We start from the raw sequence: 72,089 nt of genomic DNA on the forward strand, positions 1-72,089 counted from the left end.
AGTGATAACCATGCCTCAGCTCCATGTACGCCCGACCTCAACTAATTTAGCTTGCAAACTGGGCATTTGAAACCGAAGGGCCAAGGGGAAAAGTATTGAAAAACACGTTAGTGTGAGTGGACAAAATAAATAATTAAGTTGGTTTAAATGAAGTAAACTCGAATACTTTCCCCACGTATTTAAATTTATAAAACCTCGATGCATGCAACGTTTGTAAAATTTTATTTCTTAAAAATCGGAATACTAGAAACTGTAATTCAAACCTGCTGAGTATCGTATCATCAGACTAGACCCCGCTAGCCCAGAAATAATATAAAAGTAGGGGAAGAAGATAGCCATACGTATGAGCCTCCCAGGCTCGGGTGATAGCCTCCCAGGCTAAAGTACTCCCATATACTCCCGTTATATACCCACACGCCACTAAGTGTAGCGATTAGGATACTGGGCTTCAGCATTACTGTCACAAAGATAGTAACCAGCGCCACAAAGGCGGAAGATCAATGCTAGCAATGATAATAGTCACCCAAGGTATGGCAAAAGAAAATCCGAAAACCACATAAATCCATAAAGCTTCCCCAACTCTCGCAAATGAATTTCCAACGACGTGTCCCACACGTCAGGAGTATCTCCAATCAATAGCAGAACGGCGAGATCAAATAAAATCATAATTCTCAAACCGAAATCATTACTACGGCATTCCCAATGCCAAAACCAAGGATCGTATAAATAAACAAGAATTAATTCCATCGAAATCTCATTTCGAAAATCTTTCAGAAATCTCAAATCGACGAATAGAAACATAATATAAATAGTATAATTCCGGAAATCACCTCGGAAATAATTCGTCGAAAATCATGCTTTCAAATAAAAGTCATATATCGGAGATACTTATCGAAGGCTCAAAATCCATTTCCGAATCATAATTGAAAATAATGTATAATTAATCTCCGAAAATAAATCATAAATCCAAATCCGAGCATAATAAGTTCATATCCGAAACTCATGAAAAATCAATGTCAAATTATAATCCAAGACAAAATATCATGCTCGATAAATAAAACGATAATTAAATAAACCAATAATTTCAAAATAAATGCATGCATCATTTACTTAAAAACAAAAGTCCACTCACAGGTTTACGCTATGATATGCGTCTAGCAAGCTCCCCGTACGTCGGGTTTGCTTATCCTCCTACGATCCCTTATAAATTGGACGTACATCCAACTCCGAGTATTCATGTCCGAGTCCTTTAATAAGCAATTAAAATCGATAAGTATTCGATCGGTAAATTCATTGCTCAATTTCTTTAAAGATTCCTTAGGATATGATGATTGATAGGAGCATAAATGCGACAAATATAGTGTGAAATCCCTTACACTTTTCTTAGTTAAATCCTTTAAAAAGTCAGTTTTAACTTTGTTTTCTTTTTAGGTAGTTCGTGGAGTGATTCAAGAGAAATAAGAGCTGAAAGGGAGCAATGGAGCCATAGATCATAAAGTACTGATGCAGAGGACCAATTTTGATCAACCTTTTGGCCAGAAATTACAAGGGAAGTCCACGGAAATCGTTGTCCAAAACAGTTGCTGCAAAGCAGAAAACTGCAGTTTCAGAATCAGCTTTCTGGGAACGGTTTTGAGGAGGCATTCTTGCACTCTTCCAGATGCACCTTTTCATAAAGAGCCATTGATCCTTGACGACATGATGTTATAATTCAATTACAGCTAAAGAACAGGTCAAAAGCATCAACGAGACAGTAGGAAATCAAAGTCGAAGTATGCTTCCCGATAAGGCGGAAACTGTTAGCTTTTCACGAAGTTTTTTGGGAGATCTTTTCCGGCGGCTTTCTTGGAGTTTTTCCAGAATGTTATTGATCATTATAGATGATATGATGTCATAGAGCACGTGGGAGTCAAGAACCATCCAGAAACTTGTCAAGACGAAGTCGTTCCTTGTCCAAGAAAGAAGCTTCAGAGTCAGAAATTGAATCCTAGTCAAAACAGGACGGTTTTGCAGAATTCTTCTTTGGACGGATTTCCAGGGCATTTTCGGGAGGTTATTGCTGCTGCAAATATGAAGGAGAGTCCTATAATGATTCCTCAAGATTTTGGGAAGATTATTAAAGCTTGAAAATCATTTAAGTATGCATCAAGTAGAGTAATCCTCAAGCAACTAGGAGAGGCTTTCAAAGCGGAATTGGAAAAGGAAACTTGGGCTGTGTATTCTATATATATAGAGGCTCTGAACACGTTGAAACACACCATCCTACAACGCCATCTTCTGCTCCCAAACCCTAGCACACAAAGTCTAAAATTCCCAAGTCTTCAAGAAGGAAAACCGAGCACATCACCATCCATCTCCATCAAGCTCCTGCCGTGACCCATCTTGAGGGATTGCCTGCATCTAAGGCTGCCTAAAAGTGAACTCGTGGCTCTCATACTCTGCTCTTTACGGTTTTTATCATCTTGTAATCTGATACTCATGCTTTTATTTGTTGAATTTAAGACGATGTGTGGCTAGTTAATTTTTGTTAGGGGCAAGGTTTGAAGCCCCAATTATGTAGAACATATGTTTGTTTAAACTTAGTTTCTTGATCTTTGGTGTGGATTGGTTGTTTATCTCTGATTGATTGAAAACTTTTGCATGTGTTTGTTTTATGGTGGCCAACATAGGATTTATGCATGTAATTGGAGCTAGGTTTAGAAAATAATTCACCTAATCGTTTTGTTTTCTAATCCACAAGTATGCAAGGCTTTGAACAAAAGTTGATGTTTTAAACAACTAGAAGAGCATGCTAGGTAGGCGTTCCACACTAGACTGCAACTCTATAATCAATCGTTTCCATGAGATCTTAATGCTTCAAATGTGTTGACACTATATGTGTTGTTGATAGGATAGCGTTCTATACCTTGATTGCATGTTTGCTTGGCTTAGCTATTGTGCGTTCACGTAGACTAAGTATTTAGGGAAACATTAATAAGGGACATGATCTGCTCCGACTTGTTTCTTGGTTGATTTCTATTCACACCTTAGTAATTAATTGAAACTAGGTTAACTAAACATTGTTCGAAAGTAATTGGTGGTGGATTTCTAAGTCTCTAACATGTTCTCCATCTTATTTTCTCAAAACCTAAAATTAAATTCGTTTTTCTTTCTTATTTTTCTTTTACTTTCGTTGAACTCAAAAACCCCAAAATCTATTTCAACTTAGGATTGCAACACACCTTTCTATCCCCTTCTGTTTCCTGCCATCTTTTTCTCTCTTTTCTAGTGTTTGACGTTTTTGTTTTTGTTTAGTTTCAGATTTTGTTTATTTGTTTTGTGCTTTAGTTAGTTTAACTTAGTTTGTCTTTCTTTTGTGTGAATTATAAAGTTACCCTCAATCCCCGGCTTGAACGATCCCTGCTTACTCTATATTGCTAACGACTACATCTTGCAGGGTTAAGTTGAGCGCTTGTTTTTAGCGTATCAATTTGTGGCGCCGTTGCCGGGGATTGAAAAATACTTATTTTTCACATTCACATTGTTTGGTTTAGTTTTGTTTATATTTTGATTTTTAGGATTTTACACATTCTTTTTGTATATATTACTAACTTAAATTTCTGTTTTGTTTTTCAATGTGGCATCAATCTTATGACGTGTGTTCCATATGCTCTATGGTTGGTCATTCAATGGAGACATGTCCAAGCATCCAATATCAAAGATACTACAATCAAAATACCATGCTCGGAGGATTTCAAGATAACCAAAGGCATTGGAATAATTACTATTCTCCTCCATACAATCCGGCATGGGATAATCCTCCTTACTCTTCGTGGAATGACGATCCAAAAGTGCAGCAAGGATCTTTTAATGAGTTCGAAGATTCTCCATATTCATACCATGACTATTGTCCACAAGCCCCACCTCCTCAAAACTCAGGTATGTCTAATAATTATGATGAGATTATTAAGGAACTAAATGCTGCTACTCAAGCTTTGATTCAGGGACAACAAGCTTCAAATGCTTCTTTTCAAGCTTGGATTCAGGAAAAGCAAGTTCTTGATGATGATTTGGCAGAAAAACTAAAGCGTTTGGAGAACTTAATATCTCAGGAGCATCCTTCTAAACCGATGGCAACTTTAGGGGAGCTCCCAATAACTACGGCTTTGTGTCAACCTCATGATGCAGTCCATGATTCAACATTTGATGAGGATGAAGTAATGGATTTGGAGGAGTCTTATAAAGAGCCACTCAACGTTGAGATTTTTGAGGATCACTACATGACCGAGCTTGAAAAGTGGGAAATGGAAGATCCCTTTGATGATGAGGAATCCTATCATGAAGAAAGTAAGGATGAGCTTCATGCAAATGTGCCCCAAGTGCCTGAAACAAACATGTTACCTAATGAAGATCCAAAAGGATATGAGGCCACAATGGAGGATTGCTTAAAAGAAGATTCCATCAAAGCTCCTACATTTGGACCTTTATTGCTAGCACATGGAAGACCATCTGATCCTACAATGCCTCATTCAACCTCTACACATGTTCTCCCCATCCAAGCAACTTTTGAGTTTGTTGATCATGTGGAGATGGTCATAAGTGAACATCTCAAATCACATAAGGAGATCCTTGTAGCTGTGATTGTTGAACTTAAGAAAATAAGGAGACAATGGAAGAAGAGAAAGAAAAAGAGAAGCATCAAATCCTATCTTTCCATTGCTCCCAAGTTACCTAAATTGCTAGAAAGGGCCCATGAAACATCTTTGAAGAGGCTTAAGCATCTGATCGAACCGCGGCCTAAACCTCCTGATTACTCTTGATGAAGAGCTGCTATGTCAGGCTGAAGACTTTAAACCAAGCGCTTCTTGGGAGGCAACCCAAAGGATGTTTTCTTTGCTTTCTTTGTTTTCTATTTAGTTCCTTTTTATGTTTTTCGTTTGTGTGCAGGTCATAAGGTTGTAGAGAAGTGTGAAAAGCGTTCCTTCTGTAAAAACAGAGTACTGACCATACAGTCCGTCTATTTTAGACAACTGCGGTTTTTAGGTCAGAAGGAACCAGAAGACGTGCCATATATGAATCGAAAGATATTTGAGTCTAGTTTCTGTGGGTTTTTACAGAACTGGATTAGGAGTTCATATACGTTCCCAGTTCCAGTTTGAATGCAGCAAGGTCAGCTCAGGAAAACAGAAAACTGTGCAGTTGTGTCACAGAAAAAGAAAAACTGGGCATATTTCCGTGGTTCAAATGAGGAGTTATTTACATGGACTCAAAGCTCTATATGTATACTACCTTAAGACCAAAAATCTCGTCCATTGACCCAGTGATGCTCCCGGAATAAAGGTTTGAGTGGGTAAAGGTCACGTCGCCCGGTTTTCTGTTCAAATTTCTGTTTTTTTCTCTAACTTTGCAGGGCTATAACTTTCAAACCGCTTGGAGTTAGAAGGTGTTCGAAATATGCACAGAGATCTTGCAATGTCCACTTTCACCTCCAAGTGGTATCATCGTCATCTGAAGCTGCATAGAAAAGTTATGGGACCTGGAACATGGGCTGCCGACACAAACTTAAGGTTTCCGAAGATGCAACAAGACTTCACATGGAGCTTATGTTAGGAAGTCAAGACCTTATGGTCTTGAGGTTGGGGTCTTTTGTTGTTATCTCCAAAGGTCGTGAGCATTGGGAGGTCTACAAGGGGGAGCTTTTCTATCAACCTTCTCACCTTTCTTCTTTTAATTTTTATTTTTTTTTAATTTCCTCTCTTTATGCTTCTATTATGCATTGTTTGATTAAATTTGCCGTACATTGAGGGCAATGTATGATTCAAGTGTGGGGGAAGGGAATCCAATTTGAGTCTTATTAAAAAACCAAAAAAAAATTGAAAAATTTCAAAAATCCAAAAAATAAATTTCGTTAGTTATTTTTCTTTCTTTTGGAGTCTTTAGTTCTTGTTTTCAGTTTTTGTCTTGTTTTTAGAGTCTTAGGTTGCCTTTCAACTGTCTAGGATGAATTTAATCTCTGAAATTATGGATAAAAGAGGATCACAATATTGAGATGATGTTAAAAGAATTCTTTGGTTAATTACGATATATATAAAGCATATGATTGTGTAGTAGATGTGGTTTTTGATGACCTTGGTACAGAATTATGAGCATGTTGATGATGAGTTTTGATTCATAATAACCCTTGTGAGAATTTGAGCCTATTTGCTATTCCTTGTGAGTGTTTATTGAAAATTATACTCCTATTTTCTTGGCGATGCTTAGTGATCTCATTATCTTTCTCTTTGATTGACTGCTTGCCACAGATTAAGTTTGACGGACTCTAGAGATTACTAGAACTTGCTCTTGTACTGGTCGAAACTTTTATCAATACATGTCCCTGATTCTGGAAAGGATAAAGGCACCTAGGAAATTCCACCAAAGCCAAAAATAGCCTGTGTCCATATTTGTGCCCGTCGTGGGACTCCCCTAGTTTAACCCCTTTGAGCCTACATTTAAACATTTTTCTTTCATCACCCTCAAAATCCTAACCTTTAAACCTTAGTATAGTTATATCCCTACCCTTTCTCTAAGGATTTAGTGGAGCTAATTCACGAGACAGACAAGATTTTGAAGGCACTACAAAGGAGATGATGAGAAAGAATAAGTGTGGGGGAAAGACTTGTCCATGAGAAAGAAGAAAAATAGTATGCCGAAAAGAAAAAAAAAAAGTGTGTATACGGCAATAAAAAAAAAAAGAGAGAAAAAAGTGCAAGTATTTATGGATTTTAGTCCCTCCATTGTGGATAAGGAGTTTGTTTTGAAGTGAAGGCCTAAGTACGATGAATTTGGTCTTTGTCCTATTTCACAAGAAGTTCAACGTTGCAAGATGCTTTGGTGTGTACGTGAAGACGTCTCAATGCTCAATGAAAGCTCCGCTAGGTTTTTAGAACACTTTGTGATTTTTCCTTACCCTTTCGTTTCTTTAAACCCCTAAACCTTGGCCCCATTACAACCTTGAAGTAAGACCTCTTTGATCCTTAAGATGGGCAGCCTTTGATCTGTGGAGATTGGCTACAAGAGTTGAGCATATGGTTCGGTCCGTCCGGCAAGTAGTTGGTATCCTTCATGAGATCGTAAAAAAAAAAATATATATATAAATTTCGACATAGCCTTTCTTCTTTATATGTGAGCTTTGTGTTTGTCGAAAATATTATCATCTCTCACATATATTTGAGTGAAAAAGCTTTTGAGCATTAGCCTCGATCTGAAAGAAGAAAGAGTGGTGAATCCTGTGAGGTTTGAATCATACTTGTTAGATACATGCTGAGCTCCACCCATCACCATTGTCACCCCCGTGTCTTACATGCTTATATGTGGAATATATGTTTTAATTAACTCTCGAATTACTCATGATTGATTCTTGGTGGCGTGCTAATCTTGATGCTATGAAAGTAAGAGATTTCTGAGACAACAATGTTGAAGGCATAGTTTGTTTTGAGTCTTTTGAGTCTTTATTTTATTTTCTTTGTTTTGATTTTGCTAAGGGACTAGCAAAAGCTAAGTGTGGGGGAATTTGATAGGAGCATAAATGCGACAAATATAGTGTGAAATCCCTTACACTTTTCTTAGTTAATCCCTTTAAAAAGTCAGTTTTAACTTTGTTTTCTTTTAGGTAGTTCGTGGAGTGATTCAAGAGAAATAAGAGCTGAAAGGGAGTAATGGAGCCATAGATCATAAAGTACTGATGCAGAGGACAAATTTTGATCAACCTTTTGGCCAGAAATTACAAGGGAAGTCCACGGAAATCGTTGTCCAAAACAGTTGCTGCAAAGCAGAAAACTGCAGTTTCAGAATCAGCTTTCTGGGAACGGTTTTGAGGAGGCATTCTTGCACTCTTCCAGATGCACCTTTTCATAAAGAGCCATTTATCCTTGACGAAATGATGTTATAATTCAATTACAGCTAAAGAACAGGTCAAAAGCATCAACGAGCCAGTAGGAAATCAAAGTCGAAGTATGCTTCCCGATAAGGCGGAAACTGTCAGCTTTTCACGAAGTTTTTTGGGAGATCTTTTCCGGCGGTTTTCTTGGCGTTTTTCCAGAATGTTATTGATCATTATAGATGATATGATGTAATAGAGCACGTGGGAGTCAAGAACCATCCAGAAACTTGTCAAGACGAAGTCGTTCCTTGTCCAAGAAGGAAGCTTCAGAGTCAGAAATTGAATCCTAGTCAAAACAGGACGGTTTTGCAGAATTCTTCTTTGGACGGATTTCCAGGGCATTTTCGGGAGGTTATTGCTGCTGCAAATATGAAGGAGAGTCCTATAATGATTCCTCAAGATTTTGGGAAGATTATTAAAGCTTGAAAATCATTTAATTATGCATCAAGTAGAGTAATCCTCAAGCAACTAGGAGAGGCTTTCAAAGCGGAATTGGAAAAGGAAACTTGGGCTGTGTATTCTATATATATAGAGGCTCTGAACACGTTGAAACACACCATCCTACAACGCCATCTTCTGCTCCCAAACCCTAGCACACAAAGTCTAAAATTCCCAAGTCTTCAAGAAGGAAAACCGAGCACATCACCATCCATCTCCATCAAGCTCCTGCCGTGACCCATCTTGAGGGATTGCCTGCATCTAAGGCTGCCTAAAAGTGAACTCGTGGCTCTCATACTCTGCTCTTTACGGTTTTTATCATCTTGTAATCTGATACTCATGCTTTTATTTGTTGAATTTAAGACGATGTGTGGCTAGTTAATTTTTGTTAGGGGCAAGGTTTGAAGCCCCAATTATGTAGAACATATGTTTGTTTAAACTTAGTTTCTTGATCTTTGGTGTGGATTGGTTGTTTATCTCTGATTGATTGAAAACTTTTGCATGTGTTTGTTTTATGGTGGCCAACATAGGATTTATGCATGTAATTGGAGCTAGGTTTAGAAAATAATTCACCTAATCGTTTTGTTTTCTAATCCACAAGTATGCAAGGCTTTGAACAAAAGTTGATGTTTTAAACAACTAGAAGAGCATGCTAGGTAGGCGTTCCACACTAGACTGCAACTCTATAATCAATCGTTTCCATGAGATCTTAATGCTTCAAATGTGTTGACACTATATGTGTTGTTGATAGGATAGCGTTCTATACCTTGATTGCATGTTTGATAGGCTTAGCTATTGTGCGTTCACGTAGACTAAGTATTTAGGGAAACATTAATAAGGGACATGATCTGCTCCGACTTGTTTCTTGGTTGATTTCTATTCACACCTTAGTAATTGAAACTAGGTTAACTAAACATTGTTCGAAAGTAATTGGTGGTGGATTTCTAAGTCTCTAACATGTTCTCCATCTTATTTTCTCAAAACCTAAAATTAAATTCGTTTTTCTTTCTTATTTTTCTTTTACTTTCGTTGAACTCAAAAACCCCAAAATCTATTTCAACTTAGGATTGCAACACACCTTTCTATCCCCTTCTGTTTCCTGCCATCTTTTTCTCTCTTTTCTAGTGTTTGAAGTTTTTGTTTTTGTTTAGTTTCAGATTTTGTTTATTTGTTTTGTGCTTTAGTTAGTTTAACTTAGTTTGTCTTTCTTTTGTGTGAATTATAAAGTTACCCTCAATCCCCGGCTTGAACGATCCCTGCTTACTCTATATTGCTAACGACTACATCTTGCAGGGTTAAGTTGAGCGCTTGTTTTTAGCGTATCAATGATCAAGCTACTTTCCAAAAAATATATAGAATCATTCTACTCGACCACTTACTTGGCATATCTATCTCAAGAAATTTTACCCACGTTTACCATTCCTGGAGTATTCCGCTCTCACGGAAATTCCAGAATATGGTAGCACAAATTACATTGTTATAAATTACTCCTTTGACTTTAATTGAAAATCCTTCTTAAGCTTAACTAATAAAATATACCACTTTCATTACCGAGTCCCTCAAATCGTTCTAGATACAAATTCCATACAAATTCCTTAGGAATTAAATCTCATTACATTTTCCACCACAGAACCAAAGGATAAATAGTTGGCAATTTCATTAATGTTATGTCGCCAAAAAATAAAGCAAAGCACCATCTGGTTAACCATTGCACCATATCATCATCACTACTCTTTTCTACTCGTTTAACCATTATCAATTCCCTTTTTACTACCATACCAAAGTTCCAATATAATTCAAGCAACACGACTAATTCCAATTCAACAATTTCCGAAACCATATCTTCATTAGTACAATAACACAAAGCAAAACATATCCAACCCCGAGATTTTTACCATTCTTCTTTTCCAAACCAAGACTCGATTCGCCAAAACTGCATTCCTCCACCATCAGTCACCCAATGTCCTGTGAAGTATGAAAAGTTCCATAATCCAACTCTCAATAATATTGGAAGTCAAAACAGAATCTAAGCAACTCCTCACCATTGTCGGTTTCTGTCAAAACTGACCCAATCATCTTCTCCTTGACCGAAACTCCCAACTCTCAAAATTCCACAAACCTCAAAAGCCAATTTAAACAACAATAGGTTAGGGTCCCTGGTCCAAAACGAGTTGGAGACTTCAGCAAGGAAAGGGTACGAAATTACCTACTTGAGCAGCCTAGAAATCCGGCGGCGGAGCTACGGTGATCCAGGCACCAGCGGCGGCGTGTCAGGCGAGAAGGGTGGTTTTGGCCAGAATCGGAGGTTGAAACCATGGGATTTTGTTGGACAAGAACGAGCTAATTCCGTCCTTGGAGGTGGTCTTGCGCAATTTAAACCAGAATTTGGAGATTGAAGAAACCCAGAGCCGACGACTCCAGTGAGGGTGCGTACGGGGTGTTACGACATTGGTGGGCAACGGGCTTGCAGTGTTGATACCAGCTTGCACTGAGTTCATGTGAGGCGGCGGCGAGCTGAAGAAATGGCCGGAATACAAGGGGAGATGATGAACAGAGATTTCAAAATTTTGGAAATCAGATGTGAAGGTTGGGGTTGATACTTGGCTATAATTTCTTTTGGGTTTTGGTCGGGCTTGGGTCTAGAGTCGATTGGTGGTGGTGGTGTGAGGTGGTGGCCGGAGATGATGTTCTCCGGTGGTTACAGAGGAAAGAAGACGAGAGAGAGATCGAAGGGAAGGAGAGAGAGAGGGAAGGCCGTGCGGCCGAGAGAGAGGGAGAGAAAAATGAGAGAGAGATTAGGGTTTGCTCCCTTAATTACTAAACGATGTGAAAATTCCCTTTTGCCCCTTTAAATCTCCGAAAACTTCGAATTAGAACTGAACTTTTGTAGATCACAATTTATTCGTACGAGCTCCGATTCTAGCGTGCCGCGTGTCCACGAATTTAGTTTAACGTCTTCAACAACTTTTCAGAAGGAAGTTTCCTCGAAAACGAAGCCAAAGTAAAAGTGAACCTTTACCGCACTAAAATGTCAAAATTAAAGTAAAAAAGGAAAACTTTACTAATTTACTGTCCAAATGACCAGTAAATGGATAAGTTAAGGTACGAGGCATAACAGTCTAGCTACTCTTTCTTTACCTTATAGGTTTTTGACTTGGTGCACTAGGTAAATGATCGAGATAAGATGGTTTTTTGGTTCTCTCGATCATAATGTAACTGTTGGCTAGGTTTAGAGTTGGAACTATGGATTGTATTTTGGATGATGTTGATGCAATTAATGAAATGTAGCCATCATTTTCAATGCTGATTTTAGTCCAATTTTATGGTTTTGATGATTGTAAATGACTGATGTTGAAATGGTTGAAAGGCAACAGATATATGAAGGTTTATGTTATATCAAGAAAATATAGCACAATTTATGTTGTATCAAGAAAATAGAAACAACATAAACAAATGATCATCTGTTGTTTCTACCAAGTTCAAACAACATAAAAGTAGAGTTCAAAGAGCTCTTAGACAACAGAAATAGGTGGTTGATATGTTGTTTCTACCAAGTTCAAACAACAGAAAAGTAGAGTTCAAATAGCTCTCAGACAACAGAAGAAGGTGATTGATATGTTGTTTCTACCACATTCAAACAACAGAAAAGTAGAGTTCAAATAGCTCTCAGACAACAGAAGTAGGTGATTGATATGTTGTTTCTACCACGTTCAAACAACAGAAAAGTAGAGTTCAAAGAGCTCTCAGACAACAGAAGTAGGTGGTTAATATGTTGTTTCTACCAACTTCAAACAACAGAATTATGTTGTTGCATACGAAATCAGTCAACATATAATTGTCGTTGTTCTTCAAATCAGACGACAGAAGCATCAACTAAGCTTAATATTAGTTCAATCAAACGACAGAAACAACAAAAACTCCGTCATCATACATTAACTACATCGACAGTTATTTTTTGAATCCGTTGATGAAGTGAATTTCCAACAACATTAATATGTAGTTGTATGGTGTTTCAGACGACAGATAGACTCCGATTCTTCAATATTAGGTACTTCAGACGACAGATTACTGTCGTCTGAGTGCATTATCAACGACGGAGAATATCTGTTGTCTGAATGGCTTAGAGACGGCAGCCACCTAGACAACAGATTTTTACTTCATCAGACGACAGATCTGATCTGTCGTCTGAAGCATTTTTTGGCATAGTGGCTTGAGAGAAGAACTCTCCTTGTAAAGACAAAACTCGTGCAAAAAAGAGAGGCAAATAACAAACTTGTGAGAGAGAAAGAGAGAGAGAATAATCATCTATCCTTATCTATCTAAAGTCAAGAAACCTAAAGCAATTATACTTCTTTTTTTGGTCATTTATAAAGCAAATATCTATAATAAATATTTTTGGTATATACTTTTTTTGGTTTGACAACATATTAAACATGTACCACCAATTAACAAAAAAAAGAGCATGTAAGATAAAAATGTAAGTTTTGATGTGGATTTCAGTGAGAGAAATTGAATGCCATAGTTATAAACAAAATATACGGATAAGGACATGATCTATCTTTTTTTTTTTTTATCTTAAAGAGTGATCTATCACTTTATATATTTTTATTTTATTTACTTTTATCTTTTCTTATATACCTATTGATATTGGTATCTAATAGGGGCCGTGGCCATTTACCCAATTTCAGCTTAAAACTTGCCCACTTACTCCACTAAGAGTTTTTTAACCCCATTTACTCAATCTAACAACTACTGACAATTTTTCCCTCATTAATCAAATTGAAACTCATCGTCTCTCTCCTCTCAGAATCTCTCTCCTCTCGGACTCTCTCTCTCTCTCTCTCCTCTCAGAATCTCTCTCCTCTCGGACTCTCTCTCTCTCTCTCTCTCTCTCTCTCTCTCTCTCTCTCTCTCTCTCTCTCTCTCTCTCTCCGGACGGCCTCCATCCCCGTCGCTACTGGCTCTACCGCCATCGCCGTGGAGCAAGAAGGAATGGGTCCTCCTGGAAATTGACGAAAACGACATCGTCAGCGCCTCCTGGAGATCGAACTCGCTCCTCCACCGCCTTCTCCACAACCGGCAAACGCTGTCTTTGCCAGATCATGGCCGGGGACGAGTTTATTCTGATCAACGATGGATTCAGCGACCTTGTTCTTCCTTTGGCTCTGAGGCTCGAGAAGGAGAAGACGGAGGAGATGTTGAGGACGACGAGGATCTTAGCTTCCTCGATGAGCCGACCATGATCTTGATCCAGAGCTATCCGGTTAGAGAAGTTTTTGCCGTTGAAGGCGAAGGCGAAATCTGCGTCCATTTACATTGTCACGTACCGGCAAACTCCTCGTCTTCCTCCGCCGATCCCGCCAATTCTCCGATCCTCGGCCACGCTTCGAAGCCTCCCCAATCGAAGCCCAACCCCATTTCCACCTCAAAGTCCTCGTCAACTCCCAAGGCTTTGCCTCAGAGAACCCACAACCTTGATAAGAAGATACCCGAATTACCAGCCTCACATTCCGATGGGTGCCCAAAGCAATTTATCGGTGCCCAGAGCACTTTTTTTTTTTGGGTATACTGTGAGCTCTGAGAATGGGGAAGGAAAAAAAAGAAAAAAAAAAGTGAACGTGTATAATTGAACATATAAATTAATCAATTGTGTCTGTAGTGTATTTATTTTGGTTTTGGGAGTTTATGCAATTTACTTGAGTGCAATAATATGATTAATAGGAGGCAATAATATGATTATTAGAAGGCAATAAAAATAGTATTGGGAGACAATAATATGAGTATTAGGAGGCAATAATATGGTTACTGGGGGGGGCAATAATATGGTTACTAGGTAATATTATGGGGCAATAAATTCAGACGCCAAAATTCGGTCACTAGTCCGGTAGCCGGATTCGAGATTCCTGTGACCGATCGTCTGATTCCTGTGACCTTTCACCGGATTCTCAGTCACCGGAGTCCGGCAAGGTCGATGACTTCTCCAACTAAGTGACAAAGAAGGAGATGACAAAATTGTCCCAAAAATAAATAAAAAAGAATAAAAAATACTTAATTGGGTATTAGGGAAATAATCTCTTAGAGTGTTTGGGTAAGTGAACAATTTTTAAGCTAAAATTAGATAAATGATAATTTCCCCTATCTATTAAATCTCTGTATTCTGATATACCAATTTTACCCTCCTATATGTCACCGTTATATGTATCTAATAAACAAATGAAATAGAAAATAATTTGGTATAATTTGCTAGTATCAAATGATACTATTACAAAAGTGTGTCTAATAAGGAGGTGGCTAGTAGCTCATTAGAAGAGTGGCTAACCACATTTTTCTGAGTTTGTCTATACTTTTTTTTTTTTTAGAATGTGTATGAAATAAGGAGTTAGTTCAAGGACAAACTCAGAAAAATATATGGGCGTAATTGTAATTACCTCCTAGTTAATTCATACCTCATTACCTTCGACTTCATTCTACGTCCCATAAAAGTATATCCTCTCTTTCTTTTCAACTTGTTCGGTCACTCTTCATAATAACATCATCAGATCGCGTTGTATAAATAGATGGACAAGTAGAAGACTGGAGATCATCCAAAACTTACTCAAAACATAGTAGCTTTTCCTTCTTCCTCTCTAAACCCCACCAGATAAAACAATGGGATCAGAAACCCCTCTCAAACTTCCCACCATAGATTTCTCCTTGCAAAACCTCAAGCCAGGCACCCCCGAGTGGGACTCAATTAGAGCTCGAGTCCGCTCCGCACTCGAAGAGTATGGTTGCTTCGAGGTTTTGTTTAACAAAGTTCCTTCAGACGTTCGAAAAAGGCATATTTTAAGCAACAGAAGAGCTTTTCGACCAACCTTTACAAACCAAATTGCGAAACGTTTATCAAAAGCCCTTTCATGGCTATGTCGGGCAATACCCGATGGTCCCACTATATGAGAGCATGGGTATTGATGAAGCAGACGTCTATGGACAAGTTCAAAGTTTCACAAACATTTTTTGGCCTCAACAAAACCCAAATTTTAGGTTAATACATTCTTTCCCCCAACTGTATAGAGTGGCAACACAAATATACCCTGCTATATTTGGAAATTATTCTATGCACCGATGGTGTAAGTGACCCAACCCTTATAAAATAATCTCAACCCTTGATATTTATTATCAACTTTATTTTTAATAAACAAAAAGTGTATTTAATGCAATCTAACCATTTATTTATGTTGGTGCAAGTGCACGGCGGTGCTCTGAATAATCTCTCTGCTGTTGTAGAGAAACTGAATTTTGGGAGAAAATTTCTGTGTATTCTCATTGATAATAGGGGCCTCTTTATATAGAGGATTACAATGCATAGAATCTCAATCATACAAGGAAAGTAATTCTACATTGATTAGGATTCTAGATCCTTCTAATTAAATCCTATTACCACTAGGTCAAGTAACCTAGAGTTTGGGCTAAACACAAATTAGGTTTTCCTTCAACACTCCCCCTTGTGTTGCCCAAACGCAGTGCTTCTCTCGTTGCCTCATTAAAAACCTTGCCGAGTAACAAAAACCCAGTGGGACAAAAATAACCTCGGTCGAAGGGGAAAAAGAGCACAACACACCCTTCACGATTCGAGACGAACATGTAGACATCTCCCCCTGATGTCTGCACCTCCCCCTGATGACTACGATCATGGGAGTTCAGATAATTTCTGCAAGCCAATTCTTGCAACATGTTTCTCGAACGTGGTATTGGGCAATGACTTAGTAAACAAGTCTGCCTCACTATCCTCATATCGAACCTAGTTCACTTTGATCTCGAGGAGTGTCTGTTGTTGCTGATTATGCTTGGTGTTGTCGCTTTTGATGTAGCCTTGCCTCATTTGTTCAAAACAAGTAGCATTATCCTAAATGCTCGTAGGCTCATCCGTGGTAGACTTCAAACCACATTTGTCCGAACATGCGTAATTATGGATCCAATCCATATACATTCACGAACCACTTCGTGAAGAGCAATGATCTCTGCATTGTTCGAAGATATAGCGACTACGGTCTGTTCTGTAGACCTCCAAGATATCACGGTCTTTTCCCATGGTGAACACTTAACCGGATTTGGGAGCGACCTTTGTGTGGGTTAGAGAGATACACATGTCGTTTTGGAATGGGGATAGAGAACGCAGGCCAGCGTTGGCGGCGTTTCTGGTGTGTGATGGGTCCGAATCCATCATCTCTTTGTAGGGATAGAACAAGCCCATATCATTCATAAATCTCAAGTATCGAAAGATATCTTTTACACCAATCCAATGGCGTCGCGTTGGCGCAGAGCTATATTTAGCTAACAAGTTTACAACATATGAGATGTCCGGTCTTGTGCATTGAGATAAGTACAATAATGCGCCTATTGTACTGAGTAAGGCACTTTTGCCTCTAGCACATCTTCGTCATCATCCTTTCGACGAAGAGGATCCTTTTCAGGATCAAGACTACGGATGATCATGGGGGTGCTTGAAGGCTTGACCTTGTCAAAATGCCTAAGCATCTATCGACATGATGCTCAAGTTCCAAACTGAGACATAATCGTGTTCTCCCAAAATCCTTCATCTCAAACTCAGATTTCAAGTGTTCAGCGGTTTCCCTTAACTCTTTAAGGGCTTCTAATGAAGATCATGTCCAACATGAACCGCGATAGGATCCGAAACTTGTTATATAAACGCGTGGGCATATCCCTTCCCAATCAAGTAGTCACTTTAGTGAGCGTTTCAACCTCTTTGTAAACGCGCTCCATGGTCTAGAACCTCTTGACTTGGGTAAATGAAGTTCGCCATGAACCTTCATGTATGTTCCGTATCTAGATCCCTATAGAGATACGTAGTGACCATATTTGTAAGCTGCATGTTCATTTATTCGGAAACTACCAAACTGACAGGGTAGTGGAGTGCAATGACATCCATTACGAGAGAATATGTCTCATCGTAGTCGATTCCAGGGCGTTTTGTGAGAAGCCTTGCGCCATAAGGCGAGATTACCATCTCTTTTTCTCATCACGCTTTCTAACGAAGACCCATTAGTCAACAGGTTTTATGTTAGGAGGTGTTGGCATCTCTAGCTTGAAAACCTTCCTCTTCGTTAGAGAATCCATCTTAACCTGGATCGCATCTTTCCATTTAGGCCAAAAACTCTCTACGTTGGCATTCATTCATCAACGGAGCGTGGTTCGATATCATCTAACTCAAAAACTCATGCGCAACAAAATACGCAACTACATCATCAATTGTGATGGAGTTTCTATCCCACGTCTCATGTACACTAGTGTAAGTTTCATAGAGCTCTATATTCTCAGGAATAGGGTTTGACGTTGAGGCGTCCCCCAACGATAACCATAACCCGGAAGATACTCATGAGACGGATTTTGAGTCTTGATGATTAAAGGATTGGAATGTGCCAAAGTATCCTTCGAACCCACGGGCCTCCCACGCATCCTAGCTGGGGCCATGGCCTGTAACGCCAGAGTGCCACTCTCTTTGGCATTGGTGCCATGCCTACCTCCGTGTAGGGTGGCGCTTACGTCCTCTCGTAGGGACGTCCTTCCTTGCAAGCATGTTTGCAGCATATTTGTGTGATCTCGTCACTTTAATAGGGATCAAGATGAGACATAGTGGGGACAGACTACGACAATTCCTGTCGTTCCTGTTGAACATTCGTGTTCTTATCTCCCCCTAACGACGGGAAGACTGTCTCATCAAAGTGACATCCGCAAATCTAGCGGTAAGGAGATCGCCTAGCAAGGGCATTTAAGTGGCGGACGATTGTTGGAAGCGCAAATCCAACGTAGTTGCCCATTCGTCTGTAAGGACCCATCATAGAGCGCTGTGGCGGCGCAAGTGGCACATAAATGGCTCACTCAAATGTGCGTAAGTACAAAATACGTGTACCCAGTCACTAGCTGTAACGCATAGGTACATTGAGTGGCGTGAGGTCGTAGACGAATTAGCAAGGCTGCATGCGATATCGCATCACCCCAAGCGGATGTAAGAAGATTGGTGCGCATTACCAATGTTCGGACTACCATCGTAGTCGTTTCCGCGAGACCATTTGGGTGTGCTCATGGGAATATGATGTCCAACATCAGTCCCAAATGCAATAACCATCGAAAGTCTTCGATGTAAACTCTCTAGCATAGTCAAATCCAATTGACTGAATAGGATGATTCGGGGAGTGAGCCCGTTGTCACATGATATGTGCTAGGAGTGTAGCGTAAGCAGCAGTTATAGGTGGACAATGGCACAACACGTGACCAGCGTGTTTGCGTGTCAACCAACATCATAAAATATTTAAGCGTCCGCAAGTTGGTTGAATCAATCCACAAAATCCCTACGGATTCTTTGTAAGAACAGAATGAGTATTGTCATATCCTTTGCATAGGACGGTCTCAGTCCTAATTTCCCTAAGGAATGGGCTTTGTAAAATGAGCGAGGGGCCATAGAAGCAACCAATGAGGGTTTTGGTTAGGCCTAAGCGTCTGTAGCGCTATTAGAAGCAAAATGTGTGACTACATCTCCCATCATGGCGTGGGAGCCATGGAAATTAGCATGTATGGCGTCATGGCCACAAGGAGGAACAACCATGGCGTTATGCCCATGGTTGGCGCCTTTTATGGCGGCATCTTGCTTCATTTTGCTCAAAAGAAATGATGTCCATGTGAAGTCTTTTGTAGACGGATCATCATATCATGACTAGGATGTTCTATCATGTCGTGACAAAGCCAATATGTGTCTAAATCTAAGAGATCTTCTCTCAAAACTTTATTGGATTTAATAGCTCGAATAGTGACATAAAATCCACTAGAGAGACACATAAACGTCTCTAAGATGTGTCTTTGTTCGCAATCATTAGAGGTAATGCAAAGGAACTCATTTCCGTTCTCTACATGCAGTTTCGCATGGAATTCGTTGGCTATTCATAGGGTACTATTTACCCTAAGAGCGTAGAGAGTTTCTGTGACAACTGTAATCAAGGTGCCATTTGGCAAGTGGAACTTGGGCTATTCCATGTCCTTAAATTAATACTGATGGTCTAGCCATCGTAGTCACAAAGTCATATGCTCAGAATCAAAATTGAGTCATAATGAAAAGAACTCGAAATTTTATTCATAAGCCAACGGAATACATCATTGTTTCTATGATCAAAGAAAATCTAATCCAATAAAAAGGAATATGGCAATCGCCTACATCTCTTGGAAAATAAAAAGACTTAATCAAAATCGCCAATTTCTGGGTCTTGATCCTTGTAGTCTTCCACCCTTAGATCTAGATCAACATCTTGATCTTCTTGTGCCATGTAATTTGCTTCCCTTGCTTCACGATACGTCTTGTATGCGTTTGCAACATTCTGGGGTGCGGTACATGTTTTAGCCCAATGTTCAGTTGATCCACATCGAAAACAAACATCATCATGGTCAGGCTCCCTTGATCGAGGCGTCATTGGGGCGCGATTTGAACGACCTATCCTGTTGGTGGCGTTACCACCATGGTCGGAGGCTCCGCCTCTCTCTCTCCTCACACGTTGACCTCTACGGTTCCGTGCATGCCTCTCTTGGCGATTTCCTTCCTCTTTAGGGCGAATATATGGACCAGAACGTCCAGAATTGTCCCTATCCTTAGGGTTTCGCTCCTTGCGTCCTCCATTGGGGGCGCGACTATAGTTAGACTCCGGAATAGGCTTAGTTCCCACGGGTCTAGCATTATAGTTCTTCACAAGGATATTATCGTGCTTTTCAGCTACGTTCATGGCGCCAATGAGCTCATGAAACCTTGTGATACGTCCTGCATTTACATCAATCCGATAATTCTTTGAAATCATCAGTGCAGAGACGGGGAAGGTAGAGAGAGTCTTCTCGATCAACATCGTATCAGTTATGGCTTGGCCACAATACTCCATCAGAGACTTGATACGAAGAGCTTCCGAATTATAATCAAGCACAGACTTGAAATCACAAAAGCGGAGGCTATGCCATCGCACTTCTAAATCAGGAAGCAGGGAGTCACGAACGTTGCCAAATCGCTGCTCTAGTTCTACCCATAGCTTTCTTGGGTCTTCCTCATTGAGGTATTCATTTTGGAGCGCGTCATTCATGTGCCTTGTCATGAGAATTATGGCCTTAGCTTGTTTTGCTTCAAAAGCAGTAGCTTGCTCGATTGAGAGCACGTTCTGACCAGGCTCTTGGATGGTTTCCAGAATTCCATCAGCCTTAAGATGTTGGCGCACATCTCGGACCCACCTATGGTATCCTGCGCCAGTTGTCTCGAGTGGGACAAAGCTCAACTTGTTCAGGTAACTCATCCTGAAAAACAACACAAGATTAGGGTTAGTTTCGGAGCGAAAAGGCTACCACGAAAAACTATTAAATTTCTGAGCGTAGTCGCTTCCAAGAAATTAGGAATTTTCTGAGCGTAGTCGCTTCCAAGAAAATCCGATTCCAAGAGGGGTTTTGGATTAGATCGAAATAACGATGTATGTGGTCGATCGTTTTCTTCTCAACAAACTCTAAGTTTGGAGGACTCTACAAGCTCCAAGCTTGGAGTGAGCGCGAACCCCCACAGTTCGGCTTTTGGTCTCCCCTATGTAGAGAAAGGGGGGTAGAAGAAGGGATTTTGGAAGTCCCCGAGAAAAGAAGAAGAAATTGAAAAACTTCAGAAAAACGGGAACTTTTAGAAAAATTACCTTCAAAGATGGTCGGAAAAGGCGTCGCCGGAAGTTACTGTAGCGGCCGAAATACTGTAGCAGAGAGACTGTAGCAGCCGAAGCACTGTAGCAGGTACTGTAGTGACCGGAAAGTTGTCCAGAAAAGTCGCCGGAAAGTTGTCGGGGAAGCTGCCGTAAGTACTATAGCAGCTGTAGCAGAGAGTATGTAGCGGTGGCACTGTAGCTGCCGGAGTTACTGTAGCAGACCGAAAATTGTCCAGAAAAGTAGCCGGAAGCCTGCAGGAAAATTGCGCGGGGGGGGGTACTGTAGCAGAGACACTGTAGCTGCCGGAGTTACTGTAGCTGACCGGAAAGTTGCCGGAAGTATGCAGGAAAATTGTCGGAAAAATCGCCGGAAGTACTGTAGCAGGTACTGTAGCGATTACTGTAGCGGCGGAATTTTCTGGGATTTGAGGGCTACGATTATAGGGTTTCAGGGTTAGGGCTCGTGCTGATAACGTGTTGTAGAGAAACTGAATTTTAGGAGAAAATTTCTGTGTATTCTCATTGATAATAGGGGCCTCTTTATATAGAGGATTACAATGCATAGAATCTCAATCATACAAGGAAAGTAATTCTACATTGATTAGGATTCTAGATCCTTCTAATTAAATCCTATTACCACTAGGTCAAGTAACCTAGAGTTTAGGCTAAACACAAATTAGGTTTTCCTTCAACATCTGCTATATTATCTTGTCGGTAACTGTTACAGTGTTCCTCTTAATCATACATGCAATCCATTGATTAATCCATATATCTAAAAGAAAAATATACTTAATTTTCCGGCCGTTGTACGCATGAGACCTAATAGTAGTTGATTATCAAATGCTTATCTTACAATTATTGGTTTTCATGGCAGCAAAACTGTTCATTCCTTCTCGGAGAAACTATCTGAGCTGGATCAAATTATAAGGAGAATGATTCTGGAGAGCTTGGGACTTGAGAAATACCTGGAGGAACACATAGGGTCAACAAAATACCTTCTTCGAGTCATGAAATATAAGGGCCCTCAAACCAGCCAGACTAAGCTGGGCCTAAACTCCCACACAGATAAGAACATTGTCACTATTCTGCACCAAAACCAAGTTGAAGGACTAGAGGTGCAAACCAATTAAAGATGGGGAAATGGATCAATGTTAAACCTTCGCCAGAGTCATTTATCGCCATGATTGGCGATTCTCTCTATGTAAGTTGCTTTATATATATTATTAATTGTGAAAATACTATCACAGTAATTGACCAAACGTAAAGAAATCCACCATCAGTGCTTCGTATATAGTCTTGCACTCTTGCCAAATGCTTATATATCAGATCAAACTATGTATACATCATCTGCGTCTTCACTCATTGCCTATTGGTTTGGGTTGAATGCTCTGACTTCAACAGAAACAGTGAGTTTCGTGTGTGACACATGCTTGGATCCATAAAAGTCAGAACTATAGATACTAATTGCTATGTTTTTAATTGGTTTGACTATGATAAAATTTGTGCTAATTTGATGTGCAGGCATGGACAAATGGTCGACTACATTCTCCACATCATCGCGTGATGATGACCGGAAATGAGGCTAGGTACTCCACTGGATTGTTCTCTATCCCAAAAGCAGGTTACATAATAAAAGCCAGAGAGGAGGTTGTGGATGAAGAGCATCCTCTGCTTTTCAAGCCATTCGATCATGTCGAGTTTCTTGGATTTTACTATTCAGAGGCCGGTCAGAGAGCTCCATCTGCTTTGAAGACTTATTGTGGTGTCCAAAACTAGCTAATATAGCAGCCTTTGTGTGATTTAATTACATTTTCCTTCATTATACCATACGAGGTGCATATATAGAAAAGGGGAGGGAGGGAGAGAGAGAGAGAGAGAGAGAGAGAGAGAGAGAGAGAGAGGGAGAGGGAGAATCAACGTACTGCATATCTATGTTTGTTTGAACTGGAAAAACTTCAACCGTTTGTATGTGCGATTAATGTTTAAAAGTGTAAAAGTGGCTTTTTTTATAAGTACAAACACCCTCGCTTATAAACTCAATGGCAGTTGTTCAATTTGATAGTTTATTTAAGCGAGGGATCTTTACTAAATCAATTAGACTTATGTTTTAGAGATATCATATTTAATGAACTGAACCCTGAGTGAACATGATTGTTCACTTCTCTGCTAACCTACCAATCAGAAATAGCCACATATATTTTGAGTAAAAAAAAACTCTAATTTAACTCTTTATAAAGAAATAATAAAAAATAAAAAAAGAGTTCTAACTCAATTAGGAACAACGTTAGTTAACGCCGTTCCCAAATCCATACTGACTTTTGGCGAGGACAAAGAGCAGAGAGTCTTGAAACCTAGCGACTTCTCAGCCAATCCATACTGATTGAGATGCACCTATGGATACCATCTCTGACGAACAGATTACGCTTGGATAGGAGGTAATATTTATATTAGCATATGGTTTCGATCAATTCATATGGTTCAATAAATTCATGATTAAGCTTTGATATTTGTTTATATCAGCAAATTGGTTTCGATTAAGTCATCTCCTTTTTTTTTTTATTAGTCAATTGAATATGGTTTTGTTAATTATACATATACAGCTATATGATTGAAACCATTCAGTACACGTAGTGGTAGAGCAGTGCTATAGCTCAACCTTTTTATTAAACTTATATTGTAATTTATATCATTGATCAGTTATGATTCTTGTGTTTCTTTTAAACAATATTTTGATTTCAATGCTGTCTAGAGTTGGAATCTAATCTTAGCGCTGGTACCCAAGTATCAGTTTACGGCACAGGTCTAACTTTGCAGAATGGCTTTTCTTTCACTCAAATGCTCCAGGTAAATTGCCTAAATCAGTCACTATTAATTATTTTTAATCTATTTCTATCACTCAGATATTTTGTAGGAAATTTCAATGAATCGTATTTGTTCTTCACAAAGTAATGAAGGAGGCAAAGAGCAACCGGGAAGTTGAAGATATGCAGAAAATCATTATTTTGTTTGTTCAATATGTACCGGTTTATTTGTAATTCCAAGATATCCATGGATTTACGAAACTATCATAGTATTGTGTTAGTGCCATTGATATTGGGTCAGAATGGATCCAAGTGATTCATTCATAAAGTACCTAAGCTTGGAAGAAGGCATTTATTCTTGTTGTCAGCATTAGTGGTTATCAAAATATAAGGATCTACTGCAAAGTAATATTGGTGTATCCAAGTAGACATACTGAAATTTTTTTCTAATGCTTCCAAAACTTTCAGTGTGCTTATAAACTCAATCTTACTAAACCACAACAAAATCTTAAAACTCAATAGAATTGTTGGTTTTGGTTACAACAACTTCTCAGTGACTTGACAAAATTTTTGTAAGCTTCTTATTCGACAATTCATATCTAAGATGATGAGCACTGCTAGATCCCTCATCATTTCCACATGTCTTGTTCTTGGCATACTGGTCTCCTCTGCTAGCTTTTCTGCCTCTTTCTCTGTTTCAATGACTTGATCAAAGCAAATGTCTCTTGCAAATGCCGACTTGTTCATCGCCTCATACACACATGTGCTTCTGCCAGTCTCATCACATTCATGGTTGCTAGCACGCCACTTCGATACATGTCTTGGGCTCCTGCATAATAATTCATTCACAAGAAAGTGATTTGAATTTTGTTCAAGTCTATGAAAACAAAAGGGTGTTGGTGCATAGTGAAAAAATTGTAGTCTATTGTCATCCATCAATGAAAAAATGGCCAGTATAAGGGATCGAAATAATGATTACCTTTGAGATATGCAATTGTTGCTGTTGGGTTTGTAGAGCAAAATTCAAAGCCAATAATGAGACCTGGGCAGATTGTATTCAGCTTTAACCCAGTTTCTTTGGCTAATGTCCATGCAGCTTCCTCTGCTCTAAGCTTTCCTAAAGCATACCACAGGTCCACAACTGCCATATTTCAAACCCGAGTTAAAAATATTGATAATATGCTAATGAACAAACAACTGTTGCTTAGTTTTTGAGAGAATTTTGAACTTTTTTTTTCTCTGCAAAGTGACTCATTGCTCCAGCAGTCATGGTTAATAGAATCATGATCAAACTTTCTTCTTTACTGAGAGCATTCAAATTCCAAGTTTCCAACTCTAGACAACACCAAAATTAAAAGATCGTTTAAAAGAAACACAAGAACCATAACTGATAAATCATATAGAGTACTGTATAAGCATAATCAAAGAGTTAAGCTATAGCACTGTTCTGCCACTACGTTCTGTACTCAATGGTTTCAATCATATAGCTATATGTATAATCAACAAAACCATATTCAATTGACTAAAAATATCAAAAAAAAAAAAAGTGTTGAATTAATCGAAACCATATATTGATATAAGCAAATATCAAAACTCAATCATGAATCCATCGAACCATATGAATTGATCGAAACCACATACTCACATATATAAATAGGGAAAAACTTACAAACAGTACCTGAATTACGGGCCACTAATAACTTTCGTACCTCAACTTCAAAAACTATCACAATGGTACCCAGATTATCTAACACGACCTAACATTCATACATGTCGTCCACTTTGCCGTTAACGGTGTTAAATTTATAAGGGTAAATCTGTCATTTCACTGTTCATCTCTCTTACCATGGTACTGTTCATTTTAAGAAAAAAAAAAAAATTTCTCTCCTCAGGAAGAAAAAATTTAAAAATGAACAATATCATGGTAAGAGAGATGAACAGTGAAATGACAGATTTACCCTTGTAAATTTAACACCGTTAACGGCAAAGTGGATCCCAGGTATGAATCTTGGGTCGGGGTGAAAAGTCCAGGTACCAAAATGATAGTTTTTGAAGTTGAGGTACGAAAGTTACTAGTGACCAATAGTTTGGGTACTATTTGTATTTTTTTCCCATATAAATATTACCTCCGATCCAAGTTCAATATGTTCTTCGTCCTTGTCAGAGATGGTATCCGTAGGTGCAGCTCAATCAATATGGATTGACTGAGACGTCGCTAGGTTTCAAGACTCTCTCTGTTCTTCGTCCTTGCCAAAAGTCAATATGAATTTGGGAACGGCGTTAACTAACATCGTTCCTATTTGAGTTAGAACTCTTTTTTTATTTTTTATTATTTCTTTATAAAGAGTTAAGTTAGAGTTTTATTTTTTTTTACTCAAAATATATGTGGCTATTTCTGATTGGTAGGTTGGGAGAGGGATGAACAAGCAAGTTCACCCGGGGGGTGAATCCAAGAATTGTTCATATTTAATTGTCTAGCATTTAACGTTTAACCGAGAGTGTTCGTACTTTTGAGAAAGCAATGAGCAAAGAAGCCAAGTGTACATACATAGGGCTCTTCCACACTGGAATCTCTAATTTTTTGCTTGCCAACTTAAGAGATTGCTTGTGGAACATTTTTTTTTTTTATCACAACTTGGTAAATCAACTTTTAAGTTCTGAGATCTCCATGAGTAGATCACTTTTGTAAATATTCAATCAAATTGAATTATTATTAAGGTACTGAACTAGATCAAATCAATTTATCAAACCAAATATGTCCAATCAGAACCTTTTGTATTGATAATGGTAAATTACAATAATGCCTTAGTTATTTTTAATTTGGCTGAAAATTTGTAAAAATATTCTAACCATGAATACCTAAAACTGAACAATCAAGATGCTGATGTGAGCCCTGAAAAATTTGTCAAGCTAAGTTGAGATCGTTTAAAATTTACTTTATGATCTCAATAATTAAAATGGTGCTCGGAAGTATTTTTTGAAATGTTTCACAAAGTGGAATTTTCATTTTAGGAATTTGATAATAAAGTACGTGAAACGACGAGTACGTATTTTGGACACCCGATCTAATTTTTATGAATTTTAAAAGTTTTGGGACTAAGGAAAAGAGAAATTAGCGTGGTGTAATCTGGGCCATATAAATTCTCCACCGTTTCGTTACAGCCGTCCTAATTTATTATGGGAGGGTTATATATAGAACCAGATCAAGATCGAACGCCCCACATCATTCGCGAAGACTCAAGGTCGAGACCCGGATCGCTGACCTGAATACCCGAGGACGTGACCCAATTGGAACTCCTCCGTTGGGTCATCTCAGGCCAGCGCACCTGTGTCATCCTCTTCGTCTCGCCATCGCCGTTACGTCTCTGGTCACGGCTTGATCATTTGTCGATCGTGGAGAGAGAATCGATGCCGGAAAGTGACTGTAGATCCGATGGTTTCTGGGCAAATTCCAGAGGCTACGGCGACGGGTTGCGCTGCATGAGGTATGAAACATGATCCTCTCGTTTGAAATTGATTAAGTTTGATCGGATTGGTGTTTTTTTGGTGCATTGGGCTTCGTCAGAGAATTGAATTCTGTTTCCGGCGACCATTTCAGAGCTTCTTAGATTGATGTCGATACTGTTTCTTGTCTCAGAACGTGTAGTGAGGCTAAGTCGTCTTATAAAGCAGAAATTGTGCTTGAACTGAAATGAGGAGGAGTAGTTCGTTGACGACGAATTGAGGAACTCAAATTGGGTCTAAGACAGAGAACTGAATAGAGACCTGGTAACTGGGAGATCCATATTTGAAGTCATGCAAATTGGTTGTTTTGTCCAAAATATATGGAATCCTCGAATGAGTTAGTTTTGAATGGTAGTGGGGGGAGTCCATGTATGGGCTGCAGTGGTCAGAGGAACCAATAAGAACTTCCTTTGGAGGAACAGAATCCAAGAACTCCAAAGCATCAGAGTGAGCTTTCATAGCAACCTTGATAGGATTTGGGGTCTGGTGGCTAAATACACACCAACATCTGTGCTTCCAAATATTCCACATTAAGAAAGAAATATGAGTGAAAAAATCTTTAGGAGCAGTAAATTGACAGATCATATCAAACCAATTGACCATTGAAGTGATGGATTGCACGGACACTTTGTATCGTAGTGGATGAGCGAACCAAGTAGCTACAACCCAGGGGCAAGAAAATAGAACATGTTCTACTCCACTGTCTCAGGAAACAGATTGCAAAGAGTACAAGTGGGATGCTGAGCAATGTGTCTACGAAAAAGAGCATCTTTAGTGGCCAATATGTTGTGAGCAATTCTCCAAAAGAAAAGCTTGACTTTGGGGAGAGTATGAATATTGTGAATCCACTTCCAGATGGAGGAGGTGGAGTGAGAGTGATGAGGATGAGTGGAAGAAGTGGTGCAATTACGAGAAGCTAGGAAGTGATAACCTGATTTGACACTATAGCTCCCATTCTTGGAGAAAGGCCATATGAGCTTATCTTGACAATCTTGGGCCACTAGTGGATGGACAAAATCTTGCTGCACTGAATGGGAGAGAGTTCCGTGTGAATGGAGCTGAGATCCCAACTTTGGTTGTTCCAATCAATCAAGGAACAAACTGCCTAGATCACCTGAGATAATTACCAATTCCGTATAGCCAATCACTACATGGCTGCAATATGTATTGTAAAATCAGCAGATCGTAACATCACTACAGATTGCAGCCATGTAGTGATCTGCTGATTTTGTTTTACTATCACTAGAGCCCCAGCCGCCTAGATCACCTGGATAGAAAGTAGTATCACTCGGATCCCACAATCCGCAATAGCCATCACCATCAGCGACTGGTAGCAGACTGTTCATGCTAGCACGGCCATCATCAGGTAACTGCAGCCACCATTCACAGTTTCCACCCAAAACCATCCCCTTGCCTTCGACAACTACAAGGATAAACAAATAGAGGCCAAAGCCTGAAGAGATCTCCAAGAAGGGAGCAGGTACAGAGCGCGATAAATCCATGAGAGTCGTCGCTCTCCAAACCATAGCAGAGAGCGCTAGGTCATTTTTCCTTAAGACAGTTCATGAGCACAATTTAGTAATTGAGCAATTGCAAAATCAATTGAGCTTATCGGGCTTGATTCTGCGGGACTAAATATTGTGCCTCCAATAACTCAAGGGTAGTTCTATTTTCATATCAGTCTGAGACTCTGAAAGTACCCCTTACTTGGGTCAATTTGTACCCCTTACTTGCATGCAATTGTGGTACGAAAAGAGAGCTACTTCCCAGCAAACAAATAGAAGTCAATCCTCATCTATAACCGCTTTCTCCAATCCAACCCGAGATAATTACCAATTCCGTAGAGCCATGATCTAAATTGCAACTAGTACTTTAGAGACCTTAAAGGCCCACCATCACCCAAGGAGGTCGAACCCTTGGGTCAGGCAAGCCCAAGGCATTAAGTAATGAATGAGGGTGTCAAGGCACCCTCTAACCTGGCCCAATCCGGAATAGAATCAGATCCACTCACTTAGGCCCAAAAATTGACCCCACATGGCTCAGTCCCAAAGCTAGAGGCCTAAGCCCAAACAAGAAGATGGCTAGGAGCTTCAAATTGCTACCAGGCCGCTTGTGCCAGCACCGCTATCATCTCCGACGACCTTCCTTTCCAGCACGCCGTGGTTCGACAACCCAGGCCGGAAAAAACCAGGACGGCCGCGCTACACCTCCAAGCCGGTAATTACCACGCCTCTCATCTCCCGACCAAGAGTCCGGAAAACCAAGTCAGCGCAACCTCGTCTTGCAACTGCTCAACCTTGATCCGACAAACACACCAGGACCAGATATCTCTCTTCCCAGATTGCAGAAACCCGAAATCCCAACTTTGGCCGTCGAAGAGATTCCCTTTTCCTCAACCCTAGGAAGGAGAAAAAACCAACCCGACACCTGCTCTTCAGCCTAAGCGACGACCACGCTCCTCTGCCTCCCACGCAGACCACGCACACCACCAATGAGAAGCCTCCACTGCTAGAGCCAACGGGAAGGCGCCGCTGCTCTCTCTACTAAAAAATCCTAGGCTTTTTTCTGAAATGGGGTTTATTGCTTTTTAGAAATTATAATAATTTTTTTTATTGTAAAGTCATTGCTTTGAGAAAATAAAAAGTTTTCGAATTATCTGATTAATTTTTATGGAAACGATATTTGAATCTAGACTTCAAATGTGAACTTTTTGGATCCTTGAAACTAAGTTTCATCATCGACCCTTACTACATGCAGGAAAACAAATAAAAACTTATTCCTCTTTATATATACATACATCCAATTCCACGTTCATCTAATTATCCGTAAATTGCTACGAAGACAAGTTGATGAAATAATTTCTCTAACACATGCACAACATTTATGACATACGAGCATGCAATTTACTACTCAAGACTATTACTCAATAGATTTTGCTCCAGTGAGTTATCTGATGAAGAGAAACATACATAGATATGTGACATCCAGAAAACAGCCAAATAATATACGTCCCATGAGCCAAAATATCCCAAGCAGCACCTCGCCCCGGACCACCGCAAGGAAATAGCCTTACTTGATACTAAATCCCAATATCCAACAGCTCCTTAATGATACCAAAGTTGTTGATAATGTACAGCCGACCAACTTCTTAGGGTTGCTAAGCCAATGCGAAGAAGCACGTGGTTGCAAAGAGGTTGTATCATATTTGCAGCTAATACCTATGACATGTTTATTTATTTAGAATGAAAATGGAAATGAAATAAATAAATGAGTTTTCTTGCCTTTATTAACATATATAATTATATAGGTATTGAAATAGTTTCAGGTCTCACTTCATTGTCAGGAATTAATTCCTGAATAACGCAGAATTTGATAACCAAGGTCGGAGTATGGGTTGAGGAATAAAAATTTCAGAAATACATTTTTTACCAAAATATCCATACGTATTTTCAATAACCCCAAATTACCCATAACTGTAGAAATTTTCAATGAAGGGTATTTTAGTAATCCAACTACTTTTAATTTCAATTCATGGACATAAGTAAACAGTATCTTTGATAGTCAGTTGCATTCTTATTCTAGTTTCATATCATAAGTAAGTAGCTTAATGGAACCAATTCCTTCATTTTTCCATTGTACTTGACTCTAATTTATAGAGCTGTCACTCGGTCGGTTCGAATCGGTTATAAGTATTACCAACTTCAAAACCAAAGCTTTCGATTTCAAAATTGAGCTACCAATTACCAACCAAAATTTTCGGTTTTTAATCATCACTACCAAATTCGGTATTTCGGTTTTCGGTATTACCAATTTTAGAACAACTAATTCTTTGTAATTAAAATTAGAACAAACAAAACTAGGTTCTTCAATTTTATAGTCGTAAACTTAGTACTCATCTCCTAATTATAGCTTTCTTTTGTATATATGACATCAAGTTTGAGTCATTTTCAATCAAACTAGGTTATTTAACCATATTTGACTAGGTTACTTAAAATACATGTACTATTAATGTAGTATATGTAGTAATGTTCATACTATTATGAAAAATTTTATGTTTATTTCTTAATATACATGTATGTGTATTGAAAACCATAGTATATAAAGCTAATATTTAGATAATCGGTAGATTCGGTATTTATCAAAACCAAACCAACTTTTTCGGTAATTTTCTATTTCGGTTTTATCTGTCTCGGTTACCAAAAAGTCGGTTTACCAAACTTAAAACATCGATTGGTATTCAGTCAGTTTGGTAATTACCAAACCAAATGGCAGCCCTACTAATTTATAATTTTTTTTTTTTCATTTCATGTGAGTAAACATACTACTAGCTGCTGCTTCTTATTCTTCTTCTTCAGTCCATCACAGGATACGCAGTTCAATTCTGGAGCATACAAATGATATTTCCAGACAACAATTAATTATGTCTTCACAAATTTTCCTGCATAAATTGAACTTCGCTCAACCACGTACACAAAGCAAGCACATAATGCTAGCGACAACTATGGCCTGATATTCCCGAGATATCAACATGACAATCATTGCCAATTCATAGCCTCATGTTTCTCTTCTAACTTATTCTTGATTGATGACAAGTGGGGTTTAATTTCAGTCCAAACACATGTATTCAGTACTTTTCATTATTGTATTTTCATCAGTTCCGAAGCTCCATCAAATTGTAATGGTTATCCTTTTTTAACTTGAACAATGTCGTATTCGTTGGAGGGGAGATCTTCCTTCCTATCCAGGGCAAAAACATGTCGGTCTTTGTGTCTTTTACTGGAAATCTGCGAGTTGGGGGATTTTCCTTCCATCCCTTTCACAACAAGAACAAAAGGACACCAGCAGCCAGCAGAGACTATTTGTTTGCATCCCTCTCTATAGCTTTAAATGATTAATTAATTGAATATTTGTTGTATAAATAATTTATTTACTTTTGCCCTTTGGACATTTTTTTTTTTCTGTTATATTTTTCGTTGGAAACTGATCTAGATCCTTCGTTTCAACCCACAATATTTCTTGGACGAAATGAGTGTCCCCATGAACACGAACAACCAATTGTCAAATGGGAGATCATGAGTGCCAAATTAGGGATTTATTTATGCTCTTATGACCATTTACATTGACTAATCCATTTGGTCATTTAGAGGATCATAAAGCTTAATTGTTGAAAGTGCCTTGTTGTAAAGTTTTCCTTTGATTGCAAGGTACTCCTTCCAAGTGATTGGCCGATAAAGGGGAGGGTGACTTGGGGTGACTAGTTTCGACTGAGGCGAGATTTGGACACTAGCTGGTGGCCCATATAGGTAAGCAATGGATAGACGTTGTTGACTCCGGTTCACAATTGCCCGGTGAAGGACATTGTGGTACACCCCGTTGGACAAGATATGAGTAAGGTCGCCAATGTTGACCACCAAAGCTCCCGGGACTGGCGGAACAGTGAGCCACCCGGCGCCCTCATGAAGAACTTGCAAGCCACTTATGTTGGTTTGGTGGATGATTGACAGGAGGGTTGAATCCGTATGTTCGGCCAACCCCATGGCACGATTGGGATCCGGACATGCAGGGTAAGAATTTAATTGTATGGCATTGGATGCATCTTCAAAGTCACCTTTTGGGCCGGCCCAAATTACGTCTTCCTTTGGTATGCCCAGCGATCCCAATATTAGCCACATCAGCTTCCCTGCTAGCCTTTTCATCTCTTTCTCATATTCTTCTACCATACAACTGGAAGAAAAGGGACAATTAAATACTGTTAAACCAAGTTACTAGCAGGTAGCATGATGGATATTTTAAGAAATAAACATTACTAACAAGAAGATTGATAACTGTGTTTTGGACATTATCAGACCAAATCTTACATGTGGGTCCTTACTTAATAATATAATCTTTGCTAATTGCACCATGGTTATATGGCTATAGTAGTTTCAGCACCCAAAAGTCCAAAACAATAAAAGTCTCAAATTACATAAATAAAAGGACAAAAATGAAAATAGTGAGCTAGCTTATTAGTTCTACTTGTAGTGTGACCGTACCAGAATTTGTTGTAATCTTGGGGCCAAAGTAGTCGAAAATGTTCAAGTGGTGAGCCAGCAATAGTAAAGCCCTCCGACCACATGAGTTTTTGGAAAAACGAAGATATACGATGGATTCCGTAACCAGAAATGCCATCCGCCGGTCGAGCGGCTTTGAGCTTCTGCTGGACTGGCAGAGAGAAGAGGCTTCGACAAGTTGATTCAATGTCATGAAGAAGCTTCTCTGGGATTCCATGGTTTGTGACTTGGAACACCCCCCATGTTTTACATGCATGTCCTGTGAGTTTAAGGACATTTTGGTGAGTTAGATCGATGATCGGAACACACAGCTCTGAGCCGAATGACGAGTCCAGAGATGGGTACTCGTCGAGTTGATGAGTCCATGCATATGAGTCTGGTAACTCGTGCAGTGAGTTGAAGTCTGCAGGGTAGTGCTTATGGGGGTGGGATTGAAAGGCATCGGAGATTCTTACAGGCATATTGAGAATGCTGCTGTGATATTAAGAAACTCGATCAACTGGAAGAGAACAGAGAAGTAGTTTTTGAGAACTTGGTGCAGCTAGAAAAGCATATATGGGATGGAAGAGAGAGAGAGAGAGAGAGAGAGAGAGAGATAAGGTTTGATATGAAGTATAATGAACTATAGTGTGTGTGTGTGTGTGTGTGTATATAGCAAGAGATGGCGGACAAGATAGTGACAAGTTTGCCCCCAAACACCCCCTCCCTCCACCTCAATCAAATTATCTCATGGTTTGTATTTGCTCTGCCGGGCCGGGTGGGGGGGATTTGTATAGCCGTTTTTATGTGTTTCTTTTAATTTGAGAAAGGTCAATGTTAGGAAAAAAAAATTTACATGAGCTTTTGTTATGCTTGGATTTATTATAATTACATGTTCATCTTTCTCATCATGTAATTATCGTATTAGAGAAAAAAGATACTGCTGGTTAGTTTGGTGCGACTGTCGTATAAGATAAGCTGGTTTATGCTGTGATATGAGAAAAAATGTCTGTTAAGTAAAGCAAATGAGTGTACGTAAGGTAAATGAAATTTTTCAAAGTGCTTATAATGCCTAAAATAGTGACAAAATATTTTACTTAACTTGAAATTAAAATGTGTTATGGTAAAAAATAAGTCGTTTCATAAATTAAATTGAATGATGTTCTACTTTTAGCTCTAAATTAAAAGAGCCAGAAGTAATTATGTTCAGTTTTATTAAACAAGTTACTGGACAACCGGTGACAAGTATAAATAACTAAAATTATTATAAAAAAAAAATTCATAAATAAGAAAGACATATAATTTTGTCCGACCAATTACTGAGAAAAATAATTGAGGAAAGGTTATAACATTACTGTGTTACTCTATGGCATGGGACAAGAGGAAGATAAACGAAAAGGACCATCTTGTCCTCTACAATTAAGACAAACTACAAACAATATTATAATATTATAACTGAATTAGGGAACTGAGAGGCATCTTAACCCTCTCTCAGACCCCAATTAGATGGTTACATCACATGAAAGGAGAGTGCTCTCCGCTCTCTCCATGTGCCTTTGTCTTGTCCTCAAGTAGGAAAACCATCTAAATCAAAACGCTCCACTTTCCCCAATCTCATGATAATCCTAATCTTGATATTTCACTACAAAACAGCCTGCCTTTCCTTTGAGCTATGACTAAAATGCCCTTTTTGTAAATTGATGCACTTCCTGAATCTATGGTTGTTAGGCGATCAAACTCTTTTACGATATTAAAGCATTTCCAATAGAGTAGTTAAATTTAATTTTCAGCAATATATAATTATTTTAGAAGCAAAATTTAACTCTAACAGACTAGCTATAGTTAAGTTAAATTTAACTTTAGCTATATTTAGCTAGAACATCATGCATAGCTAAATCAAAAATTATATTTATCTCATCTCTTCTCTTTTATCCACATGTCAGTTTACGATTCGATAAAACATAGTATATCATTCACAAATAACTACTATTGCTAGAGTAACATTGTTAAATCAATAGTTATATTTAACAACTTTAGCTAAATTTAATTAAAAATTAATTTCTACTGCTGGAGATACTTAATCTTTAACACTAATAAAAATAATTGGAGTCATTCTTAAGCCAAATCAAGAAAATTCTATATTATATTCATATACATTTTTTTTAATTAAAACGCCAATAAACAACTAATAATATTACAATTAAGTATATATTATAACTAATCCGCGAGTTGAACTCATAACATTCCACTTATAGAGTAAATAATAATGTTAGTAGAGCAAATGGTATTGAACTTCAAGTAAACCCCCTAATCACCATATTAAAAGATTAGAAATTGGACTTCTCTATGCTTATGTTTAATAAGAGTTACTATGGTTTGGTACAAAGAGTTGCTCTCTGTTGGCCAAATAATTAATCTATTTATACATTTATAAATTTAATCTATTTGATAAGTAAATAAATTAATAAGATTACACTTATAATTTTATATTAGTATATTTAATTTTATATTAGTATATTTTTATTTCATTTGAGGATTCAAATTACTTCAAAATTACTATTTTGTTGAAGGAAAACCTAATTTGTGTTTAGCCCAAACTCTAGGTTACTTGACCTAGTGGTAATAGGATTTAATTAGAAGGATCTAGAATTCTAATCAATGTAGAATTACTTTCCTTGTATGATTGAGATTCTATGCATTGTAATCGTCTATATAAAGAGGCTCCTATTATCAATGAGAACACACAGCAAATTCCTCTCAAATTCAGTTTCTCTACAACACGTTATCAGCACGAAGCACTAACCCTGAAACCTAATATTCGTAGCCTCCAAACCCCTGAAACCTCCGCCTCCCACCTTGAAGCTTTCACCCCCAGGAGCCCAGAACCGGCGACGAAGACCCCAGAACCGGCCGGGAAATATCCGAACCGGCCCCCGGAAATATCCATACCCTCTCTCCCCGGTTCGGAGCCTTCCTCCCTGTCAACTGCCACCAAAATTAACCAGCAGCTGCAGCAACACCTCAAATCACCGGAAACAAAAAATCATGATCGGAACCGGCCTAGAACCCCGTGAACCGGCCGCCTGAACCACCGCAGCCGCTGAATCGGCAGAAAGAAAAAAGAAAAAAAAAAAAAAGAACCTGCGAAGCCCAAGCCCGCATGCAGCCCAAGCCAACCTGCAGCCCAAGCCCGCCAGCAGGCCCAGCGAAGCCCAAGTGAAGAAGCCGAGCCGCCGAGCCGCCAAGCCGCAAACTACCTGCCACGTCAGCGCCCAGTCAGCCCTACCACGTCAGAGTCCAGTCAGCCCTACCACGTCAGCACTGCTCTGCCACATCAGCGCCGGACCTGCCACGTCAGCATCCGGTCAACGACGGTCAACATTTTTCCGGCGACTTTTCCGGACACTTTTCCGGCAACTTTTTCCGGCCATTTTCCAGCGACTTTTCCGATCAGCTACAGTACTTTCCGGCGACGTTTTTTCCGGCCATCTTTTAAGGTAATTTTTTCTAAAAGTTCCCGTTTTTGTAAAGTTTTTCAATTTCTTCTTCTTTTCTCGGGGACTTCCAATATCCCTTCTTCTACCTCCCTTTCTTCTTCATAGGGGAGACCAATAGCCGAACTGTGGGGGTTCGTGCTCACTCCAAGCTTAGAGCTTGTAGAGTCCTCCAAACTTAGAGTTTGTTGAGAAGAAAACGATCGACCATATACATCGTCATTTCGATCTAATCCAAAACCCCTCTTGGAATTCGATTTTCTTGGAAGCGACTACGCTCAGAAAATCCCTAATTTCTTGGAAGCGACTACGCTCAGAAATTTAATAGTTTTTCGTGGTAGCCTTTTTCGCTCCGAAACTAACCCTAATCTTGTGTTGTTTTTCAGGATGAGTTACCTGAACAAGTTGAGCTTTGTCCCACTCGAGAAAACTGGCGCATGATACCATAGGTGGGTCCGAGAAGTGCGCCAACATCTTAAGGCTGATGGAATTCTGGAAACCATCCAAGAGCCTGGTCAGAACGTGCTCTCAATCGAGCAAGATACTGCTTTTGAAGCAAAACAAGCTAAGGCTATAATTCTCATGACAAGGCACATGAATGACGCGCTCCAAAATGAATACCTCAATGAGGAAGACCCAAGAAAGCTATGGGTAGAACTAGAGCAGGGATTTGGCAACGTTCGTGACTCCCTGCTTCCTGATTTAGAAGTGCGACGGCATAGCCTCCGCTTTTGTGATTTCAAGTCTGTGCTTGATTATAACTCAGAAGCTCTTCGTATCAAGTCTCTGATGGAGTATTGTGGCCAAGCCATAACTGATACGATGTTGATCGAGAAGACTCTCTCTACCTTCCCCGTCTCTGCATTGATGATTTCAAAGAATTATCGGATTGATGTAAATGCAGGACGTATCACAAGGTTTCATGAGCTCATTGGCGCCATGAACGTAGCTGAAAAGCACGATAATATCCTTGTGAAGAACTATAATGCTAGACCCGTGGGAACTAAGCCTATTCCGGAGTCTAACTATAGTCGCGCCCCTAATGGAGGACGCAAGGAGCGAAACCCTAAGGATATGGACAATTCTGGACGTTCTGGTCCATATATTCGCCCTAAAGAGGAAGGAAATCGCCAAGAGAGGCGTGCACGGAATCGTAGAGGTCAACGTGTGAAGAGAGAGAGAGGCGGAGCCTCCGACTATGGTGGTAACGCCACCAAAAGGATAGGTCTTTCAAATCGCGCCCCAATGGCGCCTCGATCAAGGGAGCCTGACCATAATGATGTTTGTTTTCGATGTGGATCAACTGAACATTGGGCCAAAACATGTACCGCACCCCAGAATGTTGCAAACGCATATAAGACGTATCGTGAAGAAATGGAAGCAAATTACATGGCACAAGATGATCAAGATAGTGATCTAGATCTAAGGGTGGAAGACTACAAGGATCAAGACCCAGAAATTGACGATTTTGATTAAGTCTTTTTATTTTCAAGAGAAGTAGGCGATTGCCGTATTCCTTTTTATTGGATTAGATTTTCTTTGATCATAGAAACAATGATGTATTTCGTTGGCTTATGAATAAAATTTCGAGTTCTTTTCATTATGACTCAATTTTGATTCTGAGCATATGACTTTGTGACTACGATGACTAGACCATCAGTATTAATTTAAGGACATGGAATAGCCCAAGTTCCACTTGCCAAATGGCACCTTGATTACAGTTGTCACAGAAACTCTCTACGCTCTTAGGGCAAATAGTACCCTATGAATAGCCAACGAATTCCATGCGAAAATCCATGTAGAGAACGGAAATGAGTTCCTTTGCAGTACATCTAATGATTGCGAACAAAGACGCATCTTAGAGAAGTTTATGTGTCTCTCTAGTGGACTTTATGTCACTATTCGAGCTATTAAATCCAATAAAGTTATGAGAGAAGATCTCTTGGATTTAGACACATATTGGCTTTGTCACGACAGGATAGATCATCCTAGTCATGATATGATGATCCGTCTACAAAAGACTTCACATGGACATAATTTCTTTTGAGCAAAATGAAGCAAGATGCCACCATAAAAGGCGCCAACCATGGGCATAACGCCATGGTTGTCCCTCCTTGTGGCCATGACGCCATACATGCTAATTTCCATGGCTCCCACGCCATGATGGGAGATGTAGTCACACATTTTGCTTCTAATAGCGCTACAGACGCTTAGGCCTAACCAAAATCCTCATTGGTTGCTTCTAAGGCCTCTCGCTCGTTTTACTAAGCCCGTTCCTTAGGGAAATTAGGACTGAGACCGTCCTATGCAAAGGATATGACAATACTCATTCTGTTCTTACAAAGAATCCATAGGGATCTTGTGGATTGATTCAACCAATTTGCGGACGCTTAAATATTTTATGATGTTGGTTGACACGCAAACACGCCGGTCACGTGTTGTGTCATTGTCCACCTATAAATGCTACTTATGCTACCCTCCTAGCACATATCATGTGACAACGGGCTCATTCCCCGAATCATCATATTCAGTCAATTGGATTTGACTATGCTACAGAGTTTACATCGAAAGACTTTCGATGGATATTGCAATGGGTTTGATGTTGGACATCACATTCCCATGTACACACCCAATTGGTCTCGCGGAAATGACTACGATGGTAGTCCGAACATTGGTAATGCGCACCAATCTTCTTACATCCGCTTGGGGTGATGCGATATCGCATGCAGCCTTGCTAATTCGTCTACGACCTACCGCCACTCAATGTACCTATGCGTTACAGCTAGTGACTGGGTACACGTATTTTGTACTTACGCACATTTGAGTGAGCCATTTATGTGCCAATTGCGCCGCCACAGTGCTCTATGATGGGTCCTTACAGACGAATGGGCAACTACGTTGGATTTGAGCTTCCAACAATCATCCGCCACATAAATGCCCTTGCTAGGCGATCTCCTTACCGCTAGATTTGCGGATGTCACTTTGATGAGACAGTCTTCCCGTCGTTAGGGGGAGATAAGAACAAGGATGTTCAACAGGAACGACAGGAATTGTCGTAGTCTGTCCCCACTATGTCACATCTTGATCTCTATTAAAGTGACGAGATCACACAATTATGCTGCAAACATGCCTGCAAGGAAGGACGTCCCTACGAGAGGACGTAAGCGCCACCCTACACAGAGGTAGGCATGGCGCCAATGCCAAAGAGAGTGGCACTCTGGCGTTACAGGCCATGACCCCAGCTAGGATGCGTGGGAAGCCCGTGGGTTCGAAGGATACTTTGGCACATTCCAATCCTTTAATCATCAAGACTCAAAATCCGTCTCATGAGTATCTTCCGGGTTATGGTTATCGTTGGGGGACGCCTCAACGTCAAACCCTATTCCTGAGAATATAGAGCTCTATGAAACTTACACTAGTGTACATGAGACGTGGGATAGAAACTCCATCATAATTGATGATGTAGTTATGCATTTTGTTGCGCATGAGTTTGCTGAGTCCGATGATATCGAACCACGCTCCGTTGATGAATGAATGCCAACGTAGAGAGTTTTTGGCCTAAATGGAAAGATGCGATCCGGGTTAAGATGGATTCTCTAACGAAGAGGAAGGTTTTCGAGCTAGAGATGCCAACACCTCCTAACATAAAACCTGTTGACTAATGGGTCTTCGTTAGAAAGCGTAGTGAGAAAAAGAGTTGGTAATCTCGCCTTATGGTGCAACGCTTCTCACAAAACGCACTGGAATCGACTACGATGAGACATATTCTCTCGTAATGGATGTCATTGCACTCCACTACCCTGTCAGTTTGGTAGTTTCCAAATAACTGAACATGCAGCTTACAAATGTGGTCACTACGTATCTCTATAGGGATCTAGATACGGAATATACATGAAGGTTCATGGCGAACTTCATTTACCCAAGTCAAGTGGCTCTAGAACATGGAGCGCGTTTACAAAGAGGTTGAAACGCTCACTAAAGTGACTACTTGATTGGGAAGGGATATGCCCACGCGTTTCTATAACAAGTTTCGGATTCTATCGCAGTTCATGTTGGACATGATCTTCATTAGAAGCCTTTAAAGAGTTAAGGGAAACCGCTAAACACTTGAAATCCGAGTTTGAGATGAAGGATTTTGGGAGAACACGATTATGTCTCGGTTTGGAACTTGAGCATCGTGTCGATAGATGCTTAGGCATTTTGACAAGGTCAAGCCTTCAAGGACCCCCATGATCGTCCGTAGTCTTGATCCTGAAAAGGATCATCTTCGTCGAAAGGATGATGACGAAGATGTGCTAGAGGCAAAAGTGTCTTACTTAGTACAATATGCGCATTATTGTACTTATCTCAATGCACAAGACCGGACATCTCATATGTTGTGAACTTGTTAGCTAGATATAGCTCTGTGCCAACACGACGCCCTTGGATTGGTGTAAAAGATATCTTTCGATATTTGAGATGTACGATTGATATGGGCTTGTTCTATCCCTACGAAGAGATGATGGATTCGGACCCATCACACACAAGAAACGCCGCCAACGCTGGCCTGCGTTCTCTATCCCCATTCCAAAACGACATGTGTTTTGGAAGGTTTTGCTGATGTTGGGTATCTGTCTGACCCACACAATGGTCATTCCCAATCCGGTTAAGTGTTCACCATGGGAAAAGACCGTGACATCTTGGAGGTCTACATATTATACCCTAGTCGCTATATCTTCGAACAATGCAGAGATCATTGCTCTTCACGAAGTGGTTCGTGAATGTATATGGATTGGATCCATAATTACGCATGTTCGAGTAGTTGTGGTTTGAAGTCTACCATAGATGAGCCTACGAGCATTTAGGATAATGCTACTTGTTTTGAACAAATGAGGCAAGACTACATCAAAAGCGACAACACCAAGCATAATCAGCAATAACAGACACTCCTCGAGATCAAAGTGAACTAGGTTCGATCTGAGGACAGTGAGGCAGACTTGTTTACTAAGTCATTGCCCAATACCACGTTCGAGAAACATGTGGCAAGAATTGGTTGCGGAAATTATCTGAACTCCCATGATCGTAGTCATCAGGGGGAGGTGCAGACATCAAGGGGAGATGTCTACATGTTCGTCTCGAATCGTGAATGGTGTGTTGTGCTCTTTTTCCCCTTCGACCGAGGTTATTTTTGTCCCACTGGGTTTTTGTTACTCGGCAAGGTTTTTAACGAGGCAACGAGAGAAGCACTGCGTTTGGGCAACACAAGAGGGAGTGTTGAAGGAAAACCTAATTTGTGTTTAGCCCAAACTCTAGGTTACTTGACCTAGTGGTAATAGGATTTAATTAGAAGGATCTAGAATCCTAATCAATGTAGAATTACTTTCCTTGTATGATTGAGATTCTATGCATTGTAATCCTCTATATAAAGAGGCCCCTATTATCAATGAGAACACACAGCAAATTCCTCTCAAATTCAGTTTCTCTACAACATATTTAACATTATTAATCTATACTGTTATTAAGAGAAAATGCTTTGTTAGCCAAAGTTGGTGTGAAAAGACAATAAAATCCTTAAATCTTATATTAATTTTAGATAATTTTTAATAATTGAGTGGTAGTATTGTAAATAGTAAAATTAAAAATTATGTAAAAAAAACTTTACAGCAGAAAATTAGTATTTAATTGAAATTAGAAATATTATCAAAATTAGAATTTATGTATTAATATTCACAAATATATATATATATATATATATATATATATATATATATCAAAATTTCAGTCGATAAATTCTCGTCGAATATAAAAATACACAAATTTTGGCAGGCATGTGAAAGAGCAAATCTGGCTGCAACTACAATTAAAGGTAGAATGAGTGCCCCCATGCTTTTCACTTGGACATTTGGTCATTTTAAGAAAAGTAGTAAAGTCTATTTTGGTTTTAGCGGTTAGATTAGGAGTTGTTTGTCCGATATAACCGCAATGGGGCTCCCGAAAAGCCACCACCTCTCCGGCTCTCCCAACACTAAAGTAAACTAGCAGTTTCGGATGTGTTCCAAAACATTTTCCCAATGGTTCTTTTTTGTTCTTCTACTTTTCCTCCATCGACAAAAAGTCCTTTATTTTCCTTTTGTTTCTTCCCTTTTATTGTGGTTGTCATGGAACACAACAGAAGCCAGTATAGATTCATAGGAACCATGCACATTGCACTTCCCCATCTTACCCATATCTCTCATGAAACATGACCATCACCTCCATACATGGGACATGTGCTTATAGAACTGTAGAAGCACCCACAGAACTTGTAGATAACTAGATATAACTTATCTTGTATCCATGCATGTTCACTTGTTCAGTTCACGTGCCATAAACATGGTAAGATCAATCCAGGTCGACTCGGGGTCGGGTTAGGTCGGAATGTCGGATCATTATATAAACGATGGTGGCCAAAAATGAAATGATTGAGGATTAGAACTTTCTTAAAACCTCAAAGAAGATCTAAACATCTTCTATGTCATGTATGTATAGTTATATTACTGTTTAGGAGAGATACTTTTGCTAAAGATCTTTTTGCACTAGACTCTGGAGGAAAGACCTAAAGTTTGTTGCTTAGAGCAAGTGCACCCATTGAGCTTGACCGGTCAATCTCAACGGGTGGACTTGCTCTTATGTACATAGCGGTGACGTTGACGGTCGTAAAATATCCTAAACTTCTAGTTTTTACGTTCTACAGAAATCAGAGATCCTTGGTGCTTCCAATAACGTCATACATCAGAGGACTAATTAAACGTTGTCAATGTATAATTCAATGGGGATGTCCATTGCTTCACAAATAATGATGTAGTCCCACAACCAAACTCGTGGTCCTGGAAACTTGTTTATCGATCCGTTACTCAGTACTAGTGTTTACTGAGAACATCGTTCCTGGCATTGCTACACCCGTCAATTTTTGTGTGTCTTGCAACAGTTCTAGACCATGATCTTTGGATAAATGAACTTTGAGGTAGGGTGCATTCCATTTGCTTAAGAGTTTATAAGAATTTTGCATTACCAATTGATTTTAAGTGTTGTATTTATATTACTTTATTATAATATGACTTTCTTCTCTAATGTGAAACTTGTTTTTTTAAAACTGTTCTTTAGATGAGCTCATGAGCATGACTCCCTTTTTTAATGCAAAACTTTTCGTTTTTTCAAATCTTTAGTTTGCACCGACTCACCGATCAATAAAGCCAAACATATTTTAACTTTGTTATATATTAATTAAATACAGCTTAAGAAAGCTGCTTCGAGTGTATGCCAACTATGTATGCAGACAAAGCTGTCATTTGTGTTCGTCAGTATATTTATAAGATTTCTTCAATCTTCATTTCCTAGAGCAACTTAATTAACAGGAAATTCTTCAATAAGTTGTCTGCATTACTTCTATTTTTAGTGATTAATGTATGTATGTAATATGAGTACTTCCTGCATAAGGAACACGCACAGCTCCAATTTACAAGGCTTTTGTTTTGGGCATATGCAGCCTTCGATAATTGGTCTTATTGATATATACCAGCAAACAGTGGTACACTTTTTATGTTTTGTTTCGAAGCTAAAATTAGGCGGAAGAGATCATGATTGATTTCCCTCCCTGTACAGAGAACAGTTTCAGATAAAAATATCATGATCGTGGCTTTTCAAACATTTTTAATGAGCAAAATATTATTGTCCTTGCTGCGACTTTGTCTCTTAGAAAGTAGAGGCCAAGCCGCAATATAAATTGAAATAAGGATTTTGGGCGGCAAATACTCTATAATAGGGCCCTTATCTAGGGTTTTCAGTTCTGTACCATCACCACCAAAATTAGGGTTTCTGTGTAAAGCGGACCTTAGTAATTGTTGAGCACAACCTTATCACCTTATGTTGGTTGAATTATAGTCAATAGTTATGTCAATAATTTGCTCCGGTCTTCATGCTCCCTAACGTCAACTAACACGTTCAGATTCAGTAATTTTTTTCCGATTATCTTTCAAAGTTCGCCCGAGATGTTCGGATTCAAATTTGTTCACCACCAATACTTTAGTGGTGATACCAGTTATGTCAATACAAAACTGTCACGTGTTATAAAACATATTAACATAATTATAGTTTATCATGATGTTTTATTAAAAAATTATATTTTAAGTATTCAATTCATTCTATATGACGTGACAAGTTTTAATAAGGTGGTGATATTACCACAAAATAAAAGTTGTGAGCAAATTTGAATCCGAGATGCTCGATCAAATAGTTACAGATTTTCTTTGTTCATCACTGCTTCTTAAATGTCTAGCTATAGAGTATTGAGAATATAGGGGGGGGGGGGGGGGGGGGGAATAATTTTTTTTAATTACCTTGGAGGGTATCAGAACAAAAAATAATTTTAATTACATTGGAGAGTATTTAACCACAGACAGAACCTAAACTATGACCAAATTTTCAGGCCTCCTTCACCGACTAACTTGAAGAGTTATAAATTCCCATTGTGTCTCATCCGTCTAGAGACGGCTTACGCTTTGAGCTTTTAGATAACATATTACTTAGGGCAATGATATGGGGCTTCAATGAGGCCTAAGATTTGTGACCTCAAATCCTAGGTGTCATGCCATGTAAGTAAATACAAATTTTATTTTCAATTCCACATAATATATCTTGTCACATCATACTATTGCAACACCAAATTTACCTTTTTACATTTCCTTTTAGATATTAGGAGGTGAATCAATTATATTAATGAATTTAATCAGGTGATAAAAAAATATCAGCTATTAATTATGTATTAATTTAAAAGATATATCTACGGATTCTTTGATCAATATTTTTCTTCCTTTAATTAAATGCTTTCCTATATTGAATTATATGTCAAGAAATATACGTTAACTTTTCTTTTCAAATATTGATTAATTTCATCCGAAAAAAAAATAGCATTAATAAATTGAATTTGGGAAATACTCATGTCTAAATTAAGAGGTAAGAAAAATTTCACGTTAATTAGTAGCCATTAATTAACATCTACAATCTAAATATAAGAGAAAAACAAACAAAAAATAATAAATTTAGATCTAACGTTTAAACCCTACTTACATAAAGAGAAAACAATGAACAAAAGAATATATACAATCATATGAATATGCATTTTTCACATTATATTTTCAAAATTTGTAGGAACCCAATAAAGGTTGAATTCATATACATGTATTCTCCAAATCTATTAATTCGTACATGCAAGTCTATTGACTGAATTACATGAAGTTTTTTCTATTCTTGATTAAAGAAAAAAAAATTGCTGTTTAAATCTAACATGAGTGTAATGAAAAGAAAAAAATGAAAGAAAGCCAAATTTTATTTCTTTTTAGAAGAAGCCAAAATAATTTAGAGTTATTAGATTTTGGAAGGATAATATAGTATTTTTCTCAAGAATTACATGACATGATTTGACAAATAGGTGATGTGTACAGATAACAAGGCATGACACCTAAGATTGAGGCCACAAATCTTAGGCCTTATTGAGGCCGCAAATCATTTTCCATATTACTTATTAGTCGGAGAGCTTTATTTACATAACAGAAAGAGTTCAAGTAGCTATCACAAATCCACACACGACAATTATTTCCGGACTCCATTGATGTGGTAACTAATTCAGCAATCCAAAAGCTTTGTTAGTCTTAGATGCTTTGTCCAATTGAGAAATCCAGAACCTCCAATCAAGAGCTTGAAAGTATTGAATATGCATGCCACACTAGATTCTGAATTTGGAACGTACTTACCTATCAACTTCAAACTCATGCATGATTTTATTAAGCATAGGGGCTAATCCATCGCGAAAGCAAGATTCCTTTTGCTTCAACCGTAACTTGTTGGATGACATCATTTTCACTCGACAATGATCCTTTGTCTTAATAGAAAGGGGAGGGGAAATCATTAAAAAAGTATGGTAGACAATGAAACAACGATCTCCAAAAAGATTTTGACATTACCCTTTAATTAGTGAGATTTAATTAAGATGGTCAAAATGCAAAGGATCTCCAAAAACATTATGGCATTACCTTTCAACAAAAAATTCTGGCTCTGCCCGTGAGGATACGGATCATTTCTTTTTTGAATAAAGGACTGATGCGGCTGCTCTAAAGTCTTGATTAATGAAACTATCGAGTACAAGGGGGGACGTTGAGCCTAAACCCCTAATTACAAAAAGCAACTAGAGTATGTCCCGAAATAATATTATAAATCTCTACAAAATACTTGTATTCTAACAAGCTCTTGGAGTACTCTAATGGCTACTCCATTTGCTTTGACATAACAGTCACATAATGAAAAGATAACTTGATATGTAACTAACGTAGCATAATTACCAATTGCACAGCTTTCCTACATTGTTGCCACCAGAGGATAAATCTAATGACACTTAGCTTCATCCTACTATTAGAAGGTTGCGACCATTTGACAAAATAAGGAACTCGCCACTTTTTACAAACTGTGTATAACATTTGCATATGGTAAAGTATAACATAGATTCTTTGAATACAAACTGCTTGAACATTGTGACTTTACGTTGAATATAAATTAGTACCCTCAAATTCAATAGAATAATCAAGGCTAGGGTTTGGATTCCTTTTCCAGTGTAGTTACAATAGTAAGTGGCCTGTTTGTATCACAAAATTAAAGGTTTAATTTTGATCAAATAATACATGTAAACACACTAAGCTATCATATATGCATAGAAGAGATAGAAACTCAAGTAAGAGTTGCACGTAGGTATCTTGATAAGTTTGGACTGTCCTAGTGACTGAGGTAAAATCAATCAAAGGACAAATTAATAACCAAGCAAAAGGAATATATTTGACTTTAATAAATTGAGTAGTCAGATTATTTTCTATATCTGGGATTCAGACTTAGACATTGATAAGTACCTTTGGATCAAGCAATGGTACTGGAATGAAAACTATTCATACTGTAAGTTTCTGTATATACTAGACATAGATCATAGATGAGTATTAGCTAGGGTACTCCTTTTCTAGTTATGAGTATTAGGATTTAGTTTAATTGAGTTAAGTATATATTGCCGAGTTGTAGTTTGATTCTACCTCAATTGAAGCTTGACTAGAAGCGGTAAGCAAAATAAATAAATGCAAAACAAGAAAGCGATATGCACAAATATCGATCTCGATCACAATTAGCTATTTTAAAAGAATCGATCGTCTTAAGATGAGAACATGATAGAAATTCAAGCTGTACAGCACTGATTTACCACCATCTGCATGCGTATGTATATCTATATATATATATATATATATATATATATAAGTAGCTAGGTTAAGCGGTATTCTCCTAGTTGAGCAAAAGAAATGAGCCACATAGAGACCATGATATTAATTTCAACAACAATGATGAAGCCCAAAGCCTACCACAGGAGTTGCACAACTTAAAGAACACGATACCCTAGAGGTAAAAAAATCTTTAGTTTTTATGGAAATCTAGCTGGTTTACCATATATGAAGGTTCCTAGTGAGTGTGAGAAGACACAAAGGTCTTTCCTAGCTAGTGAAGTCTATTCATTTAACATCATACATAAAACAAATATTCACGGGCTATAGTCGATCTGCACAACATTAGTTAAATAAATTTTTTCACTCAGAAATTAATTAGGGATCTGCATGCAAATGCCTCTTCTTTGAGATATAAAGCTGTCTTCCTAAATATTTGGCCTGATTGAAAAAGCCTACGGATCTAAAGGTGACGTTTATTTGGCACAAGCAGACAAGCTATCTATGTAGCAAAAGTCTAGAATACGTAGGTGGTAAGTTACCCAGCCAACGTGGAGGGGCTTAATTGACAATTCCACTCACTGTATTAATCAGGGTAAATCATCTTTTACAGTCCTCCTCGTTAGCGCATCAGCCGCCACAATCCAATTTTGTTCGTCTTCTTCTTCTTCCTCCTTCTCCTCGTCGGCCAGAAAGTACATTCTGCAACCGTATGAAAACTGATTAGGGATTAGGACCCGTGTCCGCAAAGATTTGGATTTGTTTGGCATCGATTTATTGAACCCAATTTGTTGTTTTCAGTAGTATGTTATCACCGGATACAGTATTTCATTGAAGGAAAAATCCGTCTAGGCTGTCGAGATCTACTGCACGGGATTTTTTTTGTTTATGTTCGGCAGAACTTATTAATTATCAGACCCAGATTAGATTTTTGATAGCTCCTCATCAAACTTCTGAGTCATATTATTACTTAATCAAAGAGATAATAAGGACCATGAAGCCCAACTCGATCTATGTTGGGAAACTGGCTGGGAACTACTCCTACGATCCATCTTCAAATTCTTTCTGATAAATGCAGATGAGACATATATTACATGGGTTCTAGAAGGATCTGGGTAGTTAATCACTATATATCTTGACCAATATTTGTGAGATGGGATGACATATATCTTCAAATTTCGCAATTTCGCTATTCCGCTCTAGTTTTCTAAGATCTAAAAGTTTCCTCATCGACTTCATCGTCTGAAAGTTGAAAGTCTTCATCATCTTCGCCTACGCCATCCTTCAAAATGATCTTCACATACACCACCGTATATATTTGACCGACCACTTCCCTTCACTATGGATGTGCTCTGTGAAGAGAAAAATCCCCTGCTTTGTTCATTAACCAGAGCTTTCTTTCATCGCTGAGATGAAGAAGAGAAGGGTGACGTCTCGTGGCTTCAAGAAAACACTAGGCTATAATGTCCTCATGTGAGAATTGATTAATTAATCCATGTTGAAGGAAAACCTAATTTGTGTTTAGCCCAAACTCTAGGTTACTTGACCTAGTGGTAATAGGATTTAATTAGAAGGATCTAGAATCCTAATCAATGTAGAATTACTTTCCTTGTATGATTGAGATTCTATGCATTGTAATCCTCTATATAAAGAGGCCCCTATTATCAATGAGAATACACAGCAAATTCCTCTCAAATTCAGTTTCTCTACAACACGTTATCAGCACGAGCCCTAACCCTGAAATCCTAAATTCGTAGCCTTCAAATCCCAGAAACCACCGCCGCCCACCTTGAAGATCCCAACTCCAGGAGTCCAGAACCGGCGGCCCCGACCCCAGAACCGGCCGGAAAATATCCGAACCGGCCACCGGAAATATCTTTACCCTCCCTGCCCGGTTCGAAGCTTTTCTCCCTGCCAACTGCTACCAAACTTCACCGGAACCTGCAACCAGACCCCAGATCACCGGGGCCGAAAAATATCCACCGGGACCGGCCTATAACCGTCCGAACCGGCAACCGGAAAAGACGAAGACCTGAACCGGCAGAAAGAAAAAAAAAAAAAAAAGGAAAGAGAAGAACGCCTGCAGCCCAAGCCCGTCTGCAGCCCAAGCCCGCCAGCAGCCCAGCGAAGCCCACTTGCAAACCCAAGCCGCATAGCCGCCAAGCCTTCTGCCACGTTAGCTCAGACCTGCCACGTCAGCACCCGGTCAACGACCGGTCAACACTTTTCCGGCAACTTCCCGGCCAACTTCCGGCAACTTTTTCCGGCCACTTTTCGGCGATTTTCCGGCCACTTTTCCGGCCATTTTTTCGGTCAGCTACAGTACTTTCCGGCCGCTACAGTAATTTCCGGCGACGATTTTTCCGACCATCTTTTAAGGTAAATTTTTCTAAAAGTTCCCGTTTTTGTGAAGTTTTTCAATTTCTTCTTCTTTTCTCGGGGACTTCCAAAATCCCTTCTTCTACCCCCCTTTCTCTACATAGGGGAGACCAAAAGCCGAACTGTGGGGGTTCGCGCTCACTCCAAGCTTGGAGCTTGTAGAGTCCTCCAAACTTAGAGTTTGTTGAGAAGAAAACGATCGACCACATACATCGTTATTTCGATCTAATCCAAAACCCCTCTTGGAATCGGATTTTCTTAGAAGCGACTACGCGCAGAAATTTAATAGTTTTTCGTGGTAGCCTTTTCGCTCCGAAACTAACCCTAATCTTGTGTTGTTTTTCAGGATGAGTTACCTGAACAAGTTGAGCTTTGTCCCACTCGAGACAACTGGCGCAGTATACCATAGGTGGGTCCGAGATGTGCGCCAACATCTTAAGGCTGATGGAATTCTGGAAACCATCCAAGAGCCTGGTCAGAACGTGCTCTCAATTGAGCAAGCTACTGCTTTTGAAGCAAAACAAGCTAAGGCCACAATTCTCATGACAAGGCACATGAATGACGCGCTCCAAAATGAATACCTCAATGAGGAAGACCCAAGAAAGCTATGGGTAGAACTAGAGCAGCGATTTGGCAACGTTCGTGACTCCCTGCTTCCTGATTTAGAAGTGCGATGGCATAGCCTCCGCTTTTGTGATTTCAAGTCTGTGCTTGATTATAACTCGGAAGCTCTTCGTATCAAGTCTCTGATGGAGTATTGTGGCCAAGCCATAACTGATACGATGTTGATCGAGAAGACTCTCTCTACCTTCCTCGTCTCTGCATTGATGATTTCAAAGAATTATCGGATTGATGTAAATGCAGGACGTATCACAAGGTTTCATGAGCTCATTGGCGCCATGAACGTAGCTGAAAAGCACGATAATATCCTTGTGAAGAACTAGACCCGTGGGAACTAAGCCTATTCCGGAGTCTAACTATAGTCGCGCCCCCAATGGAGGACGCAAGGAGCGAAACCCTAAGGATAGGGACAATTCTGGACGTTCTGGTCCATATATTCGCCCTAAAGAGGAAGGAAATCGCCAAGAGAGGCGTGCACGGAACCGTAGAGGTCAACGTGTGAAGAGAGAGAGAGGCGGAGCCTCCGACCATGGTGGTAACGCCACCAAGAGGATAGGTCGTTCAAATCGCGCCCCAATGGCGCCTCGATCAAGGGAGCCTGACCATGATGATGTTTGTTTTCGATGTGGATCAACTTAACATTGGGCCAAAACATGTACCGCACCCCAGAATGTTACAAACGCATACAAGACGTATCGTGAAGCAAGGGAAGCAAATTACATGGCACAAGATGATCAAGATGGTGATCTAGATCTAAGGGTGGAAGACTACAAGGATCAAGACCCAGAAATTGGCGATTTTGATTGAGTCTTTTTATTTTCAAGAGATGTAGGCGATTGCCATATTCCTTTTATTGGATTAGATTTTCTTTGATCATAGAAACAATGATGTATTTCGTTGGCTTATGAATAAAATTTCGAGTTCTTTTCATTATGACTCAATTTTGATTCTGAGCATATGACTTTGTGACTACGATGGCTAGACCATCCGTATTAATTTAAGGACATGGAATAGCCCAAGTTCCACTTGCCAAATGGCACCTTGATTACAGTTGTCACAGAAGCTCTCTACGCTCTTAGGGCAAATAGTACCCTATGAATAGCCAACGAATTCCATGCGAAAATGCATGTAGAGAACTGAAATGAGTTCCTTTGCATTACCTCTAATGATTGCGAACAAAGACGCATCTTAGAGACGTTTATGTGTCTCTCTAGTGGACTTTATGTCACTATTCGAGCTATTAAATCCAATAAACTTATGACAGAAGATCTCTTGGATTTAGACACATATTGGCTTTGTCACGATAGGATAGATCATCCTAGTCATGATATGATGATCCGTCTACAAAAGACTTCACATGGACATCATTTTTTTGAGCAAAATGAAGCAAGATGCCGCCATAAAAGGCGCCAACCATGGGCATAACGCCATGGTTGTTCCTCCTTGTGGCCATGACGCCATACATGCTAATTTCCATGGCTCCCACGCCATGATGGGAGAGATGTAGTCACATATTTTGCTTCTAATAGCGCTACAGACGCTTAGGCCTAACCAAAATCCTCATTGGTTGCTTCTAAGGCCTCTCGCTCGTTTTACAAAGCCCATTCCTTATGGAAATTAGGACTGAGACCGTCCTATGCAAAGGATATGACAATACTCATTCTATTCTTACAAAGAATCCGTAGGGATCTTGTGGATTGATTCAACCAACTTGCGGACGCTTAAATATTTCATGATGTTGGTTCACACGCAAACACGCCGGTCACGTGTTGTGCCATTGTCCACCTATATATGCTACTTATGCTACACTCCTAGCACATATCATGTGACAACGGGCTCACTCCCCGAATCATCCTATTTAGTCAATTGGATTTGACTATGCTAGAGAGTTTACATCGAAGACATTCGATGGATATTGCAATGGGTTTGATGTTGGACATCACATTCCCCTGTACACACCAAATTGGTCTCGTGGAAACGACTACGATGGTAGTCCGAACATTGGTAATGCGCACCAATCTTCTTACATCCGCTTGGGGTGATGCAATATCGCATGCAGCTATGCTAATTCGTCTACGACCTATCGCCACTCAATGTACCTATGCGTTACAGCTAGTGACTGGGTACACGTATTTTGTACTTACGCACATTTGAGTGAGCCATTTATGTGCCAATTGCGCTGCCACATCGCTCTATGATGGGTCCTTACAGACGAATGGGCAACTACGTTGGATTTGAGCTTCCAACAATCGTCCGCCACTTACATGCCCTTGCTAGGCGATATCCTTACCGCTAGATTTGCGGATGTCACTCTGATGAGACAGTCTTCCCGTCGTTAGGGGGAGATAAGAACACGAATGTTCAATAGGAACGACAGGAATTGTCGTAGTCTGTCCCTACTATGTCACATCTTGATCTCTATTAAAGTGACGAGATCACACAAATATGCTGCAAACATGCCTGCAAGGAAGGACGTCCCTACGAGAGGACGTAAGCGCCACCCTACACGGAGGTAGGCATGGCGCCAATGCCAAAGAGAGTGGCACTCTGGCATTACAGGCCATGGCCCCAGCTAGGATGCGTGGGAGGCCCGTGGGTTCGAATGATACTTTGGCACATTCCAATCCTTTAATTATCATGACTCAAAATCCGTCTCATGAGTATCTTCCGGGTTAGGGCTATCGTTGGGGGACGCCTCAACGTCAAACCCTATTCCTGAGAATATAGAGCTCTATGAAACTTACACTAGTGTACATGAGATGTGGGATAGAAACTGCATCATAATTGATGATGTAGTTACGCATTTTGTTGCGCATGAGTTTGCTGAGTCCGATGATATCGAACCACGCTTCGTTGATGAATGAATGCCAACGTAGAGAGTTTTTGGCCTAAATGGACAGATGCGATCCAGGTTAAGATGATTCTCTAACGAAGAGGAAGGTTTTCGAGCTAGAGATGCCAACACCTCCTAACATAAAACCTGTTGACTAATGGGTCTTCGTTAGAAAGCGTGATGAGAAAAAGAGATGGTATTCTCGCCTTATGGTGCAAGGCTTCTCACAAAACGCCCTGGAATCGACTACGATGAGACATATTCTCTCGTAATGGATGTCATTGCACTCCACTACCCTGTCAGTTTGGTAGTTTCCGAATAACTGAACATGCAGCTTACAAATATGGTCACTACGTATCTCTATAGGGATCTAGATACGGAATATACATGAAGATTCATTGTGAACTTCATTTACCCAAGTCAAGTGGCTCTAGACCATGGAGCGCGTTTACAAAGAGGTTGAAACGCTCACTAAAGTGACTACTTGATTGGGAAGGGATATGCCCACGCGTTTCTATGACAAGTTTCAGATTCTATCGCGGTTCATGTTGGACATGATCTTCATTAGAAGCCCTTAAAGAGTTAAGGGAAACCGTTGAACACTTGAAATCTGAGTTTGAGATGAAGGATTTTGGGAGAACACGATTATGTCTCGGTTTGGAACTTGAGCATCGTGTCGATAGATGCTTAGGCATTTTGACAATGTCAAGCCTTCAAGCACCCCCATGATCGTCCGTAGTCTTGATCCTGAAAAGGATCCTCTTCGTCGAAAGGATGATGACGAAGATGTGCTAGAGGCAAAAGTGCCTTACTTAGTACAATAGGCGCATTATTGTACTTATCTCAATGCACAAGACCAGACATCTCATATGTTGTGAACTTGTTAGCTAGATATAGCTCTGCTCCAACGCGACGCCATTGGATTGGTGTAAAAGATATCTTTCGATACTTGTGATGTATGAATGATATGAGCTTGTTCTATCCCTATACAAAGAGATGATGGATTCGGACCCATCACACACCAGGTACGCCGCCAACGCTGGCCTGCGTTCTCTATCCCCATCCCAAAACGACATGTGTTTTGGAAGGTTTTGCTGATGTTGGGTATCTGTCTGACCCACACAATGGTCATTCCCAATCCGGTTAAGTGTTCACCATGGGAAAAGACCGTGATATCTTGGAGGTCTACATATTAGACCCTAGTCGCTATATCTTCGAACAATGCAGAGATCATTGCTCTTCACGAAGTGGTTCGTGAATGTATATGGATTGGATCTATAATTACGCATGTTCGGGCAATTGTGGTTTGAAGTCTACCACAGATGAGCCTACGAGCATTAGGATAATGCTACTTGTTTTGAACAAATGAGGCAAGACTACATCAAAAGCGACAACACCAAGCATAATCAGCAACAACAGACACTCCTCGAGATCAAAGTGAACTAGGTTAGATCTGAGGACAGTGAGGCAGACTTGTTTACTAAGTCATTGCCCAATACCACGTTCGAGAAACATGTGGCAAGAATTGGCTTGCGGAAATTATCTGAACTCCCATGATCGTAGTCATCAGGGGGGAGGTGCAGACATCAGGGGGAGATGTCTACATGTTCGTCTCGAATCGTGAAGGGTGTGTTGTGCTCTTTTTCCCCTTCGACCGAGGTTATTTTTTTCCCACTGGGTTTTTGTTACTCGGCAAGGTTTTTAACGAGGCAACGAGAGAAGCACCGCCTTTGGGCAACACAAGGGGGAGTGTTGAAGGAAAACCTAATTTGTGTTTAGCTCAAACTCTAGGTTACTTGACCTAGTGGTAATAGGATTTAATTAGAAGGATCTAGAATCCTAATCAATGTAGAATTACTTTCCTTGTATGATTGAGATTCTATGCATTGTAATCCTCTATATAAAGAGGCCCCTATTATCAATGAGAATACACAGCAAATTCCTCTCAAATTCAGTTTCTCTACAACAATCCCTACATTTTTTACTTTGACGGCCACCAATTTACTCATAACGACCGTCAATTGCGAAATTACCTGATGCCCCTACTTTCAGTCATTCTGTGGCGTAAAGAGAGCCACGTCTCCTTTTGTCAGCTGCAAGTTACAGTCTGTGTATTCTAGCCGCCTCCATCTATATATATACCCATATTATATATATATATATATATATATATATATATGTGTGTGTGTGTGTGCGTGGGTCAATTTGTAAGCTTCCTGTTTCCGGCTCTAGCTAAGTAGCTATGTGCTTAAAAAAGGCATGTTTGGCCGACTTGGGCATCTTAGCAATACACTTTTATAATTGGCAAAATACACTTTTACCCTTAACAGGTATAAGTTCACAATAGTAATAATTAACTGTTGGTTTGTGTATCAATATACTAATAATCGAAGGTTGAAATTTAGGTACTCAAAAATTTGTTACTTACATTTTACTTGCATTTGATTACTTGTGATTTTGTTTTAGCATCCAACTCTTAAAACTTTACAAATTACTACCTCGACTCCAAGCCATAGTCACTATATTTTTTTTTTAAGTGATAAATATGGCTCACAGCTCAAAATTTATTAGGTTTCAAAAATTTTAAAGGGGATCTTAATTCTATATGAGAGCTTACAAGTGTACTAGAAAAAAGTTGTGTGCTAAGTTATGGCAAAAGAATGTAAAGGGATACAAGCATTTGTGTGTACATTGGCAGCGGAAATGAATTTCAAAACCGAATTGTTTTGGGGAGATGACATTCACACACTCTTTTGGTAATTAGAAATTACTAATCACACACCCTTTTGTGTGTTAATTAGAACACAAAATAGTGTGTGATTAGTATTATATTTTTTTGATGAAATAAAGGGTTAGTGCAGCTGCCCTCAACCCTCTATTAATGAAACTACCGAATACAAGATGGGACATTGAGCCTAAACTCTTGATTACAATAAGCATTTAGAGTACGTCCCAAAATAATATTAGGAGTCTCTACATAATACATGTATTTAAACAAACACCAACTAGCAAAGAGTGCACTACTGGCTACTCCATTGCTTTGACATAGCGGTGACATATCGGAAAGATAACTCGATCACAACGAAGCATGGTTACCAAATGCACAGTTTTTTCACTATGTTGCAGCCGGAGAAGAAATCCGACGACACTCAGTTTCATCCTGCCACTAGGAGGATGCGACCATTTAACAATAGATCGCTGCCTCGCTAGGCCAGACAAGACACCTGGAGTGCATACACAGGCATTCAGCCCGACTAGCCCTACAAAATAGGTGTAGGGATTTATTAGACGCCAAAGGCGAGACATAATTAGCCAACTAAAATAAATAGAACTAAACATAGAAATAAAAGTAAATAACCTAGCCCAGGCAGGGCCCAAACCCAAGCCACAACCCTAGGGACATGAAGATCACGTGCAGCCAGCAAAACTCGGCCCAAACCTGCAGCCACTGTCGATAAACCTCCTATTGCGCCACCACACCACTTCGGCCTGATCGTCGTCATCAACCTTCTGCCAGCGACATCACGCCTTGAGGAGGCAGCAACTCGTGGACCCGTACCCAGATCGTAAGCAAACGACCCAACCCAGATCGGAACAATCCAATCTGAGCAAAGCCATACCGCCCCAACCTCGTCCTCATCAGCCAGCCTCCGAATCTACAACAGCACACCACCCTGCCGGCCAGGCCTGCAAGCAGCAAACGAAGCCCAGCCAACCACCACAATCTTTCTCTCCCCCACCTCACCTAAAGCCAATGCGAACTCCCCAAACCGATCTATCAAGGAGCCAGTCTCACAGTAGACCCACACGGGGTTGACAAAGGCCCGTCCAACGAAAGCGCAAGGGCTTGCCACCAGACAGGGAACGAACGCACTCTCTGTTTTCTCAGGCGCGTGCAAGCGTATTTCTAACAGTTGATACTTTTGCTTGCCTCACATCAATAGATGTGTGTGATTAGTATTTAAAGAAAAATGGTGTGTGAATATATCATGTTTGTTTAAGTAAATCAAAATTTTGTCTGGCCCAAACTCTAGGTTACTTGACCTAGTGGTAATATGGTTTTAATTAAAGATAATCTCAGAAAATCTTAGAGATATCCATTCAATGTATGATTACCTTTCCTTGTATAATTCAGATTCTATGCAGTGTAAATTGGTAAATCTTCTATATAAAGAGGGCCCCTATTATCAATGAGAAGACACAACAATTCTCTCTCAAATATCGTTTCCCTAAAACACGTTATCTGCACGAAGCCCCAACCCTGAAACCCTAAATTCGTAGCCTTCAAATCCCAGAAACCTCCGCCGCCCACCTTGAAGCTCTCAACTCCAGGAGTCTAGAATCGGCAGAAAAATATCGAACCGGCCTTCGGAAGTAATAAAATTCCCTCTGCCCAGTTGAAACCTTTCCCCTCCACCTTTAACAGCCATACTCCACCACCACCAGCGCCTTGATCCGAGATTCTGGGAACCGGAAAAAAAATTTCCAAAACAGGCCTAAAATCATCCGAAATGCCCACTAGAAGCCGCTACACCTTGAACCGCTGCCTACAGCTTCCACCTTGCAGCTTCTCCCTCTGTTCCAATCAACCCAACCTAGAAGAAGAGAAGAACTCGGCCTAAAAGCAGAAGAGAAGCCCTCAGCCCAGAAGCCCACTGCCATGTCAGCAGCTTGTGCCACGTCAGCTCTGGCGACCTCTGGCTATTTTTCTGGCGACTTTTTCCGGCCAAATTTTCCAGTGGCCTATTTCAAGGTATCTTTTTTTTTCCCTAAAAGTTCCCCTTTTTTTTTATAGTTTTTATTCAATTTCTTTTCTTTTTCTTGTGGACTTGCAAACTCCTTTCTTCTATCCCCCCTTTCTTCATCATAGGAGAGACCTAATTAAGCCGAACTATGGGGGTTCGCGCTCACTCCAAGTTTGGAGCTTGTGGAGTCCTCCAAACTTAGAGTTTGTTGAGAAGAAACGATCGAACCAAAAAATATCATTGTTTCGATCTAATCCAACCCCTATTGGAATTGAACTTCTTGGAAGCGACTACGCTTGGAAATTCCTAATTTCTTGGAAGCGACTACGCTCAGAAATTTTTATTGTTTTCGTACGTAGTAGCCTTTTTCGCTCCTAAACTAATCCTATTTTCTTGTTGTTTTTCAGGATGAGTAACCTGAACAAGTTTAGCTTCTCTCCACTAGAGACAATAGTCGCAGGATACCACAAATGGGTCCGTGATGTGTGTCAGCATCTTAAGGCTGATGGGATCCTGAGTACGATCCAAGAGCCAAGTTAGAACGTGCTTACACCTCAACAAGCTGCCGCTTTTTAAGCGAATAGAGCTACGAGAGAGGCAAATGAAGCTAAAGCCATTATTCTCATGACAAGGCACATGAATGACGAGCTCCAGAATGAGTACCTCAATGACGACAACCCAAGAAAACTATGGGTAGAATTCGAGCAGCGTTTTGGCAACATTCGTGACTCCCTGCTTCCTGATTTAGAGGTGAGATGGCATAACCTCCACTTCTATGATTTCAATTCTGTACTTGACTACAATTCGGAAGCACTTCGTATCAAGTCTTTGATGGAATTCTGTGGGTAAAAAATCGCTTATACGATGTTGATCAAGAAAACTCTCTCTACGTTCCCCGTTTTTGCATTAATGATAGCCAAGAACTATAGGATTGATGTCAATGTCAGACGCATCACAAGATTTCATAAGCTTATTGGTGCCATGAACGTAGCTGAAAAGCACGACAACATACTTGTGAAGAACTATAACTCTAGACCCATGGGAGCCAAGCCAATTTGAGAGTCTAATTATAGTCGTGCCCCTAAGGGAGGGTGCAAGGAGCGAAACCCAAAGGAAATGGATAATTCCAGACGTTCTGGTCCTTATCCTAGCCCTAAAGAGGAAGGAAACCGCCAAGATAGGCGTGCACGGAACCGTGGAGGTAAACGTGTGAAGAGAGAAGTAGTCCCCAAAGCGCTCCTAAAGCGCCTCGATAAAGGGAACCTGATCATAAAGATGCTTGTCTTAGGTGTGGACTACTTGGACGTTGGGCAAGGGCGCGTAAAGCATCCCAGAATGTTGCAAACGCATACAAGATGTATCGTGAAGCAAGGGAGGCACATTACATGGAACAAGAAGATCAAGATAGCGATCACAATCTAAGGGTGGAAGACTTCAAAGGCCAAGATCCAGAAACTGGCGATTTTGATTAAGTCTTTTTATTTTCCAAGAGATGTAGGCAATTGCCATATTATTTTTGTAGTAAATGCCAATGGTTTAGTTTTTCTTCAAAGTAGGCTCACCCAAAGTAAGTGTGATGTCTAGGAAGGTTTTGAGATAAGTGGTACTTAAGCGAGTCTTGCTCCATCGACATCTCTCTACTCATATGGTTACATTTACTTTGGAGCTATTGAAAGAAGTTAGACGACTACCATTGTTTTGCATTAGCTAGTTTTTATATTAGATTCTCTCTTGTAAAAGAGACAATGGTGTAATTCTGTTGGCTTATTAATAAAAGTTGAGTTCTTTTCTTTCTGACTCCCTTTTAATTACGAACGTTTTCTTTTAGGAATGGATTCTGGAGAGCTACAATGTCTTGCGGATAGTGCGACCACGTACGCCATTCTCCGCCATAGGCAATTATTCTTAGAGATGTTGCCTACATATTCCTCTGTGATTACGATGGCTGGGCCATCAAGATTAGTTCAAGGACATGGAATGACCAAATTTCTTTTGCCAAATGGCACCTTGATTATTATCACAAAAGCACTCTACGCTCCTAAGGCAAATCAAACCTTATTGAGCTTTAAAGATATCCGAGCTAACAGATTCCATGCGGAAACGCATACTGAGAACTGAAAATAGTTCATTTGCATTACCTCTAATGATTGCGGACGAAAGCGCATCTTAGAGAAGCTTATGTGTTAATCTAGTGGACTTTATGTCACTACCATTCGACCTATTGAATCCAATAACGTAATAAGAGAAGATCTCTTGGATTCTGACACATTTTGGCTTTGACATGACCGACTAGGACACCCTGGACGTGACATGATGATCTGTATACTAAAAACTTCACATTGACATCCATTCTTTCAAGCGAAAAGAAGCAAGAATCAAAGATTGATTCCCCGACTTAGTGTGACCGCCGCCGCCGTTTACCGGAGGCCTAGGGCCGCCCATGTCTCTGATTACAAGCATTTATACACGTGTAATTATATCTAAAACACTAGAATTAAGCTAATCCTCATGTCAATTATTATGTAATTAATCCACTTTTATTTATTTTGTAGAAAATAAGCGGAGTTATGGAAATTGTGAGAAAATGAGGCGAAATTGGAGCTAATTGAAATTATCGACAAAAGGACAAAAAGTCAACAAAGGTCAATATGTGAAAAAAAAATCATTGGTTTGAGTTCGGGGGAAAGCAAATGAAGAAGAGAAGAAATAGAAGAAAGAAGAAATAGGAGGAAAGAAAAATAGAAAGGAAGAAGAAGAAAATTGTTGTTAGTTAATCAATGATTTGATTAATTAATCAAACCTTTGATTAATCAATCAAAGTCAGCCATCATCCATCACCCATCATCCGTCACCCGTCACCCATCACCCATCACCCATCACGTGCTTAGCAATGGCAATTAAACAATATTCTTGTTTTCAAATTACTCTAGCAAATTAAATCTTACCACGTGGTCTTCCTCATCCAAATCTCAACCACAAACCATCTGTTCCTCTAGGTCACAAAAAGAATGGCATGGGAGACCACATATATATATACATGTTACTTTCAGCCTTCCTTCTTCTCTCTACCACCGAAACCACCCCACCTCCAATTCTTCTTATCTTTTTCTTCCCTCACCAATTTCTTCCCCTCGCCAAGATCCACTTCACCTCACCAAGATTTACCTTACTAATATTTCATCTTCTCATTCAATTCCACAAATTTCAAAGGGGAAGCCTAAGCATCAAGAACTTCATCACCATTAAATTTGGGTAAAAGTGGAGAGCCATAAATCAAGGCTAGTCATAATTGCTTTATAGCAATTTGTGGCTTGTTCTTGTTACTCCTACTTCTCTTCACTTTGTTCCTCTTTAAATTATGTATATTGATGTTTGTTTAATGATGGGTAGTGAGTAGATTTGTTGTTGGGGGCTAGGGTTGTGTTCCCTAGTCCAAATCTTGTGTAAAAGATGCTTATTTTAATGTAATGATGCAATTTTCATATGATGAATGCTTATATCTATTTTTGTTGGGTTAAAATGCATGTCTAGGAGCCTAGTCAACTCTTGGGTGTGTATTTTGAGCATGTCTAGGATGGAGTTAGAGGCTTGACCCCCTATAATTCCTAAGCTAGAAACCTTCAATTTCGTATTCGAGGGGTTATAAGTATGGTGATTTACACCCGTTGCGTGAATGCGCAGGCGGGTATTCTTCGATCTTTAGGCCTCTTAATGTGAATTAGAGACCCTTGAACCGGTTCTAATTCATGCCAAGTGAGTTCCTACGACCCTTGAACCGGAGTAGGAATACCATGAACGGAAATTTCGGTCCTTGAGCCTTGAACCGCCTTGGATACGACTACCGCCAAAGTAGGAAATTTGTATCTACATTAGATTAGCTTCTGACACATGAGATTTGGGTGAAAGAACCTCCCTAGCACCCGGCATTCTCATTATATTGTTCACACATTTCTAGTTTAATTTCCTTGCATTTTTATTAATCGTTTTGCATTTTATTACTTTTTGTTAAGTTCAAATCAACTCTCAAATATTAAATCCATCGACTCAACTGTGCATAACTCATTTGGGCTACAAGTTAGTGGCTTTGATTAGGCTTAGTGTGAGCTAAGCCGAGCATTGCCAAGGCTTGGTGCCTTGTTAATATTATTTTACTTTTTTTTTTTTTCATTATATGCATTTGAGTGATTCTAGCGCCAATTACCTCGGTTAGTTCCAACACCTAATCCCCGAGGTACGATAATCAAGATTTTAATACTTTTCTTACTTGACAACGATTCGTATGCTTGCGAAAGTATATGAATGAAGTCAGTCCCCCTCGACAAAAATGGCGTCACCCATGGCTATGGCGTCATGGGTGCCACTTCTTATGGTTCCAACGCCATGATGGGTGATGTAGTCACAAATTTTGCTTCTAATAGCGATTCAGATGCTCAGGCCCAACCAAAATCCTCATTGGTTTCTTCTAAGGCCCCTCGCTCATTTTGCAAAGCCTGTTCCTTAGGGAAATTAGGACCGAGACCATCTTACGCAAAGGAACCCAAAATACTCATTCCGTTCTTACATAGAATCTAAGGGGATATTTGTGGACCAATTCAACCATCATGCGGACCTTTTAAATACTTTATGGTATTGGTTGATGCGTCGACACACTGGTCACATATCATGCTGCTGTCCACTAGAAATGCTACTCATGCTAAACTCCTAGCCCAGATTATCAGTCTACGGGCTCACTACCCAGACCACTCGATTAAGTTAATTCGACTTGATAATGCTGGGGAGTTTACATCGAAAACGTTCTATGACTATTGCAAGTCACTGAGGATTGATGTAGAGCATCCAGTTCCCCATGTTCATACCCAAAACGGTCTCGCGGAAACCGCTATCAAACGACTACAATTGATAGCACAAACATTGGTTATGCGCACCAATCTCCCTGTTTCCGCTTGGGGATATGCAATATTGCACGCAGCGACGCTAATTCGTCTACGACCCATTGCCACCCAGCCTTATTCTAAGTTACAGCTAGTGATTGGGTACAAACTTGTTATCTCACACTTACACATATTTGGGTGTGCATTTTATGTGTTTATTACGCCGCCACAATGTACTAAGATGGATACACAGAGACAAATGAGAATCTATGTTGGATATGAATCTCCAACTATCATCTGCTACCTTGAACCCTTGATTGGCAATCTCTTTACTACTAGATTTGCGGATTGTCACTTTGATGAGACAGTCTTCCCATTGTTAGGGAGAGATAAGAACACAGATGCTCAACGGGAACAACAAAAATTGTAATGGTCTGTGCCCACTATGTCTCATCTCGATCCCCGTACCTCACAGTCCGAACTTGAAGTGCAACGAATTATTGAGCTCTAGAAAGTAGCAGACACTCTGCCTGATGAGTTTTCTGATGTTGCTAAAGTGACGAAATCACACATGCCTGCTGCAAATGTGCCTGCAAGGATTGACGTCCCAAAGACTGGACGTAACGCCACTCCTATGATACCAGGATATGGTGCCACTGCCCATATTGGCAGTGATATGGTGTCTGTGGCAGCAGGTCCTAAGAGGAAGAGCTGTAAACCGATTGGTTCGAAGGATACTCGCCCTAGAAAGAGACTGAATGAGGCACAAACAAATCATTTGATTATCGATACTCAAAATCAGTCCCATAAGAATGTTCCGGATTATGGTTATGTCCAAGAGACATCTTTGGGGGATGCCTTAATGTCAGAACCTATCCCTGAGAACGTAGAGATCTCTGTAAATTACACTAGTATACATGGGATGTGGGAAAGAAACTCCATCATCATTGATGATGTATTCGCGTGTTTAGTAGTGCGTGAGATTATTAAGAACGATGACATCGAACCACGCTCCGTTGATGAATGTTAACCTAGAGCTCATTGCCCAAAATTGAAATATGCGATCCGGACAGAACTTGATTCTCTAGCAAAGGGAAAGGTATTCGGGCAATTTGTGCCAATATCACCCAACACCAAACCAGTTGGTCATAAATGGGTATTCGTTAGAAAGCGTAATGAGAGAAACGAGATTGTAAGGTACAAAGCTCGCCTTATGGTGCAAGGCTTCTCACAACGCCCTGGAATTGACTACGAGGAGACATATTCTCTCATAATGGACGTTATTACGTTCTGCTACCTTGTCAGTTTGGTAGTTTCTAAAAAACTGAACATGCAGCTTTTTGATGTGGTTACTGGGTATCTATATGGGGATCTAGATACAGAGCTATACATGAAGGTCCCAGATGGCCTTCTGTTACCCAAATTAAGTGGCTTTAAACCATGAAGCGCATTTGCAATAAAGTTGAAAAGCTCACTATATGGATTGAAGCAATCCGGACGGATGTGGTATAACCATCTAAGTGACTACTTGATTGGGAAGGGATATGTTAACAATGAACTATGCCCATGTGTGTTCATAAAAAGAACAAGTTCCGGATTTGCAATAGTAGCGGTTTATGTCGATGACATGAACATAATTGGCACCCATAAAGAGTTAAGGGAAATCGCTGACCACTTGAAATCCGAGTTTGAGATGAAAGATCTTAGGAAAACACAGTTTTGCCTCGGTTTGAAACTTGAGCACCGTGAAGATGGTATCCTGATTCATCAATCAGCTTATACCCATAAGATGCTTAGGCGTTTGAATCGCACAAAGTTAAGCCTTCAAGCACCCCAATGGTCGTCCGTAGTCTTGATCCAAAGAATGATCTATTTCGTCCAAAAGAAGACGATGAAGATGTGCTAGAGGCAGAAGTGCCCTACCTAAGTGCAATAGACTCATTATTGTACTTAGCACAATGCATAAGACCGGACATCTCATTTGCCATGAACTTGTTAGCTAGATATAGCTCTACACCAACACGACGCCATTAGACTGGTGTTAAAGATATCTTTCGATACCTAAGTTGTACGATTGATATGGGCTTGTTCTATCCCTACAAAGAGACGATGGATTCGGACCCATCATATGCTAAGAACGCCACCAAAAGTGGTATGAGTTCCCTCTCCCCATCCCAAAATGACATAAGTGTTTTGGAAGGTTTTGCTAATGCTAGGTACCTCTCTGACCTGCACAAAGGTGGTTCCCAAATTGGTTATGTATTCACCAAGGGAAAGACCGCGATATCTTGGAGGTCTACTAAGCAGACCTTAGTCGCTACTTCTTCGAACCATGCAGAGATTATTTCCCTTCACAAAGCAGTTCGTGAATGTATATGGATTAGATCCATAGTTACACATGTTCGAAGTAATTGTAGTTTGGAATCCACCACAGATGAGCCTACTAGCATTTATGAGGATAATGCTGCTTTGCATTGAGCAAATGAAGCAAGGCTACAACAAAAGCGACAACACCAAGCACATATCGCCTAAGTTCTTCTACAATCAGCAACAACAGAAGCTCCTCAAGATCAAAGTAAAGCAGGTTCGATCTGAGGACAATGTGGCAGACTTGTTCACTAAGTCATTGCCCAAATCCACGTTCGAGAAACATGTTGTAAGCATTGGCTTGCGAAAGTTATCTGAACTCCCATGATCGTAGTCATTAGGAGGAGATGCGGACATTAGGGGGGATGTCTCCATGTTGATCTCGAAATGTGAAGGGTGTGTTGGACTTTTTTTCTCCTTCGACCGAGATTATTTTTGTCCCACTGGGTTTTTGTTACTCGGCAATATTTTTTGACTAGGCAACAAGAGAAGCACAACATTTGGGTGATACAAGGGGGAGTGTTTAAGTAAATCCAAATTGCGTCTGGCCCAAACTCTAGGTTACTTGACCTAGTGGTAATAGGGTTTTGATTAGAGATAATCTCGGAAAATCTTAGAGATATTCATCCAATGTATGATTACATTTCCTTGTACAATTCAGATTCTATGCATTGTAATCCTCTATATAAATAGGCCCCCTATTATCAATGAGAAGACACAACAATTCACTCTCAAATATTGTTTCCCTAAAACAATGTTCTTATTTTGTAAGTTTCTTCCTTTCTTTTTAGTCAAGTAAAAACCTAGTTTGAGCTGTCAACTCTCTCTCAAAAAACCTAGGGTTAGGGTTTCGGTTCAGTGCTTCTCCTTGTCAACAAAATGTCTTCTGTTGATGCAATGGCTGCTAGACTAGCCTCCTCTCTTGCTATCGCTGAAGGCAAGAGGCAGATTGATTTGCGACCTACGCAAGGTAAGGGTTTACGACAGGCAAACGTATTCTTGGTGGGCAAGCTCCTCACCGCTTGGGATTTCAAGGTTAGGTCATTCATGGGGATGTTTCGCAACGCCTGTAGGGTAAATGGGTCGTTGCAGGTGGAGGAAGCAGAAGGACAAAGGGTGTTATTCACGCTGTCGGATCCGTCTGAACGAGTTCGGATATGGCGGGGTGCCCCATTGGGGTATAATCACGCGCTTGTGGCTCTAGCTTTGTATGATGGTATCATGCCGGTGGAGAAAGTGCCCCTAGCCATGGCATCATATTGGATAACTCTTCAGGGAATACCACCAGCGTTTCGGTCTGAACGTGTCATGACCATGATCCGCTACACGCTGGGGGATTTTCAGGAAATTGATAAGAATGCTAAGAAGACTGGGAAACTCCGGATTACGGTTGAGATACCTTTGAATAAACCATTGCCTTTCAAGCGGTGGTACTTGGTGGAAGATGCGGTCGAGTTTTGCTGTCAATTCCGTTATGACAAGCTTTTCGGAAGATGCTCTGTATGTGCATTAGTCACACATGTGGGTTTGCCATGCTCCGGACAGGCGCTGGATGAAGACGATGATGAAGCCGAGAGAATTGTTTTGGGGTCCCAGACCACGGTGTCAGAGATGAACGGTGGGGGCTGACGCGCTCAAAGCGAGCGCATAATTTAACCCTGAAATGTCGTTAGTAGTATAAGTAAGTAGGGATCGTTCTATTCCGGGGATTGAGGGTACACCTGTAATTGTGAAACAAATAAAGAAAAGTATTATTTACAAAAATAAAATAAAGAATATAAATATATACAATTGTATAAACAAATAAAGAATTAAAATAATAAAGTATTATTTACAAAAATAAAATAAAGAATAGAAATATATACAATTGTATAAACAAATAAAGAATTAAAATAATAAAGTATTATTTACAAAAATAAAATAAAGAATAGAAATATATACAAGTAACAAAATAAAAAGGGAGGGGGGTTTAAGAATTATAGAATTGAAAATTAAGATAAATAAAATAAAGAAAATGTAAAAACACATGTACAAGAATGAAACATAAGAAACAAAGATTAAACCCAAGTTTATCATTGAATTCGAATTAACCCTACATTGTTCTTCCAAGTCATGTGAAAGGAGTTGATCATGTGAAACATTCGAAAGCAAACGATTTCCCATATTTTACTTTTCAATGCTAATTAATCTAAGTGAAAGCACCTAGATTAATCATATTAAACATGCAATCAAACCCTAGAAAGCTAGTCAATCATGTCATGTTTAACGCATTACACATAGAGAAAGGCTATCAACTCAAGTGTACAACTTAGTATGAATAAGTTCACCTAATTGCAATCCTCTTCAATTGAATTCGATTTTTGTCCAAAACCTTTACTACTTTGATTCAAGTTTACACAAAACGAAAAGTCGATTTCATGTTCTTAAACCTAGCACCAATTACATGCAAATCCTATAAGTGTCGACCCAAATAAGATAAACATATAAAAGTTTTCTATCAAGCAAATTCAATAGAACAAACTCACATAAGTAACTTAGAATCACAATTATGGAATTCGAAAACTTTATTTAAACATAGAAGTTGGGTTTAAACTTTACCCTAAACATTATTGTTGACTAGAAACAAGTTCATATGAATTCAAACAAGGAAAACAAAAGATCATTACAAGGAAAAAGAATGAATTACACCGTGAGTGGAGATGGAGATGGAGAGCTAGATGGTTGGATCTTGAATCTTGGAAGCAAGCCTTCAAGGTGGATGATGGAGGATATGATCTTCACGGCTCCTTCTTCTTCTTCCTCTCCTTGCTTGAAAACGCAGAACTTTGCAACTAGAGAATGGAGAAGGAAAATGGAAAGGAAATGGAGAGACAAAGAAGATGAAATGGATGAAGGAATTTGTGACTAAGGAAAATGGAGAGGAAATGGTGACTAAGGAAAATGGAGAGGAAATGGTGAGACAAAGAAGATGAGATGGATGAAGGAATTGGTTTTAGAATGAGAGGAGAAGGTGTTTATATAGGGAAGAAAAGAAGAATGAAATGATGAGTGGAAGAAAAATAATGAAAGTGGAGTATGAAAGTGATTTGTAAAATATGGAAAAGAAAGAGAAATGATGAAATGAAAGCAAAGGATGAAGGTGCAGCAACATGGAAGTGATGATGATCTATTAAAGAGATTGTAGAAAAAATATATCCAAGGAAAAAGAGAAAAGCATCTAGCTTTCTTCATGTGGGTGGGAAACATGAATATGTGGTGTTGAGCTGTTTTCAGGTCAGTTTCTTCCCCTTTATTCCTTCAATTATTTCTCCAACAAGACTTCATTATATGCCTTCGACTTCTTCATATGAAATGTTCCACTATGAGTGTAGATCATCCTGACAAATTTTCAGAGCTTCAATCCATGTGGTTGGGCTGGAAATGCTGCTGGACCTCTTACAGGTCCAGTTTTCCGGTTTTACTTCTGTAGAAAATTGGGCTGATTGTTTGAAGGCCTTCCACTCATATTTTTCTCTGGCACTCTTCATAAGAAATGATCCTTTGGGTGTCTAGAATGGATCTGGAAGGTTTCAGCTCATTTGAAGTTCATTTGGTCAGGCGGCCGCTCCTTCTTCTTTGCTTGGCTTGGTTTCTCCTAGCCGGAGTAGGAATATGTGTAAAATTGATCTTTTAGTACATTTCCATTTTTCTCCATCATTTCCAGGTAATTATGGACCTAACGCTCATTTCACCTTCATTTACTCCAATGTACCTAAAAATAGAAATTGAATTAAAAATCGATTCAGTTAAGGAATTAACTAAGCAAAATGTGAGGAATTAACTAATAAAATATCACATTAAAATGCTCCTATCAAATTCCCCCACACTTAGCTTTTGCTAGTCCCTTAGCAAAACAAAACAAAAAAAATCCAAAACAAAACAAAGACTTGACAAAAAGCAAGTAAATGACTCTATTGCTCCTAACTGTTGTCTCAGAGACTCCAAACTCATGGCTTTCACGTTAAACACTTAATCAAAATCACAAAGATAATTCCATGGTTAATAAACCTGTGACATTCATATGACTAAGCAAGATATGGAGAACTTAAGTTATACAGTGAATGATAGCATGTTTCGAACAAGTCCAATCCAAACTCACAGGGCATACTCTCGATTTTTCTCTCAGAAATGGCTATGCTTAAAAGCTTCACACTCAAGTATATGCAAGAGAACAAATTGTAAGGCAACAAACAGCTTGCATATTTCATCAATAAACACATTTTGTGAAGAATTTTTAAAGACCTCATGAAATGACTGAGTGCACAAATGGACCTAAACCATAAGCTCGACTGCGTAACTGACTCCACTAACCAAAGACTGCCCATCTCAAGGATCAAGTCAGCACTTAAAACAAGTTGTAATGGGGCTAAGCTAGGGTTTTCGAAATGAAGATTAAGGATACAAAAAAAAAAAATCCTAAGGACCTAGCAGAGCATATAAGGACCACCTTATGTCATTATTTTTGTAGACCAAATATCATTGTTTTGGGCTAAACCTTCACTCTAACCAACATGGGAATGGACAAAGGCATAATTTTCAACTTTGAGCCTTCTACAAATTTGCAAGTCCAAAACCACACTTCAACATTTTCCCAAGAGTTTTCTTTTCAATTTTTCTTCTCTTTTGCCGCTTTTCTTTCTTTCTTTCTTTTTTTTTTCAAGGCAAAATTTTTTTTTTTCTTGGATTTTCCCCACCCCATACTTGTCTTTCATCGTCACCCCTACATACTATGTCATGGTCTACTAAGTCCCTAAGACAAGGGTAGAGATATCCTGTACTAAGCTCATGGTAGGGTAGTGAGGGTGATGAAACAAAGGTTTTCAACGTAGGCTCAAAGGGGTTCATTCTAAGGAGTCCCACGACGGGCACAATTGGGGACACATGCTTGTTTGGCTTTGGTGGTTACCCTAATGCCTTCTATCCTATCCAGGATCAGTGCATATTATGGCATACAAGTTTTGACAGTCACAACAGCCGAGTTCTAGTACTCTCTAGTCCATTAAAATCTATGGCACATGATCATTGGATTTTCAAAGAAAGATGAGGTTTTGCAAATACAGCCATGAAATTCTGAAATTATCAATAAGCACTCAAAAAGAAAGTATTTTAGCTCAACAGCTCACTTGGGTCAAATGAATCAGACTTAATCCTAGCATGCTTAATGAACCAAGTTACAATCCTATCTCAAATCTTCATACAAGCATCACAATGTCGATTAACCACAGAATTCAATTAAGTCCTATTTTGATTGTGAAAACCTTCAGCCATGAATTCGGAGACATGTTCATCCTAGACGTTAGGAGCATCCTAAGACTCAAACACACAAACAAAAACACTCTAAAACCAACAATTTTTTTTTTTTTTTTTTTTTTACAATTTAATTTAATTTCAACACTTAGGTACGGGAACAGGGAGTCTCGATGTGCAATGGGACTGAAACAGCTACCCTTTTTCAAGACTATGTTTAATCCAATATACCTTAGTGTATCACAACATCAACTAAAAACACAATAAAAACACAATCCAACATCAACTATTTTTCATTTTTTTTTTATATACTAACTACTAAAAACACAATAAAGCAATAACCCTTCCCCATACTTAATTCATGCATTGTCCTTAATGTATAAACAAATATAAATCATGCAAAGCATAAATCAAGCATAGAAGAGAAAGTTAACACAACGAAACCTAAAACAACTTAAAATTCATGAAAATAAAATAGAAGGAAGAGTTCAAGAAAGCAAATCTGCGTTTGATGTCTCCTCCACAGCTACGGTTGAAATGGGTTGCCTCCCATGCAGGGCTTAATGTTTAAAGTCTTTCAGCCTAGACTTGTACATCCATTTACTCCTTTGGAGGAGCGGTATGCGGGCGAGTGGCAGCCCTTTTGCTGGTTTCAGCCTTCGGAGGCGGGTTCTCATGTTGTGATGCAGTAACGTCCTTGCGAGGAAACCCAGGAGGATAACTCTGCAAGTTATTGACTTCCTGAGCAAGCTTGTTTATTGCAGTGTGACAGCGGATCAAAGAGCAGTTCATCTCTGAGATGTAATCGATCATGCAATTGACTCTCCAATCTGTCACCATAATACCATCGCGG

The 72,089-nt window shown here is 39.5% G+C and overlaps 1 protein-coding gene, 1 long non-coding RNA gene and 1 pseudogene across 2 annotated transcripts; 1 reads left to right on the forward strand and 2 right to left on the reverse strand.

Annotated features, from left to right (window-relative positions):
• Positions 1-14,934: 14,934 nt before the first annotated feature.
• On the forward strand, positions 14,935-22,901 carry LOC112185608 (annotated as a pseudogene).
• Positions 22,902-24,401: 1,500 nt separating this feature from the next.
• On the reverse strand, positions 24,402-26,105 carry LOC112186439. The gene is made up of 3 exons (XR_002930790.2): positions 25,970-26,105; positions 24,823-24,984; positions 24,402-24,672 (listed from the first exon to the last, which is right to left on the reverse strand). It is a non-coding gene; the product is annotated as an uncharacterized LOC112186439 (long non-coding RNA).
• Positions 26,106-32,422: 6,317 nt separating this feature from the next.
• LOC112189819 (gibberellin 3-beta-dioxygenase 1) lies at positions 32,423-34,015 on the reverse strand. Its single transcript, XM_024329179.2, has 2 exons — positions 33,380-34,015; positions 32,423-33,071 (listed from the first exon to the last, which is right to left on the reverse strand). The coding sequence occupies exons 1-2, from the start codon at positions 33,856-33,858 to the stop codon at positions 32,471-32,473; spliced, it is 1,080 nt and encodes a 359-aa protein (XP_024184947.1). The 5' UTR covers positions 33,859-34,015; the 3' UTR covers positions 32,423-32,470.
• Positions 34,016-72,089: the final 38,074 nt, after the last annotated feature.

This window comes from Rosa chinensis, chromosome 2 (assembly GCF_002994745.2).
Source record: "Rosa chinensis cultivar Old Blush chromosome 2, RchiOBHm-V2, whole genome shotgun sequence".
Classification (NCBI taxonomy): domain Eukaryota; kingdom Viridiplantae; phylum Streptophyta; class Magnoliopsida; order Rosales; family Rosaceae; genus Rosa; species Rosa chinensis.

Excerpts from the sequence above, each read along its gene's own strand:
- LOC112189819 (XM_024329179.2), bottom strand. The coding sequence starts at position 33,858 with ATGCCTGTAAGAATCTCCGATGCCTTTCAATCCCACCCCCATAAGCAC. Across the intron at positions 33,072-33,379 it reads CAAGATTACAACAAATTCTG|TTGTATGGTAGAAGAATATG; the intron begins GTACGGTCACAC and ends CTTTTCTTCCAG.